This window comes from Lemur catta, chromosome 9, assembly GCF_020740605.2.
Source record: "Lemur catta isolate mLemCat1 chromosome 9, mLemCat1.pri, whole genome shotgun sequence".
NCBI classification, from domain to species: Eukaryota; Metazoa; Chordata; class Mammalia; order Primates; family Lemuridae; genus Lemur; species Lemur catta.
In genome coordinates, this window is record NC_059136.1 from 48,413,868 (window position 1) to 48,485,956 (window position 72,089).

Here is a 72,089-nt window from a genome sequence, read left to right on the forward strand (position 1 = left end):
TTATTATTACAGTATTATACCATATTATTATTACTATGTATGGGCCATTACACTATGGTTATTACTATTGTTCTTATTACTGTATATGCACTGGTCATCAGAGATCTGATTTATGTACAAATCCAACCTGAAGATATTCTCAGGAACGTATCTCATCTGTAACCCAGAGACTGCCTGAAAAATACAGAATACTTGCATAATATCAGGATCTTCATTGCTTTCAGCATTGCTGTAGGCATTGCCTTGGGCATTGTATTGGGCATTGCTGCAACATTGACTTACTGAGTCAGGAAGTCTCAAAACAAAGTTTCAAATTACCCTGATCAAAACAGGATGGAGGCAGGGCAAGTTCCAACTGGTTAGAACCAGGATGGTGAAATATCACCTTTTCCATGCTCACAGTATAATGCCAGAAAAGATGGTTGAAAAGTTAATTGTGAACATGCCAAACTGCATATTTTTGCTGATGAAAGTTTTATTATTTAAATGTAAGAAGACAAGAATATTTTAAAATAAGATTCTTTTGCCTAGTAGACCACTCTTTAAAAATATATCTGGCTAAGAAATTGTATGTTGGGTTTGTATGAGGAGAAACAAAGTGAAAAGCTTTAATGGAACTTAGACACTTGTAATAGTTTTTTTCATCTTTTCTTGGTTCAATTATAAAATACTCAAAGACCATTGAGTTTTAAGATGAAGTATTTTGTGATATGCTTCTTAGCTCACTTTAGGATATGATCATCCCTTGGTATGTTGCTGACTAGAAAACGATATCTCTTTTTTTAGATGGTTTTTATAATATATTTTCTATTGAACCCACATACACATCCAAATTTCAGGGGCTAGTCTCCTATGCTACTCTTAGCAACTGGAGAGCATTGTATTCTCAATGGAAGAAGGAAGGCTTCAAGCCATGTCTTTTCATGCAGAATAAAATCAATCAAGACATAGACTATCCTTTTTTTATCAGAAATGCTGAGTTTTCAATGAAATAGAAGAATTTTCTCAGAGGTAATACAAATCCAAGATGCAGGTGACCAATTTTGGAAAAGTTGAATTCACACAAATCACCAAGGATGATAAGAGGCCAGGAAACAAATACAGCATTTTATTGACTAAGACTTCATTGATTTTAAGATGCTCTATTATTCTCTTAGAAAGACAAGTTAAGCTATGACACAATGCTTTATTGATAGCCCTGGGCAGTGCATGCATTGATCACATCAGCCTCTCATGCTATGACATTTCTTTCATCTATTCTGAGATATTTGGCAATTTTCCCTGCCTTCAGTTGAATTGTTTGGCATGGGATAGGCTATGTATATAAAATATATTATTTTTTTTAATTTCAATAAGGTGATACAGCATTATCTTCTTGAATCTTCTCATCTCAGATCCTAGTATCTGGTGGTTACCACATATGAGCCAACAGTATTGTTGTTATTGTTATTATTACCACCATATATGCACTGTTCATTAGGGATCTGAGTTACACACAAATCCGATCTAAAGACATTCTCAGGAAGGTGTCTTATCCATAACCCAGGGACTGCCTGTATTTGATGAATACTGTCTCTGCCACAGTTCACTTTCTTGCTCACAAAATCTCCCTTTGCTGTGTATTTCCACACTTTAAACATGTTTGATTCCTTTCTTAGCAAAATGTATACAGTTGTGGTTGATCACTTCTCTAATGACAAATATTTGCTTCAGTAACTTTTTATTTCAATCCTGAAATATAATATATTCTTTTGGAAGATATTTTTAATAATATTTGAACATAACTCAAAATGTTGACAACATCAACAGCCATGACCAAATTTCCACATGCATAAGCAATGAGCACTAAGTCATAATTGTCAAGTGGCTGATTTTATGATATTATTGATGACAGGATGCATTGCAACTTCAGAGATGTTATAATATGAAGTTATGTATGTGTCTAAGTGTGACTGAAATGTGATAAGCCACTGCTAGCCTGTTGACTGGAATTAGAGATCCCTCAGAAGAGATATAAAGGAGAAATAGTATGAGCAGTTACAGGAAGAAGACCTGAACTAAGAAACTAGAGAGTGAGTAAAGGTAGAGGATCTATGAGCCTGGCCATCACAGTATAAGGTGAACAATAGATCAAAGAAAGCACTTCAGATGTAGAAACAAAGACAGGATGGTAGACCTCAGTAAAAGAAAAGGGGAAAATCACTGGCAAAAAAAGTAACTGATGCCATAACCTCAACTGCACAGTTGCTAGATTCAAAGATTTGCAAATAGCTGTCATATCTTAAGCATCAATAAGATGTACATATGATGGGAAAATATGTGTGCATATAAATATGTGTTTTTATATATGTGTATATATATATCCTATATTAACCAAGGCAACATAAAAAATTCCATTATTATAAATATAAAAAATGCATTCCTTTTTAAAGTCTCAGGTACTTTACATATATTTTGGTCACTTAATTATTTCTAAGACCATAAAGTAGATGATTTACCCAAGGTTACGCAGTTAATAAAATGATTTAAACCTGCCTGATTCCAAAGCCCGCATTACTCACCAGTATAGTACTTCCTCCTATAACACAATTTAGACATTATATTCAGATATTGTGTATGATAGAAATGCATGCGCTTAGAATGTCTTCGCATTAGACTAGTATGGAAGCTCACAATCAAATATCACCAAAAAGCTTAAACTCTGACAGGAAATGACTATAGAAGTGATGCTCCACAGAGAGAGCTGGGATCTACTCATCCCATTTCCTGGAATATTTAGCTGCTTAGAAACAGTTGAAACTGTATTTTCATGTTTCCTTTTGACAGGAGATATTTTAATTTATATGTAATTTATAACAGCTCATACTATTTCCTTCATTCAATAATTGTATGTCTGCTCTCATTTAGGGAACATCAATTATGTCTGTTGAGAGAAGCTAAATCTACCCATTGAAAAGCCTCCTTTATTCTTTATTTGTTAAATTGATTAACACACATCTTCTCCAGTGTGGGAAAGCATACATTCAGTAGTCTACATAGTTTTCACACAAGAGAAGGAGGGTTAATGCTGCCCTTGTATATCAGGTAGAGTCTTGGCAGGAAAGGATGGCACACTTAAGCTAAGTAATTTAAGGAGAGCCTTCATAATGGGACTATTTACAAAACTGTAGGCAGGATTTAGGGAAACCAATAAAAGATAATGGTGTACCTAAGGCTAGCAACAGCACTAGTTAAACTTGAAGGGGAAAAGGAGTGGTCACTAGAGACATGAGAAAGCCACTTGCAAGGCTTTGGACTTTTGCTAAGGACCCAGAAACCCATGATCCAAAGGGAAAGAGCCAGGGAAATTTCTTCTTTGACCTATCTTGTCTTCTGATCACTTCCCGAAGCAAAAAAAATAAACCCATCAGAAGAAGTTAAGATACTGGAGGAAGAGTATCTCACATAAAAGTTTTTCAACTAAAAATTTTTATGCCCAAGGAATTAGAATTTTTCCAGCAAGGTTTTATACACACACACACACATAACCTATATCCTATATAAATTTGGCCTACCTAACAAAAACTTATTTAAAAATAGTAAATATAAATAAAAATGTGGTGAGTTAGTTCTGTAATAATACATTTTATAAAGTCTTCATTTCAATTGTATATTATATTCCCATTAGATTACAGACCTTTACTAATGAAAACATTTTAAAAATGATTCTTAAATACTTTAGATTAAAGGTAAACTGTAAAAATAAATGCCTTCAAATCTTTTTCCCTGATTCCCAAATTGGCTGAATTGGCTGCCATTTAATTAAGTTTTGTGAATGCAATAACTCATAAAGTTGTGAATCATTTCTTCTCCGATGAACTGCTCAATAATGGAAGAAAAATAAGACTTTCTTTCTTAAAGCTTTTTGAAGCTGAATGTCATCTTGCTCTTATCGACAAACATGCTACTGAGAGAGTGCCTTTTCATCTTGTTGACATGGATCATATCATAAAACCAGAGAACTGGAAGCCAGCCACCCAAGCAATTTGGACTGTGTCTACACCGTTTCAAAAGAAACCTTTGGAAAGGAAATATTTCTTGCAAACTGTCTAACTTGTCTACATAGATTATATGGTCGTGAAAAGAGGTTGACTATGTTTTCTCCCTTGTACGTCTAACTGCTATTGTTGCAATGTGCAGGCACAGCTGCAGTGTATTTTCTTGCCTTTGGAAAGATCCTTGTTTCCACTGTTATGACCAGGTGAGGATGTATAGGTTGGTACTGAAAACCGTCTTGGTGGATCAATACGAATCTCCTTTCCTTTACACATCATCTTCTAAAAATGGGAAAATAACTGACATGTTTAAGAGGGCATTTCCACAAAAGTGTCTATTTCCAAAAGCCAGAGAAAGTACACAAAGTTTGTTAAACTTCTACACATGCCATGGTTGATACCATCTTATATTTAAATTTTAACTCAGTTGAATCAATAAGTATTGAGCACATATGAAAAAGACACCATAACTAAAAAATTGTAGTAAAATAATAACACTTACTGTATGTAAATCCAATTAAAAGGATTAAATTGGCATCCTCTGCTACTTCTTGGGCATCGGGTTTATCCATTCAGTAGGATTGCCACACATAATCAGTATTAGCTGTTAGCTATTGTATATATGTGTGCTGAGTTCAACTCTGTTCATTTAGCCAACAAATATTTATTGAGTGGCTTCTATGTGTCAGGCGCTGTTGTGTGTGCTGGAAAAGATAAGGATGACACCTCACTGAGTCATTAGTTAGTACAGAGAACTAATCCCTTGACTCTTCAGTGATTTTTGCATCATTGGTTCTCAAGTGAAAAAAATCTTGATTTAAAATAGCTATTTATTCACTAAAAAGGTAATAGTGCAATAGTAATTCAGCCTTTTCTTAGCAATCAATATATATCTATCTATATGTCTTCATAGGAAGCACTTGAAGTTAAGAACTTGGCCTGATGTTGGTTTTGGACTTGGAGATGTTTACAAGTGATTATTTCCTAAAATGTACGTCTCCAACCTTCTCTCCTACTTTCTTCAACAGGAGCCTTCTCTTGCAGCATAGCTGGTATTTACTATCTCTTCTTCTTGTCTCTTTGTTGATGCCTCCCTCACTCCTGCTGATGAGAAAAGGAGCCCTTTTGCAGTGCTAGAACCTAGAATTGCGGGCTCCACAGAAGCATAGCCTATCTCAGGAGGAAAACTGGTGACTAATTGAGGTATCACTCCTAGTGAAGATGGACACTTCCAACCAGAGTTCTTACAGTCATTTTAGCCAGCAGCTTTCTAGAACTGTCAGACGAAACAGAATCTTGAATGGGACAAAATGGGATATTTTTTTTCTCTCTCTACAATGTTAGCATCATACAACAAATCTGTAACATATATCGCATTCCATTTAATAATTAATTCTAGCCCTCCCTTTCCTGCTAAATAACCATGTGACTTGCACAACTCTAAGTTTTCTGAAAAATAAATTATGGATGATATCATTATCTTATACAGAGGTGATTTGAGGGTAGAATAAGACAACACAGGTGAAAATTTAAAACAGTTACTTCAACTAGACTGAAGCTCTGTCAAGTCCCCAATCACCTCTGCTTTGTTCACTAGGGAATTCACAGAAATTTCATGTCCCTGAAACATGGTAGTAGATCATTAAATATTTGTTGTATGAATGAAATATCTTTGGAAACTCTATTCTTCCATCTCTCACATTAATATAGTGCTACAAAGAACTTCTTTGATGCTACTAGTTCATATATACCCAGAAAGTAAAATTTAAATGGCTAAGGAACCATAGCAATTTTCCTATTAATATTATTCTTTTCAATAACGTATACAAAGTCATACAAATATGTTTTATAGTGCAGCCAATACAGATTTTTAAATATTAAATAGAAAATAACTGTTGCCATTATATATAGGTCAGTGCAAAAGCAATTGTGGTTTTACCATTATTGAGATTTCCCATTTGATATTGGAATACATTCTTAAATAAATGTGATTATATTATACGTTATTTTAATGCACATTTCTTGCTAATGACATTACTTGATGTTTATTTGATATTTATTTTAGATTATGGAAATTATGTTAAGCAAATTTGAGTGATTTTCTTATTTTAGTTCAAAATTGGTTGTAAAGCAATGGAGACAACTCACAACATCAAGAACATACAGTGCAGTGGTGGTTCAAGAAGTTTTGCAAAGGAGGCAAGAGCCTTGAAGATGAGGAGCACAATGTCTGGCCATTGGAAGTTGGCAACAACCAATTGAGAGCCATCATCAAAGCTGATTCTCTTACAATTACAGGAGAAGTTGCTAAAGAACTCAACATCGTCAACCATTCTATGGTCATTCAGCATTTGAAGCAAATTGGGCTACGTTTTGCCTCATCCACCATATTCACCTGACCTCTCACCACTGACTACCACTTCTTCAAGCCTTGTGACAACTTTTTGCAAGAAAAACACTTTCACAACCAGCAGGATGCAGAAGATGCTTTCCAAGAGTTTGTGGAATCCCAAAGCACAGATTTTTATGCTGCAGGAATAACCAAACTTATTTCTCATTAGCAAAAATGTGTTGATTGTAATGGTTCCTATTTTGATTAATAAAGATGTGTTTGAGCCTAATTATAATGATTTAAAGTTCACGGTCTGAAACCACAATTACTTTTGTACCAACCTAATATTTATTTGGTTTTGTTGAACAGCATTTAAGTGAAAATGTTGCTCACTACTGTCATAAAATTCTTTCTCCACCATACAAAACTTACTACTCATGTTTCCAGGTGATCATTTTCATCTACCTGGGTAGAAATACCATCCCCTTTCATTTGTTTTTCATATTGATACTGTCTTGAACACCACTATGCTATATTGTAACCAAAATCCCTAGGGCTCTTTACTTTTTTCTTAATTTATCCAGAACTACATGGATCTTCTCAATATAAAGAGAGAAAGTCCAACTTCCAAACACCTATTTCCACCTTACACTTTCCAAACACATCATTTCTAGAGGGAGAACTGAAGAAAGCCATCGCTCTCTTAGCAGACTCTGGTTTTTTGACTGTTACTATTTTTGCCACTCTTGAAATGGGTTCTACATTTCAAATAAATCACTGGTTTTGTTGCAAGTACATTCTTAGGTCCAGACCACCTAATCCGAACCCTAACCCTAACCCTAATCAGCGGAGTCCCATACATGGATCCCCAACATTCCAGTTCTTTACTTTGCACTTCCATGTTCAGACATTTTTCTCAAAGAACTCCTGCCATACAAGACCACCTTTACAGAGAGTTGGGACTATTTCAAACCATCAGAAAAATTTTAATATTATTAAACACCAAAATACAAGTGATTAAAGTTTAAATATGTTTTCTAGTAAAATAATTCTTGAGCATTGTGAAAAATAGTTTTATAGTTTCAGGGACTTTGAGACCTACACTTGCAGTCTTCTGATTCACTAAGGTTTTGCCCTTTGGCTCAAAACGCACATGTCCGAAATAAACTCATTCTACTTTTAAAAGTGAACATTTTTAACTTTTCTCTTTCTCTTTTTGACATTCCAGTTGCTTAAGCCAGAATTTATAAATAAAAATTTTGTTACATTACATCCTTTCCTGGTTTGTTATACTTAATTAATTGATCACTAAATCTAGTTAATTGATACCTTGATATCTTTAACATCACATACTGTTCATCTATTATTGGCAATGTTTTAGCTCAGATATTTATTATGTTATGTCTGGCAAAACTATAATTGTCCTCTTATTATTCTCTTCTCCTCTCATCTAACTTATTTGACATATTGTCACTTTACTCATTCATTTGGCATTACTGAATCTAGTTCATGCCTGCTTGACCCAGGCACAGTGCTAGATCCTGGGGAGAATTCAAACCAAGTCTCTGTCTTTAGAGCTTAGAGCAATGAGAAGAGTAACTTCAGTTTAGTGTAATGGGTCCTACACTTGAGGAAATACTAGGTGCTAGAAATGACTGTATTAAGGGACAAGCAATCCAGAGGAATTGACATTTAATCAAACTAATGGGATTTTTAAATGAGCATTTGACACTACACAGTTAAATTTTAAAGAGTCTATTTTTCCAAGTATGGACAAATAAAGAGCTCTGGGAAGACTCATCACCATCTGTATAATGCAAAGTAACTAATAGTAATAACAATATTGATTGAAATAGGTATAACTTAATAGAACAACTTTATTACTATGTTATTAGTAGAGCAAAACTGATTTTGTATGCATGAAATAAAGATCAAAGAAATTAGGATGATATTCTTATTTTGGAGGAAGTATAGGGACAAATATGTAAAAAGCATACTAAGGGCTGATTAAAGAAATAATTCACTAGAAATGTTAGTCCTTGATTTCCTTGTCCAGTTTAATTGTGGATTTTCCAGATTTATTATTTACATTCAGGGCAGTTCAGTCTTTGAAACAATAACCAATATTCAGGCCCTGTTGACTACTACAAACCTCTTCCCTACCAATAAGTAGGGCTTGAGTTTGTTTGTCTGTTTTTTGTTGTTGTTGTTGTTGTTTAGCTAGTCAGCACATGGCATAAGCTCCAAGGCACCAATGTGCAACACAGAATAAAGTGATGGTTAAGACATTTGACTGGTAAAGGCCATTCTCACTGGGGATAAGTGGTATCTCATTGTGGTTTCAATTTGCATTTCCCTGATGATTAGAAATGTTGAGCATGTTTTCATATGTTTGTTGGCCATTCTTCTGTCTTCTTTTGAAAAGTTTCTGTTCATGTCCTTTGCCCACTTTTTGATAGGGTTGTTTGATTTTTTCTTGCTGATATTCCTGAGTCAAAAAGTCCCAAAACAGTAAATGTTGGCATGGATGCAGAGAGATAAGAACACTCATACACTGCTGGTGGGACTACAAACTAGTGCAACCTCTGTGGAAAGCAATATGGAGATACCTCAAAGAGATACAAGTAGATCTACCCTTTGATCCAGAAATCCCATTATTGGGCATCTACACAAAAGAACAAAAAACATTCTCTTACAAAGACATCTGCACACGAATGTTTATAGCAGCACAATTCACAATTGCAAAGATGTGGCAACAACCCAAGTGCCCATCAATACATGAGTGGATTAATAAAATGTGGTACCTGTATACCATGGAGTACTACTCAGCTACAAGAAACAATGGTGATACAGCTTTGCTTATATTATTCTGGATAAAGCTGGAACCCATTCAACTAAGTGAAGTATACCAAGAATGGAAAAATAAGCACCACATGTACTCACCATCAAATTGGTTTTAACTGATCAACACCTAAGTGCACATATAGGAATAATATTCATCGGGCAGATGGGAGGGGGGAGGAGGGGATGGGTGTAAACATATATAATGAGTGTGATGCGCACCATCTAGGGGATAGATATACTTGAAGCTCTGACTCAGGGGGGCGGGGGCAAGGGCAATATATGTAACCTAAACATTTGTACGACCATAATATGCTGAAATAAAAAAGGAATAAGTAAAACATAAACAACAACAACAAAAATAAAGGTAGATCCACATTGTACACACACACACACACACACACACACAAAAAGACATCTGACTGAAAATAAAGCTATAACAGGTTTGAAACCTGGCAAGCCTTTTGCTAGCTCTGTGACTTTAAGCAACAAAGTCATATAGTCTTTTTAAGCCTTAGCTTCCCTACCTGTAAAATTGAGATATATTTACTATCTATATCAGGAAAGAGGTATGAAGATTAAATAGATAACATATATAAAATGTTTAATACATGTAAAATATCTAGTAGTACCTGAACTAACAGCATTCAATCACTGTATGCTGTGGCTACTCTCACTGGTATAACTACCATTACTATTACTACTACTATTTCTTTTACTATGAAGGCTGCTATCATTACTACTCTTATTTTTACTGTTAACACTAATAGTCAGTTTAATTGGTTTTATTCTAGTACTGTTGTATCCAAAAAGGGTTGACTCTACCCTAGACAAAATTACTTTGGAGTTGAAGACAAGAAATAAAGCTTATTTTTGCATTTACTTTCTCTAGCTATTTTAAATTCTACTGGGTTAATGTGTTCCATAATGTACATATAGTATCATCATAATACTGTGTTCATTATATTTAAATCAATGTGCTAAAATTTAGAGTGCATATTCAAAATGTTTTTCCTCATAGGAGTACATGATGATAAAAGTCTGAAAAACACTAGTCCAGTAAGGATACAAGCAAGTATAAGCCACACATTTTAAATATTATAATAAATCCTGTGGGAGAAATATGGATATGAAAGCCCCACATAAAGAAAAACCTCCAGCAAGGGTGCTGTGTTTGACCTATGGGAAATCTAGGCAATCCACAGTGTGGTCAGCACCATGAAGTTGGTCCAAATGGGGCATAAAGGTGACTAATTGGGCCAGTCAGATTCTATCAGACATTTGGAATGGAAAATACAAAATTCGAATCAGTAAATTTAAAGTGGAAGAAAAAGCTGAAAAGATAAAGATGGATTCATGAAAAACAGGGATCTGTGATTATTAACTGAAGATATAAGTACGTAAAAGTGATAAAAACACAGATGTTGAAAGGTCAAGAAGAGAGAGAGCATGAAATGGTTGTTAGGAGTAGAAGTGATGGAAACAGCCAGAAAGAAGCTGAATCACCGCAAAGAAGAGTAATGAGTTCTTGCTATTGAGGGTGCATAGAGATAGCCTGATCCCTAGAGTCATATATCCTCTAGCTTCTAAATTACATTTTAGTCTCTGAAAGACCCTGATATATTGCAGGTGCTGGGATCTTCTTATCTTTATATCCATGTGTATTTCTTTTTCAATATACCCCCAATTATTGGAGGTAACTTGATCGATTTCTAAGTCTTCGTTTAGCAGGTTCAAGTCTCAGGCCACAAAAGCAGGTGTGCAAGAAGTATAACTTCCATTAGTTTTATATAACTCAACTTAATTACTATTTTGAGCCACAATACCACTGAATAGTAGAAACTCAGTCAATTCTACGTGATTTTAGATACTTTGGGGTCCCCCACCATTGCTCTTGGCATCCTGTTCCACAGGACTCAGGTACTGACAGGGCAAGAAATAGGGATAGTTCATCTGCTGCCTGGTTGTATTCTCTCCACACAGGCATTTCTGACAAGGACAGGACCACTGGAAATGCCTTTGGTTCTTGATGTGCAAAGATTGCTCCCACATTATTCCTCACTCCCAACTGCAAGATTGGGAGCTATAGAAAACTTAGTGGAGCTGTAACATTTATTTTACCACTCTTCAGCTTTTCTCAGGACCAACATCTGAAATACTTTAAACTTTGAGTACTCTGGAAACCTCTCAGATCTATGTAACCTGTCTTCTTATGGTGGCTTTTCTGTGCCCATAGAACTGGTCAGTTCTCTGTTTATGGAGTTTATGATGCAAAAGGTACATCTTCTTTAAGACCCCTGAATCTATCTAGGAGTTCATTGTGTCTCTCACTCCACTCTGGAACTTGTTCCAAGAAGAGTTGAGCATACATCTTGTTCTACAGGCTCTACCTTTATTTATTTATTTATTTTTATTTTTATGTCAGCATATTATGGGGGTACAAACGTTTAGGTTACATATATTGCCTTTGCCCTGCCCAAGTCAGAGCTTCAAGAGTGTCCATCCCCCAGACAGTGCACACCGCACCCATTAGATATCACTATGCCTATTTCCTCCTCCTCCCTCCCAACTGCCCAACACTCGATGAATGTTGCTACTATATGTGCACATAAGTGTGGATCAATTAATACCAATTTAATGGTGAGGCTTTACCTTTATTTACTCATATCTTCCTTTTTTTCCCTCAACTGTTAGATTTTTTTTACCTAACATTTAATTATAAAATATTTCAAACATACAAAAATGTTAAAATAATTTTACAAAGAACACTCATATATCTACCACTGAATCTACCATTAACACTTGTTTTATCTGACATCTGTCTCTGTCTATCTACCCAATCTTATATCCACTCATCAATCGTATTTTTGATGCTTTTCAAAAGAAATTGCAGACATTAGGAACCTTCCTCCTAAATGCTTCAGCAGACATATCATTAATCACAATTCAGAATTTATTTACATATTTTGATGTAAATTTACATACAATGAAATACTTAAATCTTAAGTATATACTCAATGAGTTTTGACAAAAGCATAAATCTGTGTAAATAAAACCTCTATCAAGGCATACAGCATTACTAGCATTCCAAAAATTTCTTTCAGGGTCTATCCCAGTAAATTTCTGCCCCAATGTCAACTAGCATTATCATTTTTTCACCATAGATTAGTTTCCCTCCTCTAGAACTTTGTATAAATCGAATTATGCACATTTCGTGCAGTTTCCTTCACTAGCATGATGTTTTTGAGATTCATCTATGTTGAGTTTATGTGCAGTTTATTCGTTTTTATTGCTGAATACTATTCCTTTGTATAAATATGCCAGTTTGTTTATCCTATGGATAAACACCTGGCCTGTTACAGGGTTTTAGCTATTGCAAATAAAGCTTTTATGAACATTCTAGTATAACTCTTTCTGTGAACATATGTTGTTATTTCTCTTAGATAAATATCCAGGAGTGAAATTGTTGGGTTATAGTGCATATATACATATATTTAGTTACATAAGAAACTGCCAGAAATTTTTTGAAAGTGGTAGTGTCATTTTGTAATTCCACCATGAGAACTTGGTAGAGTCTTTATGTATGAGTGTGTTTTGCAGGGGATAAAGTAGGATAGAATTTGAAGAAAAATTATTTTATTCACCAAGTAGCCTTAAGCATCAGCTTAGATACAGATGAAGCATTGCCTTTTCTGTGGGAATGGATGGCAAAAGAGCTCAATGAGGAAGGGTCGTAGAATAACTGGAAACACTAGGGAAGAAATGCATTTGTTCACTGAAAAATTTATAGAAAGCCACTGAGCTCAATATTAAGGAGTGTCACAGAAATGAATGATGAATGTGTGAATGAATACATGGATGAATACTTCGCTGATCTGTCTATATTATGAAGATAGTTACAATAAAATAACTAATCTCACCTGTTCTGTTTCTAAGAATCACAAAGCTGCCTTCTGATTATAGCTTAGTGTCTCAGATAGATATTCCACCTTAGAAAGATTGTTTCAAGTTGTTTACATAGTATTCCTTATTGTACTTTATTTCCCCCAAAGGAAATAATGAACTTTATGTACACTAGTGAATTATGGTAAATTAGGCATGCAGTTAATTTATGTCAGTCCCTATAAATTTCATAACTGCTGGGTGCTGTTAGAGGCTGCATTTTAAACTGTCTGGTTTCTACCTCATAAACTATTAATAGCTCATTTTCTTTTTAGGATGGGACTTACAATTTATTTCTGACTTCTCCCAGTGCCTAGCCTAGTGCTGGATAATAACAGAAAGCCTTCAATCTCCAATCCTCCAAATAAATGCAGAGATAACTCTTAAACCTTGTTTCTTTTTACATAAAAAACTACTTAAAAGCAACTTAAAATGAGCATGGCAGCAAGTTTAACAACCTTTTAGAATGCATATGTGTATTTGTGGACTAACTAAGCAATAGTAATATAAACATGCTAATAATTCTTTTTGTGTAGTCTATGTTCTTATAATTCTGCTAAAATGAGAATTGATAGTATGATGGTCTTCTGGCTGATTTGATTCTGTCCTGTGTTTTTCAAATACACTTGGATCACAGAATACTTTCTTTCCAATTTATTTCTAAGTAATGTGATTCGACTGGCTGGTTCATTTGCTCCGTGTTCACATTCATTCACTTGATTCAGTAAGCAGACATTTACTGAGCCGCCGACTGACGTGTGACAATCACAGAGCTAATTTAAAGATTTATAAAGATAAATTCACTCTTTGAACATACCTACAATCTGGTAAGAGAAAAAAAGAAAAGGCATAGACACAATTAGAAGAAAAACATTATTGGGGTTAAGATATGTATGCTTAGACTCTATTGTGTCCAAGTAAAAAGAGAAGGAATCATTAATATTAGTAAAGGGAAAGAAAAAAAGAATGTGTGATAAAGCTAGAATGAGAAGCAGAGTTAGATCAGAGATGATACCCCTCAAGGGCATACAATTTAAAAAAACCCACTTGGTTTTAACTGTTTTTATTAATAGTGTGCATTTATTTGGTTTTTCATTCATAGCATCTTTGCTAATGTCTTCCCTTTTTCTATTCTGTTCAGATGGCTTTATTTACTCTGATATTAAGGAGTAATTGGAATTATTATTTAGTTATTTCCACAAGGAGAATCTCATTGGTAATTTCATCAGGCTAAAATTTCTCCAATTTGTGAGTTTTCTCCAATATTTAGACAGGCTGATATGGCTGGTAGAATGACCACCCTCCAAAGATGTCTACATCCTAATCCCTGGAATCTGTGCATTTGTTAGGTTATGTGGCAAAAGGGAATGGAAGTTGCAGATGGAATTAATGATATTAATCATCTGACTTTAAGATGAGGAGAGTGATCTGAATTACCTAGGTAGACACAAAGTAGTCACAAGAGTCTTTCAGAGTGGAAGAAAGAATTAGAAGAAAATCAGAGATGGCAGCATGAGGACGATTCTGCCCAGTGTTGCCAGTACTGAAGATGGAAGAAGAAACCATGAGCCAAGAAAAGCAAGTGGCCTCTAGAAGCTGGAAAAGACAAAAAAAATGAATTCTCCTCTAGAGCCTCCAGAAAGGAATGCAGGCCCCTCTACACCATGACTTTAGGCCAGTGAGACCCATGTTGGATTTCTGATCTACAGAACAGTAAGATAATAAACAAGTGTTATTTTAAGCCTCCAAGTGTGAAGTAATTTGTTATAGCAGACGTCAAAAACTAATACAGCCATCTTCAATGATAACCTCTTCTCATCTGAGAACTTGAAGTATATTTTTTGCTAACTTATCTTGGCTTCCAACCTCTGTAAAACTTACATGTCTATCTGGTTTTAAAAGAATATCTAGCTTTTATTTAATCAACAAATATGTCTGGGCACTTGCTATGATCCAGAGATTGAGCTGGTCACTAGATATACAGTGATAAAGAACCCTTCTCTCATAGAGCTCAAAGTCCGATGAGAGAGTAGAATATACAGCAAAACAATGACTTTCTGAAACAGTAAGCACAAAGCCCCATGTGGAATAAACAACTATTAATAAAACCAGAGGACCTAATCCGGTTTGAGAGGAGTTGGAAAGGTTTCCATGAAAAAGTGACATTTAAGTAGTGATCTTAATGGTGAATAGAAATTATCCCTAAGTAGGGCTGGGTCATAGAATTCCAGGGATCTGGGAAAGCTGTGTGTATTTCCCGAAAGGGGAAGAAGGCCACAAATTTCAGTACAGAGATGTGAAAGGAGCCATGTTCTTTCCTCTAGCATGAATCCTTGGTGAGCTTTCACTTGTACCTTCTACCCACCATGTTTCCTACCAGTCTGATTAGAATGTCCCTTTCCCCTTCATAGCTACATATCTGTTATTTATTTACTTCTCTAGGTTTGCATAGATCAAAAAAAAAAAAAAAATCCCCTCTCATGTCTCACAGCTGGAAACAATCTTTTTGCCTACATTTTTAGCACTTTATCTGTTCCTCTCTCATGGCATTTATCACTCTCTCCTTTGTGGTATAGTTATTTTTGAGCATTTCTTACTTCCCAGATGAGACTATAGATTTTTAGCTTTTCAAATGTTCTTGTAAAGTGTAAAAGGGCAGAAAGCAGCATATGGTGTGATAGTACTGGGTGTGATATAGAGATTGAGTCTGAAAAAAAGTTGGAAAGCTGAAAAACATGAACATGCTGAGAAAGGATTAGGAGCTGAATGGAGGCACTGGTAGCATTTTAGCCTTTTCAATTTCTCACCAGCCCTGTAGCCACATATGAATAATCATTTCTCAGTTAAACAATTGTTATGACTCTTATTTTCAGTTCTCTGCCATTTCCTTCTATCTGGAGATAAACTACAACGATCTATTTAAGCAAAATGCATCTAGAGGATCTTCAACTCTTCTGCCACCAAGTGAGCTGGCACATTCTTGTCACAAACATACACCTAACGTGAGAACATATGAAAGAAAAGTAAAAATTGTAGAGTTATCTGAGTTTTCTCTACTTAGCACAGAATATCTTAATATTTGAAAACACTCCCAGATTGCATGTGGATATTTTAGTGATGGACAAGTTCCAAAGTGATAATTTTAAATCTCTTCTGTGAGATATTATACAATATCTCACTGTATATGTCAGGATATGCTAAGTTATGTTATATCAAAAATATTAATGTCTTAAAGCCATAAAAAAGATTTCCCACTCTTACTACATATCACTGAAAGGTTGTATGGAATCTACTCCTTACAGTCCTCATTCAGGGACCAGGAGAAGTAGTCCCACCAGCTAGAACAATAATATTTGCCACGTCGGTGGGGAGAGAGAGAAGAATTGACTTGGCAGCACTTCTTAACTGCATTTTATTGACCTAATCATCGCATAAGACTAGATCATTCTTATTTCAAGGGAGTGTGGAAGTACAGTCCTCTCATAGACTCAGAGGAAGAGGTTATAGCAGAAATATTAGTAAGTAGCTGTAGTATTTGCTATATTTATTTACCTGGATACAATAATTTAATTAATATTTTAAGTAAATATATTAAGATCCCCAAAATAAAGCAGCACAAGAAAAATCTTATGACCATCCATGATGGTGACTATTGTACAAATGACTTCTATTGAAAATTGGTAATTAAAGGTATATTAAGCACATCTCTTAACTATTCAATGAGGACTATATTGGATAATCAAAAATGCCACAGTTGGTAAAGGAAGGATCTTATTTACAAAAGAATGCCAGCTAACTCTTATAAAAGGGATATTATTAAGCAACTGAGAGTTTGTAACCCCAATGAAATGATTGACACAAGCAAGGAAGGTCAACGGGTGCTAAATCCAGTAGAGGAAAGGTTGATTGGATATGGAAATTCCCTGAAGCCAAGTTTCACCACACAGGTAACTTGCTGCTCACAGAGAGAAAATGTGGTTTCCCAATGGAGAGATCTAGCTATCTCCATCTTAATCCTGTAACTAATCTTATCATTACTAACAGTGGAATAAACAGATAGGAATTTTCATTACACAGTGACACCAGAGAATTATTTTTGACAAATATGTTTAGCCTGTGTTTAATTCCTTTTTTTTTAATTTTAGCATATTATGGGGGTACAAATGTTTAGGTTACATATATTGCCCTTGCCCCCCCACCCCAAATCAGAGCTTCAAGCATGTCCATCCCCTAGGCAGTGCACATCGCACTCATTATGTATGTATATACCCATCCCCCCCCCCCCCCCACATGATTAATGTTATTCCTAAGTGTACTCTTAGGTGATGATCAGTGAAACCAATTTGATGGTGAGTACATGTGGTGCTTATTTTTCCATTCTTGGGATACTTCACTTAGTAGAATGGGTTCCAGCTCTATCCAGAAAAATACAAGAGGTGCTATATCACCATTATTTCTTATAGCTGAGTAGTACTCCATGGTATACATATACCACATTTTATTAATCCATTTTAATGTATTTAATTTACTTAACAATATCTTGTGTTTAATTTACTATAGTGTATTTAATTTACTTAGTGTATTTAATTTACTGTAGTGTATTTAATTTACTTAACAATATTTTGAAAAAATTTAGCAAATAAGTTAACAACTATTCACTCTGGGACAGCTGACTAGGAAGATTGAAGATTGGCCAGGAAGGAATCTTGTCTCCACGTCAGCAGTTCATACTTGAGGGTAGAAGGTGATCATCTCAGCTCAAAGACACAGTCAAGAGTAAGATGAGCTTGAGAGTGTGGTTACCTGAAGCAAGGTAAATGATTTCTGGAAAGTGAAAAGTACTCTAAATTGGTAAGGGTCTAATGTAGGATTCAAATTGAGGTCTGACTCTAATTACTGCATTCTTCCAACCACATTACATACAGGATGGAATTAATCATGCCCTCCTTGTGTTTTTGTATTCTTATCAATAGAGAATAGTACATATTTGACATTGTCTTCTGTCATACATATGTTTGTTTCCTTTATAAGATTATATGTGAATAGAAACTGAATCTTATTCATCTTTGTATATTTATCATGTAATATATGAGTAGCATACAGTGACATTCAATGATGTATGTTAGAGTGAATTAGCTGGTACTGGCACTCAATGAATACTTGTAAGATTGAGAATGAATAAATTATTTAATTGAAATGAATAATGTTTAAATAACTCTTATGGTGATTGTGCCTTGTAATAAATTCACATGCTCTTCTAAAAATATTTCAGAATATCTTGGTAAATTCAGCAACTTTATTACTGTACTCAAAAGTGGAATTGAATAATATCTGGTGAAAGCTGCAAGATGTTCCTGTACTAAGCCATTTAAACACATTCATCACTTTACAACTTGATGAACTTCATTTGCTGACACTTTTAATACTTTTAATCGCATATTGGCTTTTCTTCAAAATTGGAATTAATGGCCTCTGAAATATTCAGTCTTCATGAAATTGTCTAAAGAAATGGTTTCCTTAATTTCATATGTTCTGGGGTGTAAGCAAAGCACTACAATGATTAATTATTCCCATGAGTAAACTGTAACTGCCCTTATCTACATGTCAAAATAGCCTTCTAAGGTGTTTACTTCATTTTACCAGCACTATATCGGTACATTAATTCATGAATTATTTATTCTGTTATACCAAAACAACCTTGATTTTGAATATGTTCTAAGGAATACTCTTGCATTTACATTACACTAAAATTGATCTGAAATTTTTAAGTGAATATGTATATCCATGACTATATCAGACCTGACAGCCTCAGATAATCTGGTCTAAAATAGATAACATTTTTATTGTTAGAAATACATTTCATTTCTAAGTAAGCTCCCTATTCCCTTTCTATCTTGTCAAGTGTACTTAAGTATTACCTATAAAAGACATGTATTTAATATTTACTCAGTGTCATAGCAATCTCATTAAATACAAAAACTTTGAAGGAGAAACCCATTTTACAGATTTGGAAACTTAAATATCTTCACTCAGAGGCACTCAGCTGGATAATGGCAGGTGGGTGATTGCCTTCCCACTCAGTCTCTGTAAACCTGAACTTTCCTAATAGCCAAGCATGCACCCCCTGCTTCTGCAAGTGGTGGTGGAGGGGCCCGGCAGAGACAAACAGGAGCTGTGGAGGGGATGGTGGATGGCGAGGGCTGCTCCACTGACCTGCAGGACCTTCACTGGGTGCAGCAGGAACCGTGCAGTCCAGAAAGGAAAGTGTGGCAGAACCCGCAACATCCAACTAAGCTTGTAAGCACAGGTAGCACACTTTCTAGAGTCTCCAGATATACTTGGTAAATACTTTACAGGTGAACGTGGTTGTGGATGAGCAGGTGGGGTAAAAGCCATGGAAATCTCATTATTCTGTTTCTATTGCCTCATGTGAATGCATAGGCTGGTGAGGCTTAGGTATACCAGTTACACTTGGTTCATTTCTATCTGGATATGCCATATGTTAATCATAAGGATATCTAAATTCTTGTTCTGCCCAATAAAATTTATCTATCTCTGGAGCTCTTCTAAAACAAAAATCCCACAGACTTTTTCTTCAATATTGATAGAATGGAAAGGCTATTAGAGAGAAATGAACAGAAGTCAGGAAAGTACAAGTAAAAGAAGGATTTAAAATAGAATACTCAGCAAGCAGCAAAAATAATCTTGAAATTAAATATTTCCCTTACTACATTAGGTGATTTAACTTTGTTCAAATATTCTAAAAATCATGTGTGATTTTTGTCAAACCCAGAGTGAATTCTCATTTTCAGTGTACTACAAATTGATTACTTCATAGCTGCCAAATAATTTGTTTACTTGCATTAAAATCCCTGTTTATGTGATATGTGTAGATGACAAATAAGCTAAACTATGAATTCCCTCATTAGTAATATAAGATAAACATATCCATTCCTTTAATAGAAGATTCTACTCTTATTTTAGGAATAGGCCTAACTCTAGATGTGGATCTCTAGCTAGATTTTAGCCCTGCCAACACAAAATAATTTTTTTTTTTTTGAGACAAAGTCTCACTCTGTTGCCCAGGCTAGAGTGAGTGCCGTGGCATCAGCCTAGCTCACAGCAACCTCAAACTCCTGGGCTCAAGCGATCCTCCTGCCTCAGCCTCCTGAGTAGCTGGGACTACAGGCATGCGTGACCATGCCTGTCTAATTTTTCCATATATATTGTTAGTTGTCCAGCTAATTTCTTTCTATTTTTAGTAGAGACGGGATCTCGCTCTTGCTCAGGCTGGTCTTAAACTCCTGATCTCAAGCGATCCTCCTGCCTTGGCCTCCCAGAGTGCTAGGATTACAGGCGTGAGTCACCGCGCCCAGCCCAAAATAAATATTTTTGATAACAAAGACTTCTAGGTTTATGTACATTGCAGTATCTTATTTCTATAGTATTATTTTTCACGTTGGTTAACTTATGCAAAATTGCTGACCAAGGAAGGGAAATTACAAGCATCTTCATGAGAAGAAACAGTTTTAGTAACTTTTTAGATGTGTTATTATATACTCTATATAAGAGACAATAATATTTGTTAATTTTTGTGTAACTAGAGTTTGAGTCTATAAAAGTACAAAAATTGTGCCAAGATTAACTCTTGAAAATATATAAGACAAGAAAATAAAAGCCTGAAAGCATGAAAATCCTGTGGCATGCACATTATTTCAGTAATATGTAACCTTTTATGTTGGTTAATAAAATGCTTAGGGATATCCTATATTCCAGTTTACATCTGATATGACACTGGAGCAGAGGCAATATTTATTTCGTTTGATGAAACCTTTAAATGCCTCACTTTTATGAGGCTCAATCAAATATTTTCCTTGTTTCACAAATGTTCAATATCCTTCACAATAAAAAAGTCTGTAATTATCACCCCTTATAAAGCTTATTTCTGAAGAATATGAGATAAAGTACAATAATTTCTTTATAGCACCTTCAAATACTGTGGAGATTTCTAGAAATTCAGAAATTATCTGGTTCTGTCACTGTATTCAGGTCAAACTATGTGACCAACCAAGATACCATGTGTGAACAGGTTGATTACTTCTTCTTTGATAAATCACCATAAATATGTAAAGTGATTATATATCTCTATTGTCATAAACAAAAAAAAAGCATTTTAATTAATCTTAGTTGTTGATCAGCACTTATGTGTACATATGGAAGTAACATTCATCAGTGTTGGGCAGGTGTGGGGAGGAGGAGGGGATGGGTAAATTCACACCTAATGGGTGCGGTGCGCACTGTCTGGGGGATGGACATGCTTGTAGCTCTGACTGGGGCAGTGCAAAGGCAATATATGTAACCAAAGTGTTTGTACCCCGTAATATTCTGGAAGAAACAAAACAAAACAAAAAAACTCAACAAGACTTTAAAAATTATTGACATAATTTCTACGAATGATTTAGGGAAATTAATTTTTATCATTTTCATGAAACATACAACTATCAGTGCCTTGTATGATAAACAAATGGTATTTAATTTACCAAATTATGAACAACTTACATAAAAGCAACAACTGATCATAAAGAAAAAAGATAAACAGAACAAAAACCTCTTTAACTCAGCCTTCCCCAGTACAAATTTTGTAAAAATGATGTCAGGTATTTGTTTTCCTATTTGTTTTTATATCATTAAATAATTATCATTTTCATAATGTGCAAGTATTTTACAAACACAAATTGGTTCCCAAAATTTTACAAGTCTTCCACTCAGCAATATACATAAAGTTACACATAAACTTCACAGTGATAAAAATATTCCTTTAAAAAAAACCTTCCTAAATGAGACATTTCTTTTTACTTATTCAGATTAGTGTTCCTAGAAATGAGACCAGATTAAAGAACCATTTCTCTATTTAGTGTTTTTGTAATTTAAAAATTATATTGAAATCTTTCTTTGTAGTGAATTTTGTGAGTTAGAAGGTGCAAGGAATACTAGGAATAAAATTTTCTGTAATTGTCTACCTGTCCCCTAATTTTTAAATGAAACGAGGTTTTTCATAACCACTTAGTTATCTATTTATTCCACCAATATTTACTGAAAACCTTCTGTATGGCAGACATTATTTAGGTGCTGTAAAATCTCCTCTAAGAGAGTAGCACTGCCAACTTGAATTAATGTGGGAATAGTTGGGATACTGAAAGGGGCTTGGATTTAGGATATACTCAAGGACCAAAAATGATTGGCTAATACAGGGTGAAAGAGAGAGAACGTAAAGATAACTCCTGAAATCTGGGGGCTGAGCAGAATGTAAATGTACTTGCCAGTTACTGAATTTGGAAGAAGCCAAGGGGAGGAAATTAGTGATGGGAAACAGGAATTCTGTTTTGGATATGTGAAATCCAAAACAGCAGTCCAAGTGGAGATGTCAGACTGTTGGATATATGTGTCTGGTATGCAGATATGGTCAGAACTAGAGATATAAATTTCAGTAATCAGCACATATGTGGTATTTTTGTGTAATATCTTACAGTGATCCCCAACCTTTTTGGCACCACAGAATGGCAGGTAGCTGAATCTCAGGCAGTGATACAAGCAATGGGGAGTGGCTGTAAACATATCCCAAGCTTCTCTAGTTCACTGTCACTGTGAGCTGCCTCCCCCCACTTCCCTAAGTTTCATGGACAACAATTTTTCCATGGATGGGTGATTGGGGGAACAGGGAGTGAGGTGGCGGGCGACAGAGCTCTGTGGCCCAGTCCCTAGCCAGGGGACTGGTGATGGCAGCTCTATAGACTAACGTACATTTCCATCACATTTGTTTTATTGGTTTCAACATTTCCTTCATATCTGATATCTTGCAGGATCAAATAAAATCTCTTGTTTTCACCAACTCAAATACTTGCATAACTCCCAGCAATTCAAAAATTCTGAGTCCACTGCCTTATAAAACTCTGTTCCTATATTTTCCTCTGGAGAAGAAAATTTGAATACAACTGAAGGAAAAGAGACATCATCATCATTATCATCATCATCATCACAAGTTGAGAGACAGTTGAGAGATAATTGAATAGCCTATTGCTTAATTAATATAAAACATCTCAAACCATGAGATGTTAATTTCTTTTTTCCTTTAGATATGACATTGTAAAAATATAGCCAAATTTGCTATTGTTGAAACTATTCTCAAGTTGTTAATTCACATTTGGAAGCTACATTAAATTCATTTATATTTAAGAATGTTATTTGTCAAATTAATGAGAATTAATTATACTTAATTATCCCCATTCTTTCTCAGTAGTCCTCTTGTGACCATTGGCACATATTGATAAATTGATGCCTAGGACTAGAGATCCAAACTTTGGTTACAAACAGAATAAACTATTTGTTTATTAAAGTTTTAGTCTTGAACTTCTTAGTTCAGCTAAACCTGTTATATACAAATGTAATAGAAAGTTCAATGGATATTTTAACATGTTATTGCACAAGTTCACATTATCACAACGAGTGGACAAGAGACTATATATAGTAACGCATAAAAACAATGTTAAAAATTGTTTTTAACACTTACTATGTGAATGTCCAGGTTTATTTTTATTTATGTTTCTTGAACAACTACTCTGCTTTGAACACTGTTTTTGAATTTGGGGATACATGGGAAGAAATCAGATCACAAAGCAATCTATTTTTCACATAGTGACACATAGTTGACGTGTAAGTTACCACTTTCAGAAAAACACCAAGTAACAAGCCATTCTAAAACTTAACAGCATAAAACAAACATTTTAAGTTCATAAGTTTGCAAGCCAATTATGAAAATAATAATGTGGGCTATAATGTTGGTCTTCTGGGTGGCTCTGCTCCAAGTCGTATAACAGATTGACTGGACATGGCTCTTGGCTGTGGTTTGGGCTCAGGTCTTTCCATGTATTTTTGTTTGGGGGCCCAAGATGAAAGGCCATCAATAAACCATCTTCATGCTCTTCTCTTGGTGGATTATGAGAGTACAAAGCACATTTCATCATCCTTCTTATGTCATATGTACAAAATCGCATTGGCCACAACAAGCCGTAAGAAAAAGTCTAAAGTCAACAAAAATGAAGTCATGGCAAGAATTTCGATATATTACAAGATAGCAAAGATTTGTGGAAGAGAAATTAATTCTACCAGAGCAGTAGATACAAATATTACCATTTTAAAGAAGTACAGAGAAATTGTTGGCTGTTCCAAGATCACACAGCTAAAAAGTGGCATAATAGAAAGTCAAGATTATCAGATTCCAGATTGTGATCTTAATCAATGAACTATACTGCCTAAGAATTTGTTGCATCTTACATTTAACTTATCTCTAGAAAGACATTTGTTATAGATTTAACATTCAGTTAATTTCTAAAATATTTGTGTTGTCTGTTGTTCATAAGTTTAGTCCAGTAGATTGATATATAATATACACACACATCCCTATAATTGTGTGCCTATATGCATATACAATTGTTTATACATGTATAATTTTCTGAGATAGAATATTATAGTATTTAAAATTGTTGTATATACAATTATATATACATGTACAGTTTTCTGAAATAGACTATTATAGTATTTAAAATTATTAACAATCAGCAAGTAAGCCTACTATAGTTGAAAAAAAAGTAAATTTGAAATGAAAACAAAGATGGGTTTGTATGCTGGCTTGGCTACTACAGTCATTAGGTCTTCATCAGTTTACGTCTCTGAATCTTGGGCTTACTTATTATTAACTGATGTAATATTACTTAGCTAAAACATTTGTTATTAAGATTAAATGGAAAATGTATTTGTTTATAGTTCACAATTCCTGATTCATAGTTTCCACCATATCCCTAATTCAAGATAATAAATTAGGTTGATCTGTTAGACACATATCATCTGAGGAAGCAACATTATTATAGTTTAGAGTAACTATATTATAGGAGAGAGAAACATATTCAAATATAAGACCTTGTGATATCAGCAAATGGCTCTTGCAGATCTAAGATAATATTATATGTCCTAAAGATTTAGTTACCATTTTGTATTTTATAGCACTGCTCAAATTAAAAAGATATTGTGTTTATATCTTCCCCACACATACATTTACAAGTGTAATAAAATTTTGGCTAATTTTGGAATTTTGACAATAAGCTTCCCATACTGACTGCCAGAAAATTGAAATTAATTAGTGAATAGAAGAAATTCAGTTTTACTTAAAAATTTCATTTATAGATTATCTCCCAAATTCCGTAATTCTAAATTATTAGAATTTAAAAGTATTTTAAAAAATTAAATGCAAACATACCTACACACAGTCCTGAACACCATATCTTGTTATTATGAAGATAGCCTATCTTTTATTTTTTTCCATTTGTATAAAAGATAACTTGTAAGATTTATAATCTAAAAAAAAGATGTGACAGTTTCTTCAGGAACAAGGTTACTAGTGAGTAGTACTTAGTTTTATTAAATTTAGTACTATACTCATAAGTGTTTTAATATGGAAGTTCCTTTGCATAGTTAGATAATATGCCTGCAGGAAATGGAAGACTTTTTGTAAGAATGTCATTCCATACCTTTTATGTATACTCACTTGAAACTGCTCAGACTTTTACATTCAATATTCACTGTCCATTGAGTCAGCAAACCAAAAAAGGAGGGGTAATTCTGAATAATTTTGTTGTAGGTCTTGTACTCAATAATGATTTGGGGAGGATTTATTTTTTCTATGTTTGTTTTTCACACTTCAGTTTAAAGCAAATAGAAGGTAAGCTGTGGATATTAGTAGGAGCTATTTTGAGAATGACAAAAATCTTCTTCCTTAGAGATCTTGATATTGTGAATAAACAATAATATTTCTGTGACAATGTCAAAGTGAGAGCACAGTGGTCTCACCAAATAGGGACTTCCAAGATATGAATTCCTCAGGTGGGTACTGAAATTCTGATTTAAAATAAAATAATTTCATAAAAAACATGACAATATTATGTCAATCAATTTGGAATCTTACCTGAAATTGACAATTTTCTATAAAAATTTTTTTTCAAATTACTAAAATGTGGTAATAGAATAGACAATAAACAAAAAATATATTTAATTGCTATCGAAAATCTACTTTCACACAACAAGTTTAACAGGTCTATGTGGTTTTGCAGACACATTTGACCAAACTACAAAGGAATAATCTCTCTCTTACGCATCTCTTTCAGAAAATACAAAAGAAAGAGTACACACATTCAATTTTTGAGGCTGTTTAATAATTACAGTAAAACCAGATAGAATCAGACAGTATAAGAAGGGAAAATGGATGACATACATGTTATATAAACAAATATTGCCAGCAAATAAATAGCAAATAAAATCTAGTAGAGAGAGGAGGGAGGAAGTGTGTGTGTAAATAAATACATCATGTCTAAATAAGGTTTATTCTTAAAATACAAAGATGATTTAACATTAGAAAATTATTAATAGAATTTGTTATGTAATTGAATTATATACAAATCATTAACACATTTAAAGAAAAATCATATCTTTTGAGTAGATATGGAAAATATACTTTAACAAAGAGTATATGAGAATATTCTTAACATAATAAAGAATATTACTAAGTTCATGAACATGAGATGTCTTTCCGTTTATTTGTGTCCCTTTAATTTCTTTCAGCAGTGTTTTATAATTTTCGGTGAACAAATTTTTCACCTCCTTAGTTAAGTTTATTCCTAAGTATTTTAATATTTTTGATGTTATTTTAAGTGGGATTGTTTACCTAATTACTTTTTCAAATTGTATGCTGCTAATATATAGAAACAGCTTATTTTTGTGTGTTTGTTTCGTATCCTACAACATTACTAATTTTGTTTAGTAATTCTAAGGGTTCTTTTGTGGAGTCTAGGATTTTCTACATGTAAGATCATGTCATCTGCAAACAGACATCATTTTACTCATTTTTCTTCCCCAATTTAGATGCCTTTTATTACTCCTTGACTACTTGTACTGGTAAAAACTTCCAGTACTATGTTGAATACAAAATAGTCAAACTCCTAGAAACAGAGAGTAGCATTCTCATTTCCAGGGGCTGGAATGAGAGGGATATAAGTAGTTGTTATGTAATGGGTATAAAGTTTCAGTTATGGAAGATAAATAAGTTCTAGAAATCTATACAACAATTTCTATAATAAACAATACTGTATTGTGCACTTAAATTTTTTTAAGAGAGTAGATCTCATTTTAAGTGTACTTGTCACACACAAACACACACAAAAGGCACATGAGGAAACTTTTGAAGATAGTAGATATCTTTATTACTTTGTGGTGATTATTTCATGGGTGTATGCATATAACCAAACACATCAAATTATATACATAAAATGTATGCAATTTTGGGTATATCAGTTATACTTTAATAAAGCTGTTAAAAAAAGAATACTATTAAAATGATAATAAATACTAGCAATAAATAATCAGATGCGGTCCCCTTAAAATCAGATACATACAAACCAGCCTGCCGTTGTTATTTCTAATTGGGAAGAAATGATAAAGAAATGAGTTACAGAGATAGCTGCGAGATGGAATACTGTCTCTGTCATTATTGGCTGTAAAATATCAAGCCAGTTACTTATCTTCTTTTCACCTAATTTTTCTCATCTGAAAATTGAAATAATTATAATATTATCTACCTGATCTGGGATGTTGTGAGTTTTAATAAGTTATCACATGTAATTTGGATGGAAACTTAGACAAAGTAAACTCTTAACAAATGTTACCCATTGTTATTACCTATCCTTTCATTAAGCATTATTTTGGATATCTTACTCAATGAAATAAGAAAGAAAAATTTAAATTAAAGAAATAAGGATTAAAAAGTAAACTGTTCCATTACATTAGAAAATTCAAGAGAATCTACAGAAAATTTTAATTTATAAGAAAAGCTTACACTCACTATGGCAGCAAGCATATATAGTGCCTAGGAATACATGTAACAAATTATGTACAAGGCATATTTAAATATTATGAAACTCAATGGAAAAGGACATAAAAGAAAAACTAAATACATGTAAAGCTATCCTATATTTATGGATGTGATAAATTGGTTAAAAAGGTCCATAATCTACTCCTTTAAAGGTAATTTATAATTGAAATTAAAAGAAAAACAGAGTCTTCATGTGTGTTTGCATTTTTGTAGCTTGAAAAACTGATTTTGACATGTACACAGAAATGTAACAAAGCCAAAAAGAATCAAGGCAGTTTTGAAGTAAAAGAATGTGAGGACTTATTCTGTCAAATATCAAGATATTGAATATTTCTGTAGTTTTAAAATAGGGTGGTTTTCTGGGAAATTAAACAAGTATATCAATGGAAGAGAACAGAGAACTGAAGCAGTCACACACAAATACAAGTCATTGGTATATAAAAATCACCTGGGAGGAGGGAAAAAAGGACTTTATTTAATAAATCATATTGAAATAATTAGCTATCTTCCTAGAAGTACAATAAATTTAGTACTATATTTAATACTATACACAAAGACAAATTCCAGATTGAATAACGACCAATGTGAAAAACACTTCTTTAAAACATTACTTTACTAAACATAAAATGCATTACTCACAAAGGAAATTAGATTCTTATTTAAAGTTAAAACTTTTGTACCACAAAGACTCCAGTGATAATGTTAAAACAGACACACATAAAAACTAAGCAACAACAAAAAACTAAAAACATGTCACAGATTAGTAGAATATTTATATTTATAATAATAGTTACATATTAGTATTATACACTGATATTTGTAATACATTTATTATAATGAACTCAGAATTCTACAAATGTGTAAGAAAAAGTTACATAGCTCATTTAAAAAATTGCAAATATATTCACAGAAGAGGAAACAACAGTGGCCAAAAATAAATGTAAGTCTTGCTAATATGCATGAGGGTGAATTTAAATAATGATCTATCATTTTACATTGGATAGACTGACACAATATAATAGTGTTGATATCAAATTCTGGTGAGGATGAAAGGAAGTAGAAATGAAAAACTGGTGCTTGAACATTGCTAGTTCATGGAGTGGCTCCTTCTTGGGAGATGATATTTCAAGCATTCTTCAGGATATACAGAAAACCCCATCTAAGTGGTTGTGCTAGTTTGTTTGTGCTACTATAACAAAATATCTCAGACTAGATAATTTATAAACAATAGGTATTCATTTCTCATCATTCTGGAAGCTAGGAAGTCCAAAATCAAGGCACCAACAGATTGATGTTTAGCGAGGGCTGCTCTGTGCTTCTAAGATGTCACCTTGTTACTGCTTCTATAGGGGAAAGAAACACTGTGCCTTCACATGGTGGAAGGGACAAAAGGGCAAGACAGAGCAACCTTCAACCTTGAGCTCTTTGGTAAGAGTGCTAATTCCAAAGGCCACACCTCTGGAAGGCACACTTGTTAATACTGTTGCATTGGGGATTAAGTTTCAACATGAATTTTGGAGGAGATACGCTATTTTAAATGATAGCAGTGGTCTCACAACTTTTTATTAAATATGTGAATTCTAGCCTCTGATTTAAAAAACATTCAAAAGCAAAGTTCTAGTCTGTCTACTGAAAGAATTTCCAGTCTTACACATTTTAAAGTAAGGGTATATCTTCCTGGAATTATAGCACTTCATGAATCAGAGAAAATAAGCAGTATTTCCAAGTCATCAGGGAATTATGAACTGAAAAGCACCAGCTATTGTTCTGATTTAGATTACATATTATAGAGCATAATCTCTTCACATTTGATATCCTGTGGTCCTCATTTTTTGATACTCAATTTCTTATTTCAAGATTAAAATTTCAGATATGTGTTACAATCCTAACACCAGTGAATAGATCTGCAGCATATTAAAGTCCCCCACAGCTATATGATCAGATAATAGACTATATGGAGGCATTTTCAAGAATCTAAACTAGAATTACAAAGAAAAATCACACCAGGCTTCAATCCCAAGGAGGCAAGAGATAAAGTAGACCAGACATTTCAACAATATTAATTACTAATAGTTGTGTGGGCTCCTACAGGGTCTCACAAAAGCATGTGGCAATTTATACTCAAGGATCATGCAACACCACTTGAATGCCTTCAGTTCTTCAGTTAAAAATGCCAACTGATGGATTTAGTGATAACTGAACTTTTAGGTGCTTATGTTGCTTGTAATTTTTGTGCTTATATTAATTTAATTTTAATGAATATGAAAATTCTATTTTATGTGTTTTTATATGAAAGTAATGGACATGGCTGAGATATTTGTTAATATTAACATATGTGAAATATATATATATATAAGCTAAAGGATAACACTCTCTAGATAGAAAACAAGCAATTTTGGCTTTCTGAAGAATATGAAAATCATAAGAACAAAAATATACGTTTTGGATTAAAAAGGAGCAGAGGTTGAATTCTGGATCCACTACCTAACAGTAATATCGTACATAAGTTACTTTTATTTGCTTTTTTCCTGTTACCTTATTTTAAAAATGAAAACATTATTCCCTACTTCTTAGTCTTATTTGGGTCCTATGCAAAGCACTTAGTTCTGTGCTGGTACATAAAACATGTCCATTGGGGTGGGCCCTCCCACACTGAATCTGAACTGGCCCGTGACTTGAATTAACCAACTGAAAGACACAGGAGTGATGTTCCAGGACTGAAGAATCTAATTATCAAGAAAGACTGGCAACTTCTTCTTTTGTGTTTTGGAATTCCTGGACTACCACAAAAATTCCAGTTATCCTACTGGAAACACCAAATGGAGAGAACACATGGAGAAGAGTCTCGAGAACACGTGAAAGGAAGAGCAGCCTGGCCAGCTCGGTGTGAACTCAAGGTTTCCAATCACTCCAGCCCCAGCAACCATCTGTGTGCTTACAGAGAAGCTATGTGAGATGAGCAGAATTGCTTTGCTGAAGCCTGTCAACCCAGAGACCCATAAGAGATAATGGAATTGTGGCTGTTTCAATGATTATATTTAGGGGTTTTGTGAAGCAGTGATAAACTAAAACAATTATATCAAAACATCTTATAGAGCCTTCAATCATTAATTAAAATAAAACCTAAAACCTATTGAGTTTGTACTATGTGCCAAGTGCTAAACTGAGAATACAATGGTGAGCTCAAATGGTGAAAGTTCCTGCCCATGTGAAATTAGAGCCTAGTACAGAGTATAGATATGAAGTCAAATGATTAAAACAAAGTGCTGTGAAGGAAAGTTGTAAAATGCCGTGAAGAAATCTGATGTAGTCCACAGGTCATGGAGGCTCTCGAGGAAGTAAATTTGAGAACATTCTTACACTGCTGGTGGAACTGCAAACTAGTACAACCCTTGTGGAAAGTAATTTGGAGATACCTCAAAGAGCTAAAAGTAGAACTACCATTTGATCCAGCAATCCCCACTACTAGGCATCTACCCAAAGGAAAAATAGACAATCTATAATAAATAAATCTGCGCTTGAATGTTTATGGCAGCACAATTCACAATTACAAAGATGTGGAAACAACCCAAGGGCCCATCAATACATGAGTGGATTAAGAAAATGTAGTATGTGTATACCATGGAATACTATTCAACTACAAAAAACAATGGTGAACTAGCACCTCTTATATTATGCTGGATAGAGGTGGAGCCCATCTTTCGAATTGAAGTATCACAACAATGGAAAAAACAAGCATCACATGTGCTCACCACCAAACTGGTACTAACTGATCAACACTAAGTGCTCACATGGAAGTAATATTCACTGGGTGCCAGTCAGGTGGGAGGGGGGTGCTGGGAGTGGGTAAACTCACAACTAATGGGCCTGGAGTGCACTGTATGGGGGAAGCGCAAGCTTGTAGCTCTGGCTTGGGTGAGGCAAAACCATTATATGTAACCAAAATGTTTATACTCCCATAATATTATGAAGTTAAAAAAAAGAAGGATAACTAGGTAACATGACATTGGGAGACACATTTTCCAGAAGAGGGGACAGCTTATGCAAATGTTGTTTAATAGGAGGAAAAGATTCAAGGAGCTCAAAGGTAACTACCAAGGCTGGAGCACTGAGAATAAAGGGACGAGAAGGACAAGATGAGTTTGATTAGGGCCAGATTAAGCTGAATCTTATATACAGCCCATGATACAGGAGAACTAATTTAAGTGCAAAGCACATACCTTCCATTGCTCTTTGTTATAAACAAACTGATCTAACTATCACTTTAAAATAATTATTATGGGGGGTGGTGAGGATTCTTTTGTATTTGCCTTTTTGGCTTATGGGGAGGGTTGTTCTAAAAATATAGATATTGATTTTCAAGCCACACTTGAAATGTACTGAATCCAAATTTTCAGAAGTTAGATACCAAGATTCAATGTTTATTTATTTATTTTTATTTCAGAATATTATGGGGTACAAATGCTTTGATCACATAAATTGCCTTTGCATTGCCTGCATCAAAGCCACAAGTGTGCCTATCCCCCAGATAGCACACACCACACCCATTAAGTGTGAATTTACCCATCTCTTCCTCCCCCCTCCCACCTGCCCGATCCCCGTTGAATTTTACTTCCATATGTGCACGTAAGTGTTGATCAATTAGTACCAATTTAATGGTGAGTATATGGTGTTTGTTTTTCCATTTTTGTGATACTTCACTTAAAATAATGGGCTCTAGCTCCATCCAGGATAATACAAGAGGTATTAGTTTGCCACTTTTTTTATGACTGAGTAGTACTCCATGGTCCACACATATCACACTTTATTAATCCACTCATGTATTGATGAGCGTTTGGGTTGTTTCCACATCTTTACAATTGTGGATTATGCTGCTATAAATATTTGAGTGCAGATGTCATTTTTATAGAATGTCTTTTTTTCCTTTGGGTAAATATCCAGTAATGGGATTGCTGGATCAAATGGAAGTTTTACTTTTAGTTCTTTGAGGTATCTCCATATTATTTTCCACAGTTGTTGTACTAGTTTTCAGTCCCACCAGCAGTGTATGAGTGTTCCTATCTCTCTGCATCCAGGCCAAAATTTGTTGTTTTGGGACATTTTGATAAAAGCTGTTCTCACTAGAGCTGAGTGATCTTTCATTGTGGTTTTGATTTTCATTTCCCTGATGATTAGAGATGTTGAGCATTTTTTCATGTTTTTTGGCCATTAATCTATCTTCTTTTGAAGAACTTCTGTTCATGTCCTTTTCCCACTTTTTAGTGGAGTTGTTTGATTTTTTCTTGCCGATTTTCCTGAGGCCTTTATAGATTCTAGTTATCAGCCATTTATCAGATGTATAGCATACAAATATTCTCTCACATTCTATAGGTTGTCTATTTGCTCTAATGCTTGTCTCTTTGACTTTGCAGAAGCTTTTTAATTTGATCGGGTCCCATTTATTTATTTTTGTTTTTGTTGTGATTGCTTTTGGGGTCTTCTTCATAAATTCTTCACCTATGCCAATGTCTATAAGAGTTTTCCTAACATTTTCTTCCAGAATTCTTATGGTTCCATGCCTTAGGTTTAAGTCTGTTGTCCACAATGAGTTGATTTTTGTGAGCAGTGAGAGGTGTGGTCCTGTTTCAGTCTTCTACATGTGGTTATCCAATTTTCCCAGCACCATTTATTGAATAGGGATTCTTTTCCCCAGTGTATGTTTTTGTCTGCTTTGTCAAAGATCAGATAGCAATATGGGAATGATTTTATATCTAGGTTCTCTGTTCTGTTCCATTGGTCTATGGCTCTGTTCTTGTGGCAGTACCATGCTGTTTTGGTGACTTTAGCCTCATAACAAATGAATAACCTAGGAATATATTTAACTAAAGAGGTGAAAGACCTCTACTGGGAGAACTAAGAAACTTTGAGAAAGGAAATAGCAGAGGATATAAACAGATGGAAAACCATGCCATGCTGATGGATCAGCAGAATCAGCATTATTAAAATGTCTATACTACCCAAAGTGATCTACAGATTCAATGAAATCCCTATTAAAATACCAACATCATTTTTTGGAGATCTATAAAATCTAAATCTACATTTCATATGGAACCAGAGAAGACCCCATATAGCAAAAGCAACCTTGAGCAAAAAGAACAAATTGGGAGGCATCAATTTACCAGACTTCAAACTATATTATAGGTTTGTTTTGTTTTGTTTTGTTTTGTTTTTAAGATCCTCTTCATTTCAAATGCAAAGAATCCATGGACTGAAATTTGGGAACCACAGGTCTAGAGGAATAAGAGCTACAATTGTCTTTCCCAATATGTAAACAAAAACATGGAGCCACAGGAAGGTTAAGCAACATGGCTTTGGATGCACAGTTAACTAATTGCATAGCTGAGATTTTAACACAGGCAACTTGACTCCATAAGATGTGTTTTTAATCTGTACAGTACAGTGGACATTAGTCCCATCTCTGATGCTGATATCTTACGGTTTGTATAGTGGTAGTATCTTACCCAATGAAGTTTATCTGAGATGCAATTATTGCTAGTTAAATATCTTAGTTTTAAGTTTCTTCATATGTAAATAGAGGAAACTGGGCTGCATGATTTCTTCAGTATCTCTAAAAAATTAAGACTTTTTGTCTACTGCACTTCTTAAATCTTGAAAATAAAGATCAGTGTACAGTATGAGACCTTGAAGGAAGCTCATCATTACCACAGTTGCTGATTACTTCCTTACATACCAGATATATCATCATTTCACACTTGCAAGTTCTGTGACCATAGGCCTCCAAGCATGTTTCAAAAAAGTTAAGTGCCTATTAAAATAGAAATAACAGAGCAGGATACATAGGTTCATTTCTGAGAGAAGAATAAATCCAGGACTGGATTTCTGATGTTCTGGGTGGGAGTAGCCCACAGGTACATTGTATGGAGCTACATGAGAGCCAAAATACAGGTGGTAGCATGAATATTGCATCACCTCAAACAAGCAGTTGAGACAAAGCATGAATTTAAAGGAGTTGAGGGTTTTGCAAACACTGAAGAGAAAACAACAGCTGATATGGAACCTATGGAGTCCATGGAACCCAATCTGGATAGAAACATTGATCTTAAAAAACTTGGATGGACTTGAGAAATGATAACATCGTACAAAGGCTGAAGTGATGCAGGGACTTTGAATAAATAGCCTGTGGCATCTTTTTTGATTGACACAGGGAAGAGGTTCCAAATTTCTTTTCCCTTTCTGCCATTAGCATGATCTGACCCCTTTCATCTGTCATGTCTTTCATGCTGCACTAATTAAGAAAGTAAGTTCTGAATACAACTACAATATTTTTTTGCTATAAAAATATCCATCACTAACTCAGAACTTACTTGTTTCAACAATTCAGTTCACTGTGGTAAACGAGAGGATAGGTTCACTGCACACTTGCAAGACCTTTAAGTAATCATTAAGTAACAATTAGAAACTGAATTCATGAAATCAGTTCATAAATTCTGTTTGACATCAAGAGATTATTTATACATAGGAAATACCAATGTATTTTTCAATAAAATATTGATTACCTTTTTTTCCTCTATACAAATTTTCTTTTAAAAAATATGTCCTGGAATGTCATTGAAACATAGTCTGACATATGAGTGATTATCAAAGTAGATAAAAGTAGAATCTTTCTCTAGTTTATTGTCTAGGGAACAATTTCTAATCATCTTGCTCCCCCACATGGAATAGATATTTGACAAGAGGGAAGTATTTTTCACAATTGATTTCTAAAAGATGAAGTTGTACAAAAATACTTCCGTTGATACATACATCAAATTTCTTTTGTGATGTGCATTTTGTTTTTCTTAAAATGTATTGCTCTCATGGTGGAGCTGTATTTTAATGTCTCTATACATAAAATAAATCAAATTATAAAAGTAAAGGAGAAAGAACCTATATTTTAAAGGAGCAGAAATGCAGTTTTATTGAGATCTGCAGTTGTTTTTAATTATCTTAAGTTATTGTGATCATATGCCATACAAATATTCAGAAATTATATGTCTGTTACTTTGGAAGCAGCATAGCTATATTTTTTAAATAAATTCTATTTTTCACAGTGCTATATAAGTAAAATTTCAATAGTCAATGTGCCAATTTTGTCCCTTCAAACATTTTATCATAAAAATTATATATTGGAGTATTTCCATATTTAAGATCTATAAACCTGAGGAGACTGTGGTTAAATGTGAGGCAGATAAATAAAAATGATGAATAACTCAAGAAAGGTTACTAACAGTACATTTGTCCACCACATTAGTTCAATCTGCTTCTGCTATAAGTTGAATATTGAGGACATTTTCAATTAGGAAAATAATTTTTGTACTTAATTTTCTCTGATGATGCTTTTCTTTATGTATTAGTAGAAACCACATGTCTTACATTATAATTTATCCATAGATAAAGCGTTGTATAGATTTTGTATCTTATTTGTAGGTAGAGCATATATTAATGTTATATGTCATAGGCAACAACTGTTATGAAAATTATAGCTATCTTTTCAAAATTCTTAGATTTTTATCAAGTTAGTGAAAGTTTAATGTTTCAAGCATAAAGTATTTAAAAAAATATTTGAATGAATGCCAAATGTATTAAACAAGAGTTACCAGAAAATAATTTAGAGTTTGAGTTTGAGAAATGTAAAATAAGTTGAAGGGTTATTTCAGTTATTTTTCTCTGCCTTGTCTCTTGGACAAAAAGCTTAGAGTCTGACAGAAAATAACATGTGAAGTCCCTAGGAAACAAAAATAAATTTATAAATAATAAAAAATTTAAAATTTACTTCAAAAATAAATATCTAATGACCTATAGCTAAATATGATAGTTTAAACAAATGAGCTCATAACCAGCGAAATCCCACTGAATGATAATGAATACTTGAAAAAGTTATGAACTCACAGGTAAAATTGTGGACAAAGAAGTAACACCAAAGAATATATGTAACAAAATTTTGAAAAACAGAAAGTTGATTGATGAATCATAAATGAATTAGTAAAATGTGGAAAGCTGAAAAATAACTCACAACCTGCAAGGGAAAAGAAAACACAAAACAAATTAATCTGCATCTCAGAATATCCAAAAGGAAAACGTTGGATGTACCCTCCCCACCCCCCACACACACCCATGAGCCCTAATCACACCAGCAGAATATTGCTGAGACCAAGAAAGAGGACCTAAGTGATAGCTTGATTGTAACTGGATTATCCTACTCTAAAGCCCCAAACAACAAATCCCACCCTCACAAAGGGCTCTCCATAACAAATTACCAGACTGCCATAACAAATTACCACAAATGGGGTGGTTTAAAACAACAGAAATGTATTCTCTTGCAGTTCTGGAGACAAAAGTCTGAAAGCAAGGTGTCCACAGGGCTGTTCTCCCTCTGGAGGGTCTAGGGAGGAAGGCTTCCTTGACTCTTCCTAGCTCCTGGGGATTGTTGGCAGGCCTTAGCTTCTTTGGTTTGTGGCTGCAACACTCTGGTCTCTGCCATCATCTTCACATAATTTTCTTCCCTCTGTGTGTCTTTGTGTCTGAATCTCCCTCTCTTTTCCTTCATAAAAACACCAGGCATTGGATTTAGAGCCCTATTTAACCCACTATAACCTTATCTTGATTTTACCAATTACATCAGCAAAGACCCTATTTCCAAATAGTCATATTCTGAGGTTAGGCGTGGATATGGACTTGCGGGAGACGTTACACAACACAGTACAGATTCTCTGCATTTTACTGTTTCAGGTGTGAATCATTTGCACAACCAGTGTATTCTCTTCTTTTAGTAGAGGAGTGAGATCATGTCTGTGATAATTAGTGTCAGATCCATAAAAAGAAAGAGAAAAAAGGAATTTGGGGCGTAAAAACAAAAACAATCAACCAAAAACAGATGCTGGAATAATTTTTGCTTCTAAAACATTTTGTATCTCAAATATATATTTTACTTCAATCAATAATGTAGTTTATGTGCATTAAAAATATTTGTGATAAATTTGCATGGTATTGACTGAGATTTGCACCTATCAAAAATATGTATCGTTTTCATTTTCTGCATGAGAAAGACAATTTAATGGACACGTTGATGATTTCTCTTTATATTCTTCAAATGTAAAATTTATTTTTAAAATCAGAGTGAACTGTACTCAAAATATGTTATTTTAGTCACTTAAAAATAGATTTGTTCAGTTGTAATATAAAGATATATTCTACATTTCTGCATATACTTTGAATTTAAAACTATTTGAAAAGTCTTTTTTTCCCCCTAAGATCATGATGCAAAATAGGTTCCCCCTATCACTTAATGTTTGTTTTCATAAAAATCTTGTTTTATTTTTTTCAGGAATATATCAAATAAGCAAAGCAGCAAATACAAATGCATCTTCAGGTATCTTTGTATGATTTATTTTTGTGGAGAATAAAAACAACTACGCAGATTTATCTCCCCTTTCTTTATCTTCTAGAAATCCTAAACTCAAATATGCAATTCAAATTTCTGACATCTATTCATTCTGATTTTTTTCAATGTGATTTCTGTTGTTTTATATTTCAAGGTATTTGCTTGTTCTGCTGGAATAAGTGTATGATGATATAATGGGTAAGAAAATAAGAGTTTTCATATGAATCTGGCTCCTAATACTTGTGTAATCTAACAAGCTACTTAACTCTAAGCCTCAGTGGTTTTTTTTTCATTTGAAAAGAGAGATAATAATGTCTACCTTACCAGACTATTATAAAAATTAATTTAGATAATGTCTTTACAGTGCTAAGCACTATGCCATATTCATTCATTAATTTATTCATTCTATTTCTCTAAACACTTATTAAACTTATGTATTAGCTATTATGTTATCATTTGGAGATACAATGTGGCATGAACAGACATATTAATGAAATATGACCTGATGAACTTTAGGGTCATTAAATGACCAATAAATGGGACTACAATTACTAATATTGCAATGGCCTGTGGAGATAAATTCTACACTAAAACTCACATAGCATGGATAACTATAAAATCATGAATCTAAATTTTATTTGCCTCAGATTAATCTATTTTTATTAATATATATACATACTCTGTAGGTCTTATCACCAGATAGTACTTGACCTACAGTATCTTCTCTGTATGTATTCATCTTTGAAATCTTGACTCGAGCTACCAATTTATACTATATCAGGATGAGTAATAAAACAGCACAGCAGATGAACATCCTTCCCACTATAGCTTTAGTGTGGTGTAACCAGACTGAGACGCTTCTCCCTCCCACTCATGCACTGCTGCAACCTAACTATGAGTCAACAGAGACACGATTTCATACCTATTCATCTTTGTATCCAACAGAGTGGTAAGTAAAATGTTTTATACTCCAAATAAGTATTTCTGGAACTGAAATTAATTCTGTGGATTTGGAGTTTACTCTCCTATACTGTCCTAATTGAGCAAGTTGCTCAATTTTCTTACTTACAAAATGAAAAGGTTAGAAGAGATGATCAATGCCTTCCCTTCTTCCCTGTCCTATCCACAACTGTACCTGTATTTACCTTTATCACTGTCCTCATTGTATGTAGTTGGGGTTTTTGTAATAGATGGCAAAAACTATGATATATCATTTCATTTACAGTGCTTTCTTGGTACAATCAGACACTCAGTAAACATTGGTTGAATAAATAAATGACCTGTAGACTTTAAGGCTGCATTCTTATTGTGTTTCTAGTACACATTATAGTAATGTAATGCATTAATTATATCATGCTTTATTTTAATTATTGAATTGTACTTATTTTCTTCTAAAACATTTGGAAATGCATAACGAGTGATTAGGGAAGTGTAATATTTTTATGAGGGTTGTTAGATAAATCATTGAGTGAAGATTTCCAGCACACCTGCACAAACTCATTTAAAAGCAGAAGATATAGAGTTGTTTGCCTAGCAGAAAAATGCTATGGTGATAAAACAGAAAATATCTACATTATATTTTATTTCCAGATGGTACTATGTTACAAAAGTTGAGCCTAACTAAATTATTGGGGAAATGTTTGTTCTTTAAAAACAGATCTGCCTAAATACAGTTCTAAAATTTAAGAGACTGAGTTGCACTATTCATACAATGTAAATTGCACCTCTAACAGCTAAGTTCAAATTAAATACCAGTGATTTTATTTTCCTTTGACCATGAAGAAAATTAGGAGAGTTTCATTTGAAAAGGGTAATTTGTCCAGCACATCATAAGCTTTAATTTTCAAGTCAAAATGATTGAACTGTTTAACAAAAGGAAATGTCTTTGAAGATGCAAAAAGGTTTGTGTATTAAAATGATATCAACCATTTCAAAGAATTATTGAAAAAGACATTTATATGAATATCTAATAAAATTAGGAAGGCAAAAGATTACTTTTTTAAAGAAAAGTATAGCTTTTCCCTTATTTTTTTCTTTGTTACAATACCCTTTTCACCACTATTGGGTGATGTATTAGAGTTATAACTGCTGAAACAAATAAACCCTAAAATTTCAGGGACTTTAGCTAATTTCTTGATCATATAACAGTCCAATATGGAAGCTCCTAGCCGAAGACAAGCTTTACCCTTGATGGCTGATTAGAGACTCAGGCTCCTTCTAGTCTGTACTTTTGCCATCTCTAGGGTTTCGGAGTCCATCACATTTAGCTGGCAGATGGGGGAATAGATGGTAGATAATATACACAAATAGTTCCATATAGACACAAGGCTCCTGAACATGTGGTCCCTGGCAGGGCAGCTATTTCTCAATTATATCACTGTGCTATAGAAAGGACAACACAAATTTATGGTGGAAAATTAATCATCTCTGCTTCATGTTTTCAGGGCCACTCTCACATAAGAAATTAAGTCATAGTCTTGCCCATCCTAATGTATCTCTTTATTATTCTTGCATGAAACTCCATAAAAGATTAAGTTGTATGTTTGCTTGTGTAATTTGGGGATAAGGGACCTGGTAAAAATGATAAATCAATACTCATAAAAGCGTTTTATGAACAAATAGTCAACAGATAAAAATATTTGCATGAGTCACTGGAGATTGGAAACTTATGATTCATCCTCCTTTTTTTAATACCTGAGTGTTCATCTTTACAAAGAGCTTTTGCTAATATCTGTAGCATAGGTGGTAATATTAGGTTGTTTTTGTCAGTTTCCAAATAAAATGTACTCACTTTCATTTCATTGATTCCTACTTTGTTACTTCAAAAAATAGAGGTAGGGAGATGGCAACCTTCAATCAAGCACATTTTTTAAACAAGAAGAGTTAAAGATGTCAATTAAGCTAAGTTTACAATTTATGCCATTGTACTGGTATTTTCTGGGATCATGTTAAAGAAATAATTTATTGGAAGCTTGAGTTAAAATAGTAATTAATGTAAAACTTTGTTTTAATGTTTGGGTTGTATCTCCTAAGATATTTTATTTCTCACCTAAGAAAAATGTTTTGAAATATAATTTCAATTTCTCTTTGTTTTCTGATATGACAAGCCATCTGAAAGGAGATTCAAATTGGCAATAAAGTAAATACAATGGGAAAGAGGGAACACAGAAAAAGTTTAAATGTTCTGTAAACTAAAGTATATTCTAATGGATAATCAATCATCAGTTTAAGAATCTCAAACTTTATTAATATCTAATTAAAATATTAAATTAAAAATATAACATGGACAAAGTGTTTTAGAATATAAGAAATATTACATGATGCTGTTAGGTAGACAGCTAGGGACCTCCAGCCTCTCCTGGGGACAAGGTGGGCAACTGCCACACCTGGGGGAAGAGGGAGCACCCCACTAATTGGCCAATCAGAACTTAGCAAGTCAACTGCAAAAGAATGCAGAGGACTCTGTAGACCACAGGCCAATGAGCATAGGTAAATAGACTCCGGAAAGTGACCTAGAACAATCGGCTTTCAGAGAGGCTCATGGGAGATCCTCATGCGTAGTAAGACTCAAGCTGTATAACTCCCAGCTGTCCATCAAAGTGGTTCATGGTGACAACTGAACCACAGAGACCCAGACCATACGAAGGCCTTTTTTTGTTATGACACGAGGCCTGTTCCATTCTGTCGCAAACGTATCTTACTCGTTCTCTGTAAACCTATATTTTGCTCTTGCTCTGTAATCCTATCTTTCTCTCCTCCATAAACCTTGTTTCATGCTTACGTTGCTTTTGGTGTGCCTGGTCATTCTTTGGCCAAAAGCACACCAAGAATCGAGAACAGACAAGATTACCGACCCCGAACCCTGACAATGTTGCTTGTGAGTAAAATATGGAATTTTCATAAACTATTAAGATCATTTAATCAGTTATTCCTCTCTCTCTTACATTCCAGGCTCTCCCTTTTATTTTACCAATTAACTAATCTTCTTCATATCATCTGCCACCCTTTATTAGTGCTATCTCTTTGGCTCTCTTCTTTTGTCTTAGAATTCAGACAAAAGCCATAAACATTGCTTACAAAGCCTGCCTGACCTAACCATCAGCTATCTTTTCAGACTTAATCTGCATCATTCTTCTGTTTACTTTCCATGCCCCAGCACAAGCACCTTCTTTTGGTTCCCTTAATGCCTTCTCTAGTCCAACCCACAAATGGCCCCATACACATAGTGTTTTCATGTTTATAATGGCCCATTTTCCTTCAGATCTCAGTTTAAGAAATATTCACTCCTAAAGGATGATATTTCTTTACATTCAAAACACAAACACTTTGTAATTATGCATTAATTACGATGCATATATGTTTAATGTGTTTCCTCTGCCAGATTGCTGTTTGGTGAAATAAAGATCATATTTGCTATTTTACCACTATAATCTCAGTGTCTAGTACAATTACTCACCCATAATTAAGGTGACCACATGTCTCAGTTTCCCCAAGCTTTCCTTAGTTTTTTGTCCCAGTGCAATATTAAGAGCCTATTTTTTCAATCTCAAAATTTCAAATTTGGACAATAAAATATATGTTCACCTTTTCATTGAGAATGATTTGGAATAATTATTAAATATTGACTAAATTTATTGCTTCATTCATTTATTAATTTAAATGTACTTCTTGATACAATATTGTGTGATACACACTGTGCTTTGCCTTAAGATAAGCAACGAATAAGACAGAGGTGATCCCTGTTATCATGAGCCAGTTTATTCAATGGCTATAAACATATACAAGCCTTGTGAATCTTAATGTGCATGTATGTGTACATACATATGTATGTACATGTAATCATGTACATATACACATATATTTTGAAGGAAATCAGTTTCTTTGTTATATTTTGAGATGGCTGGCTTGTCTCACAGATAGAAGTAATACTACAAACCTGTCTTTTGTCAGGGTGCCGGAGTTGGGGAGGAATTTTCATCTATAGAGAATGCAGCCAAGTCTATCCTCTCCTCCCTCATCTAGAAAAGACTGAGAGTATGACACCCTTTAAGTCCTGAAAAGAAACTTTTACCATCTATTCTCTCTGAGGGCTACTACCTTTAAGGTTTCATTTACATAACACCACCTTTGCTGGCTACTCAAATCTCCTTCTCTCTCTCTCCCAAAACCTATTTTTCTGCTTTTAAGCCCCCATTCTCTGAAAACTTCTCTACCTCATTGAAGAGGGAATCTTCATTTTCTGAGAGTTCCCATGTATACACATTAAAATAAATTTGTATAGCTTTTCTCATACTAATCTGCTTTATTGTGAGTTGATTTTTCAGTGAACCTTCCGAACCTTTCCGAGTTTTCCCTTCTCCCCAACAATTTATATATGATATATTTTTATATATTATATGCCCTTGGTCCTGATCTCTTTTTACTTACAACTCAGAGTCTAGAGCCTCTCACAATTTCCTCTTTTACATTTACTATTATTTTGCATTATCGAACTTTAAACAATTATTTCATTATTTTAAAAATTTTTATTTATGACAAAATACATATAATATAAAACTTACAATCTTAATCATTTTTGAGTGTATAGTTTAGTCATGTTAAGATTTAGTCATGTTAAGATGCAGATTTTACTAACTAAATGAGGACCCTGTCTGAGCCAGTAACTAAACCAAAGTCTTCCATTAGTGAACTCTTTCATAAGGAGATAATTTTCCTCAACAAAGAAAATAGTGTTCATTACACTGAAATACACCTCTGATTTTGTTGAAGAAATATCAATTACATTCAAGGTTTTCTAACCATTATAATTTTTTTTTGATAGAAACAAAGGTGGCTTGCTTCTTAGAATGCAAAAGAGAGGACTCTCACAAATACAGAGTGCTGCTTCTCAGTGTGTATCAAGAGCAAGACAACAGTTGAAAATCATATTCCTGAGAAGAAGCAACAAAGTTACCAGACTGCAAACAAACATAACAGGTGATTTAAAAAAGATACATTTTTTTTCTTTTTTCCAGAAATCAAAATTTCTAGTTTTATTCCAGATGACATGGCAAACCTAATGTGGGAAAGGAATTCCAGAAGCAAAGGCCCAGTGTGCTCCCTCTGTGCTCTGCAGGAATCTCTGTGGGTAGGGCCTGCTTCTGAGGGCTTGGGGAGCACAGAGGAGTGGTACATCCTGTCCCTTGTCCTCTGTCGTCCTGCCTCAGCCAGGACCCGTGGTCAGTCCTGCGCTAGGGATGGCGGTGACTCAGGCTCATTAGCAAGGAGCCGCTAACTTGATACCCGCGTCTAGGGTTAGTAATTTGGGAACCTGGAAGATTTTTTTTTTTTAAATAAACAGAAACATATGCTTATTCTTTCAAATACCATACTATACCCAGCCTTGCATGCACACATTCTGCGTGACTTGCTACTCTGGCTGGATGGAGTGATCCTACCTCTGTCCCACCTGCCGCTGGCCGGTAGAGCAGATCTGTAAAAACCACATCCTCAACAACCTCGTGGAAGTGTACCTCATCCAGCACCCAGACAAGAGTCACAGTGAAGATGTGCAAAGCATGGACTACAGGAATAAAATCACTCAAGACATGATGTAGCCCAAAGTCAGAAGGAATTTTTCTGATGAAGAGGGAGTTCAGAGACCTGCTGGAGCTGTCAGACATTGACAGCGAGTCCTTGGACATTAGCCAGCCACACATTGTGTGCTGACAGTGCCCCGAGTACAGGAGGCAGGCAATGCATCCCCTTCCCTACCTGGAACCCGATGGCAAGCCAGGTGCCCTGCAGGCCGTCGGGGATGCACCATCCACCTCCGCCAGCCTCGCCACAGGCCAGGAGTACATGTGCCCACTTCAGGGGAGCCATGCCATATGCACCTGCTGCTTCCATCCCATGCCCAACTGGAGAGAGGAGCATGAGCAGGACCCATGCATCTCCCCTCAGCACTGTGTGGTTTGCCTGCAGCCCTTCTGCCATCTATAATACTATTTTAATGTCTTATATATTAGTCACTAAAATTAATTCATTGAAATATCATATTTAAAATTGGATGGAGCCTAAGACTTTTTTGCTCAGATGTGAGATACGTTAGCATAGTGCATATACTCTTGCTGGACTACTTGATTTTGTATGTGTGTGTGCATGTGTGTGTGTGTGTGTGTGTGTATATTTTGTTTGGATTTTTTGTTTGTTTGAGACAGGGTCTTGCTCTGTTGCCTGGGCCAGAGTGCATGGTGTTATGATAGCTCACTGCAACCTCAAACTCCTGGGCTCAAGCTATCCTCCTGTCTCAGCCTCCAAAATAGCCAGGACTACAGGCATGTGCCACCATGCCTAGCTAAGTTTTTCAAAATTTTCTGTAGAAATGGGGGTCTTGCTATGTTGCTCAGGCAGGTCTCAAACTCCTGGCTTCAAGTGATTCTCCTGACTTGGCCTCCCAAAGTGCTAGGATTATAGGCATGAGTCACTGTGTCTGACCAGTATCTGATTTTGAATCCCAGTTGTGACTCTTTATGTTTTAAATAAAATTAAAAATTCTCTATTTCTTTAATTCTAAAAATATAGTAAGAATGATAGCATAAAAATAAATGGATATTAAAAATTTTTATTGCTGCTAGACTCAGAGCAAGATCAAATAAGTTTCAGCTCTCATATTTACTAATAACATTAATATTAGTAGCTGTGATGGGCAAATGGTGGGTTTTGAAGAACTTATCTCTATAAAAACAGGTGCTACTCAACAAGAATGGTAAAAAGGAGAATCTGCACTGAAGTCCTCCTCTGTCCCACTACCTTTCTCCTAGGAAATCATCTATCCTCAGCTCTCTTTAAACAACTTGTCCTCATTTTTCTGATGTAGCCTCAGGGACAAGTGCTGAGCTTTCAGTAACAGAATTTGGTGTCCTTGTGTGTGCCCACTGGTACCCCAACAGAACAGCACCCTACGACTGCAGCCATGGCTGGAGGAAGCAGGGCCTGGCTCAAGCTGTGGGTCTCCACTGGGAGAAGCACCATCTTTTCAGTTGAAAGCGAGAGAGGAACTGTCCTAGCGGCTGCCAGAGCCTGTTTAACTCTAGGAGAGCTTCTGTCTCTTCCTCCCTGGAATCAGACACAGCTCCAGCTACTTTAAACTTGTTGGGGAGAAGGAAAGGGATCTAGAAATGTCCAGACAACTTCAGTCATTTTTCTGAGTAAGTTCCCTGGCATACACACTGAGACCACTGAATCCACCCATTTGGGCAGGGTTTTGAACCTGCCAGCCCTGTGGCAGGGCATTTGTTTGGAGGTGCCATTTGGGTGGAAGTCACGAGGTTGAGTGAAACTAGGAAACCTGATTTGCATTTGGAGCTCATTTGCGGTTCCCAGGGAATGGGGTCACTAGGCCACACATTGGGGAGGGTTTTGAACCTTCCAGCCCTGTGGCAGGGCATTTGTTTGGAGGTGCCATTTGGGATGGTGGAGGCACGTTTGGAGTTGCATTCCTCTCCATTTGATTGATAGGCCTTGGCATTTTAGATTGTTTGGGAATTCCCTTTATTGTTTGTGTTTGATTATTTGTGACTTTTGTCCTAACATGGGAGGCTCCATTTCTGTTCCATCTAAAAGTCCCTTGGGAAGAATTTTGGCTGAATGGTCAACTTATTGCCATGAACCTATGCCCGAAGAAAGAATGATGCATTACTGTAACACCTCCTGGCCAACTTACGTGTTGGGGTGTGTGCAGAAGTGGCTGTTGAATGGAACCTTCAATTATTATACTATCTTACAACTGGAATTATTTTGTCCAAGCAGGTGGCCATCAAGTACTGTCCTGGTCATCAGAAAGGGCAAAAGGGAATTAGGCCACACTGACAGGGCTGCTAAGAAGGCTGCTAAAAGTGATCTGTTCCTCAGCGCCTTGATACCAACTTGGATTTAGATCACTATACACCCTACTACATGGATGAGGATGAGAAAAGAACTAAACATTGGGGCTTTGACACTTGGGATGACACAGCTAAGTGGAGAAAGAATTCTCAAGAACTTATTCTTCTACCTGAAGCCTTGCTTCATCCCCTTATGAGGCACCTATATGAATGCACACAATTATGGGTGTGATGCCTTAATGGATTTGGTGGGACCTCATTTAAGAGGATCCTGGTCACAACAAACTATACAATAACTCAGAGCTGCCCTCTATGTGCTCAAAACAACCCCAAACAGAAGAGCAACCTGTTGCACAGGGGACACAACATGTGGGGACCCACTCTTCCAATGACTGGCAAATTGATTTTACTCAGTTGCCTAAAATGACTAGAAAATTCAAATAGTGGCTTGTATTAGTAGATACCTTCTCAGAATGGGTGGATGCTTATCCTACCTTAACAGGGAAAATATCTGAAGTCACCCTAGTCCCTTGGAAGGAACTTATTCCAAGGCATGGACTCCCTTCCTCTATACAGACTGATAATGAACTCTCCTTTATATCAGAGGTAACTCAGCAATTAAGTAAAGACCTGCATCTAGAATGGAAGTTACATGCATCCTGGAGACCTCAGTGTATGGGAAACATAGAGGAAATGAATCATACTTTAACAAGGACTATAGAATTAAAGCAGAAAACCCGCCTGGAGTGAGATAAAGTATTGCTGCTTGCTCTCCTCCAGATAAGGGTAGCCCCTAGAAGCAGACTTAAGTTGAGGCCCTATGAAATAGTTTATGAGAGGCCCTTTCTAGCACTGCAAGGTAGGTAACATATTCATAAGTGAAGAAAACAGAGTAAAGCAATATATTAAACAAGTAAGTCAGATACTAACCACTATACATGAGTTTGCCTCTTTTAGGTCCTTGCCTCAACTGGAGGCACCCCTGAACCCCTTTAAACTAGGAGACCGGGTGTTGCTTAAAGCCTGGAAAGAATAAGGAGCCAAACAACAACTGACAGAGAGATGGCAGAGACTCTATGAAGTGCTTCTAACAGCTCGTACCTCATTGAAATTGTCAGTAGTAAAACTTTGGGTTCACCATACCATAGTAAAGAGGCATCCCAGGGAAGAAGAGGACCCAAAACCCAGTGGATGGGCCAGCCTTTAGGCAATCTAAAATATCTGTTTAAAAGGAAGGAAAAATGTACAAACGTTCCTTTTAAAACATCACCCCAATTAAGCAGGAAGTAGCTCAGTGACTATGTTGCCCCTCCTCCTATAGATATGGAAGGATGAAATTGACAGGGGGGCATATGTAACAGGGGGAATGGCCTGAAAAAGGGTAAAAGTATTTTCTGCCTCTCTGAAACCTCCCCTACTCCTTTCAAGAATTAAAACGTGCATCTCTGCTTCAAGCCAATGGTTGGGAGGGGTAGGGGAGTGGCCTTTGTTCTTTGTACCACAAGAAATAGCTCCAGGATATCATCTGGGTGGAGGTCACAAGGATGATGGGATGAATCAGAACCATCAACTATAGTTAAACAGCAATAGCCTGAAGCTGAAAACCTTTCCTTTAAAACCTCTGTTTCCTGCTCAGAGGCAGGACGTTGATACTTTAAGATAGGAATCTACCAACCTCCTATTTTCTGGAAAATTAATAAACTTCTCTTTCCTTCTCCTCAAACCACTTGTTTTCACTCTTCTGATGTGGCCTTGGGGACAAATACAGAACTTTCAGTAACATTTCTTTTGCTCAAAATTATACTTGAGATATATCCACGTTTTTTTTTTTTTTTGTGTGTGTGTGTATCATAACCTTACTTTCATGGTTTTGTGGTATTTTATTATAGGAGCCAAGGGAAAAGCCTTCCCTTAGCCCTCTGAAGAAAAATCATCTCAAAAAAGGCAGATTAATTGAAAAAAAGGCATAAAAAATTTATCAATGTGTACATGGGAAAACATCACAGAGAACCACCCTCCAGTGGAGTTCAGAAGCTTAAAACCATCTTCAGGTTACAAAAAGAATGGGGGCTTGGATCCTGACAAAACAGGTCTTGGTGACAAAATGGGTTATGGGAGAGGGGAGGAGAAGAATCTGTTGAGGGACAAAAATGACTACTAGCAAGAATGAATGGATCAGGGAGTAGAGATCAACTTGTAAATAGTGCTCTTTGGAATTTGAATGAGCCTGAGAGATAGACTTATCTTATGAAAGTTTCTGTTCAGGTATGGTTACATTCTTGCCCTTCTTTTCTACAATAATGAAATAGGAAGGAAGCTAAGAAAAAACAATTGTTCTTTGTGGTGGGTCCAGACTTTAGGCAGATAAAGTTGAGACAGCAGTCAGACACCCTGCAGTGTAGTTAGGGCAGGGGTCAGAAAGAGAAGGCCAGTAGGATAAGAAAGTTACAAGAATGTTGAATATGCTTAGCTAAGATAAATGTAACCAAAAAGGACATTTTAATTGTTTTACTTTATCCATAACATCTTCATCTAAGGTAAAAGGGGGAATTCCTTTAATTGGAGCATGGGCACAGTTGAGGCAACAGCATCCCTAAATGAGCTACCCTCATTAATATAGTAAAAAATTTGCACCCATCAGTGCCATGACAGTTTGCAAATACCATGGCAACTCCCAGAAGGTACCTTATAAGGTTAAGCAAGGGGAGAGTTCCCAGTTCTAGGAACTCTCCACCTCTTTCCCAGAAAACTTATGAATTTTCCACCCCCAGCTTAACATATTACTGGGAATTAGCATAAAAGGGCAGACCATAACCCTGGGGTAGCAATGTTCCTTCTTGGATCAGTCTGCTCCCTACCGTCTTTGAGAGTATACTATACTTTCTATACTCTGTCTTTAATAAATGTTTTTGCTTCACATGTGACCCTGAGTTTGAATTCTTTCTCTTGCAGGGGTAAAGGACCCTCTCCACTGATGTGGGAAGTGGTCCCTTTTGGTATCAAAGGAACTTCAGAGAAAACTTTATCCTGTGCTTTGGGAGAGATGGTATTGGTGGGCAATAGGGAGATCTTGAGGCTTCTTTAATTCAGCATGTCAAAACATTTGGGGTATCAATTTCTGAGCCCAAACACATTATATAAGTACTATTATAGATTACTGATTGATAATCTCTCCATATTTGAGGGACTTTGAAGGTATTTTTAGTTTTTGGCTATTATCAATAATGCTGCTGTAAATGTTTTTGTACATATATTTTGGTGCACATATTGAGAAAGCAGGGACCCCTCTGAGGGGACTGCTGGGCTCCCCAAGCATGGAAATAAAGGAAAAATTGTGAGTCCCTTCAAGGGAAATTTCAGGGACCTAGCTGCCCTTGAAAATTAAATAAGCAACCTGACAAGCAAGAAGATAGCAATCACCTAAATGATAGTCTCCCAAGCAAGCCAGAGTCACAAGATGTTTGGTTCCCTATAGAAACTAAAAAATAAAATCTTAACATATGTTCTTGAATTGTTTTTCAGAACTCCCACCAGATGAAAAATGTCCACCACTATCACGTGGACCTCAGGTAAAGGGGAACTAAGAAGTGAACTCTGACCTCCGTTCTCTGTCCTAAATTTCTTCCTGAGGAGCCTGAAGAGAGTCACACCCACAGGCCAAAGCTTAACATTCCTTCCCATTGACTCCAAGTTTTTAGACAAGGCCTTGTTTCCTTAACCAATTGTTAATCAAAGAATCTCTGAATCCACTTATGACTGACCATTCTTCTCTCTCTACAGGATAGCTTACCATTTGGGACCAAAACACTTTATAACATCCATGTGTTGATTTATGATTTTACCTGCAACTTCTGCCTTCCTGAAATGTATCCCTGCCCTTAAAAACCCTTGTCTGTAAGGCACTGGGGAGTTTGAATCTTAAGCGTTAGTTGCCCATTGTCCTTTCTTGGAACCATGCAATAAACACCTTTTTCTCTCACCACAAATCTCTGAGTCAGTGTTTGGCTTCGATGTGTTGGTTGAGCAGACCCAAGTTCAGTGTGGTAACAACATATATGTATTTTTCTTGGGTCAATACTAGGAAAAGAAATGAATGACCAAGCACTATTTAAAATAGAAATTCCAGGCTGGATGCCGTGGCTCATGCTTGTAATTCCAGCACTTTGGGAGGCTGAGGCAGGAGGATAGCTTGAGCCCAGGAGTTCGAGAACAGCCTGAGCAACACATTGAGAACCTGTCTCTACAAAATAATAATAATAATAATAATTTTTAATCATAATTTAAAAATAAAATAGAAAGTCCATTTCCTTTTATTTTGAAATTCCCCATTTTATTATATCTGAAAATCCTTTTTATCCTGTTTATGTCTCTATGAATCTTCCTTCTTTGAAATCTGAATCGGTACAGATCAAATCAGGACAGAGAAATCATACAGTTATTTGAACAAGGAAAATATAAAGAATTATTGGCAGTAGGGGAATGAAGTAATGGAGCATTAGTTAGTATGCAGTAAAGAAAATTTGGTATGTGGCAAAGAAAAAAAACATATTTAATGGGCCAATATTTATCTTCACAGAGCAGGTAAAAAAAAAAGGATGGATTTGGAGATGAAACCAGCCCTTTTTCTGGTTCTTCCTTTGTATTCCAGGCATACACAGGACAAAGAGCTCCCTGTTTACCCTTTCAATTTTTGACTATTATATTTTAACACCATATATAAAATAAATGACTGTTTTTGTTCCATTGTATGCTCCTTAACTATCAAAGCATCTGGAATATAGAAAGAACTCAATAAACATTTTGGACTTAGTGAGTGAATAGAGAATAAGGTAATACCCAAACCTAAATCTCAACATGAGACTTCCCCCTAAGCTACTGGACACATTCACCTGAATGTCCCCCATGTGCTGCAAGTTAAATTCATTGCTGTCTAGATCTGCTCCTCTTTTTATATTCTCTATCTTAATAAATGGCACCATCTTTCATCCAGTCATTCAACTTAGAAACTGGAAGTCCTCCCTTTTTTCCTCATTTTACATATTTAATCAATTAATCAAGTCATAGTGACACTATTTATCATTTATTGGCTATGTTCCCACTGTTATTTTCTTGATTCAGGTCCTTGTCATAGCTCTTTCAAACTGTGGTTTCCCTCCTGCTGGCCTTTCTGCCTTCAGTTTTTTAAGTCTCTGATTCATTCTCCACATTGTTGCCCCAGTTACCTAAAAAAAAAAAAAAAAAATGCAAATCTCATTACATAACTGTTTTAAGTCCCCTGAGAGGCTTTCTATTGCTGAGAGCAGTGCTTTCAACTTATGCCCTTAGGAATCTCTAGGTGAGTAGGTGACATTCAGATGTGATGAAGAGGAAGAGAAAAGGAACAGAAAGAAGGCAGGCTACCCAGCAGCTGAACTTTATCTCTTTTACATATGTTTTGTAAGATTACTTGCACAATATGTCTCACTATAAGAAACTATAACAAAATTTCAACTAGTTTTGAAAAGATTTGGAACTGAGCTAAAAGATAAATTCCAAATCTTTGAAATGATATACATCATCATCTACAATCCAGCTTTTACCTGTTTTTTAGCATGATCTTTAATCCTTTGCACTCATCAAGAAAGCAAAAATCAACTATAACCATGCTTAATTATACAAAGTTCTTTGAATAAAACACATTTTTTAAATTCAATTATGATTTCAAAAACTGTCTTGAGTAACTATTAATACTATGTGCCAGCTACTATACCAAGTGCTGGGGACATATGGTGATCAAAATAGAAAAAATAATTCACATTTAGAATTTAAGTAACATAAAAAGTGCTATGGAAAAAAATGGAAATTTGGAAAGGGAATTTGGGGGATGTAGTTTTAATTATAAACACGGTGTCCAGCGAAAGTCTAACAGAGATGGTAGCCTATAAATTAGTAAGGTAAAACATTTAGACATTTGAGAGAAGAGCTCATTTGAAGCAGAGAACATAAAATCCCAATTCCCTGAGGCAAGAGCATGTCTAAAATATTGGAGGAACACCAAAAAAGCCAATGTAGCTAGAAGAGAAGGAATAAGCCAAAAAGTAGTAGGAGATGAGATTACAGACCAGATGGGAACCAAACCATAAAGGACCATGTAAATCACTGTAATGCTCTTGTATTTTGCTCAGGGTGACATGTGGTATTAGTTTTCTATGACTGCCATAACAAAGCACCACAATCTGGGTGGATTAAAAAGAGAAATTTATTCTGTCACAGTTCTGAAGGCCAGAAGTTAGAAATCAATGTGTCAATAGGCACTATTGACTCCCTCTGAAGGCACTAGAGGAGGATTTCTTCCTTGGCTCTTCCTAGCTTCTGGTGGTGACCACCTGTCCTTGGCATTCCTTGGCTTGCATCTGCATCTCCCCAATCTCTGCATCCCCCAGCCTCTGTTATCACATGGTGTTCTCCCTGTATCTCTCTCTGTTCTTAGAAGAACATAAGTCATATTGGATTAAGGGCTCATTCTACTCAAGTATGACCTCATCTTAACTAATTACATCTGCAATGATGCTATTTCCAAATAAAGTCACTATCTGAGGCACTAGGTATTAGAATTTGATCACCTCTTTTTAGGGGATACAATTCAACCTTTAGTGCATGGTAAGCCAAAGAGTAGAAATTACATGATTTGACTTAGATTTTAAAAAGATCTTTTTGGCTCCTCTTTTCAAAGACTAAAGATGCTTTTACTAAATAAGTTTACATTCACAGATTCTGGATGGACAAACCTGTTTTTGGAGGGGCACACAAGGGAAGTCACCATTCAACCCACTATATTTACATTAAAATAAGCCAGTTTTTGGTATACCTCCACTTCATGCTCACAACTTTTATTGTAGTTTTGACTAGCCCTGTGGGAGGCATGTGGGAAGTGAACAGTTCTCACTCTAATACTTGGTTAAATCTTAGAGAAAGAAATAACTTGTCATTCTTTTTTATTGACATTTTTAGTTGCATATGACTGATATATTCTTTTCAAGAACTGTATGCAGGGCACTTACTGATAAAACAAATTTTATGTGGATAGCAGCAACTAATTCCCTTTGGTCTGGTGGGGGTAGGAAAGGATTCAATAATGGAAGTGCCATGACATGGCTGTGCCTACAAGATGCAGAAAAGTCCAGGCCATGGTAAGTCAAGTTAGTTGAAAGTGTGGGCAAATATAAGCAAGGTGTATGTGAAACAGGTACAGGGAGTAGAAGCTGAGAAGTTCTGCCACAGAGTAAAGAGAAAATTGCTTGAATATCTTTGCAATAGTGGTTTTATTATTTAATTTATGGTATAAATCTAAAACAAAATTATTTATTTTATTGTTTGATAATACAATAAGCCCTTTGAAAGCAATGAGCTCAAATATATGAAAGTGATTGTTCAACAAAAATGTATCACTGGATTGTTTTTCAAGAAAGTTGACAATAAACATGATATAAACTTATACAATATGTTAGGACTTTCTTCATTATGTAGAAAGCCTTACCCCCAATGTGATTATATTTGGAAACAGGGCCTTTAGGGAGGTAATTTGTTAAATGAGGTCATAGATTGGGTTCCTAATCCAATAGGCTTGGTAGCCTTATAAGTAGAACTCTCTCTCTCTTTTCTCTTTCTCTTTCTGTCTCTCCCTTCACCCCTCATTCCTCACATATGCTCTGAGGAAAGGCCAAGTGAGGGCACAGCAAGAAGACAGCCATCTGCAAGCCAGAAAGAGAGCTCTCACTGGAAATCGACTATGCTGGCACTCTGATCTTGGATATTTCAGCTTCTAGAGCTGTAAGCAGTACATTTTTGTTGTTAAAGCTACAAAATCTATGGTATTTTTTGATGGAAGCCCAAGCTGACTAGGAGAGTGAGCCAAAGTGATTTCACTAACCACATTAAAATCAGAAAACAAAAATCTAATTCAAACATTTATAGTTATTTTAAAAGATTTTACCCAGTGATAATAATTTAATGCATGCAGCTGCTAACATTGTTTAATTAATCTTTCCTGAAGCTTGACTTTTCATTTAGATGAAATTACTGTTCTTCTAAAATAATTTTGCTCATTTTAGATTTTGAGTTTTCTTGTGTACATATAAAAAATGAAGTTATAGTGTTAGAACCAGTTCCCCATTCGGCCCCAGGAACAGAGTGGCAGAGTCCAAGGCTGCAAAAGGCAAAAGAGTTTATTGGCTGGCTCGAGCCAGGGTCCAAGTCCCAGAGCACCAACACAGTGGTCTCTTTATGAACTAGGACCCTGCCCTGGGGTAAAAACTAAGCTTTTATGCTTTTCAGTAGGTTACATACGCTGTGCACACCATTCCCCCTCCCCCCTTAGTTCATTTGCTCCTTCAAAGGTGGCTTGATCCAGTTGTCTCCTGATTGGTTGGCTCCAAGGTGCTCCGCGTCCCAATACTTTTCCAGCTGTCTTGCAGAGTCATTGGGCGGGAAGAGGAGGACCCGTCCCTGGAACTCGTGACTTAGGCCCACCCATCTTGGGGAAACCGAAACTTAGGCCTGTGTCAGGAGATTCAGCCTGTCATGGAGACACTCGTGCTCCCCCTTCTGCCCTTCATTAGCTCCATTAACAGAAGTATTTCACAGTTATATGATGCTAGTTTTATATCAAAGCTTTTAAATGCTAAAAATAGAAAAAACAGTTAATTCTAATAATGGCTTGATTTTTTTCCCATTCAGTTTATGAAATAGAAGTAAAATGTTGGGACATTTATAATGGTCCAGTAAAACATCTGACAAAATTGTGATTACTGTTTATTATAAATTCAATTAAATGGTTCAACATTTAAGATAAAATGACATGATGTTAGGAAAACAAATTGTGTTGCAGAAAAGTTATTAAGTAAAAAAGTATTTACTAAATTAAAAGTCTGGAATTGGATATGGTACACACATAATTTGTAGCTTCATCCAATTTACCAATAAAAATAGAAGGTAAATTGCTCTCTCTCTCTCTCATTCTCTCTCTCTTTCTCTCTCTCACTCTACACACACACACACACACACACACACACACACACACAAGCACACAGATACACGTTATATATCACATAGTAAGAATGACTGTAGTTAAATTTTTTTGGTGTCTAAGCTTGTGTTAAATACAAAAGAATCTTCAAGTAGAACAGTGCTTTATCTCTTTCTTGACAATTTAGAAATATTTGAGCCTTTGAAGAATTATTTTGTAAGTGAATTTAAATATCCTTTAATAGCATTGAATGGTTTTATACAGTAGTCTTCTAAATTTTGTGGGTATTTTATTATTTTACTTTTTGGCACTGATTTTACTCTTAAAAGCCCCAGTTCAGACAATAACTTATAAACACTGTAACATTGTATATCCAATTGTATTATACATTTCAAGGAAGTGGTTGGATAGGTGCATAGGGAATGTGAGAGAGGTCTAGGCCAGATATTCAATTTGGAAGTCAACAGTATATAAATGGAAATTTAAGCCATAAAACATGAATTTTTCTTTGACTCTGAAAGTATAAATGAATCAAAGATCTTTTATTTGTAAAATCATAATCCTCATTTAAGTTTGTATTAAAAATTACCCTTCAATATGAAGTCTTAAAACTTGTTGCTTTCAGAAGTTTTGTGTATCACGAAGTCTTGTTTTTCCATAGTTGAATATTGCCTAGCTTAGATTAATAGTGCTGTGAACACAGACACAAATATCTGGTATAATAAAATTATGTGACTCATTCAATTCAGATTTTTTAAAACTTAATTGAAATTACCATTATGAGTATCAATTGCTTACATTATTTTTATGATTCCATTCTCCCAGCAGTTTAGAATGGCTACTAATAGTGTTAACCAAAATTCTGTATTTCATTGCAAGAAAAATGCCGAATATAAAAGAGATTTATACCCACATTTCCAATCTTCTAGTGAAAAAACTCTGATTGTTCTGCCAGAAACTCAAAATCAAATATCCAAAGTTAAGTGGTTTCCTACCATTCCTAATTATTTCCTGAATCTCTCTTCCTTCTCTATTTTCTGTTTCTACTTTGGAATACTCATTTTAAATGTACATAGCTATAGAACTTTAGAATTACTTCCAATTCTCTTTATTCTTTTTTTCTAAATGACTCCAAATATCAAGCCTTACTATGTTATCAAAAGTTTTGCACTTGTCCCTGAGGCCACATCAGAAGAACGATGACAAGTGATTTGAGCAGAAGGAAAGAGAAATTTATTAATTTGCTGTCAAGTTTTAAAGGGATGTTTCAGCTTGGGGCTATTGCTGTTTAACTATAGTTGATGGTCCTGATTGACCCCATCTTCCCATCTCCAGTGAAGACAATCTCGTGACCCCTTCCTGGACAATTCTATTGAGCTATTTCCTGTGGTACAAAAAGACAAAGAATGGTCCGCTGTCGTTCTGATTACTGGCCTTAGGCATGGATATAGGTTTTAATTCCCAAAAAGAATGGGAAAGGTTATAAAGAGACAGCTCATAAAACATTTTACCTTTTTTCAGGCCATTCCCTCTTTTATAACTGTACCTCTACAATAGCTATGATATCCAACTCTTCATTCTCTCCATTCTTAGTATATTCTGACCTCCATTTGCTTTACTGAATGATTAAAATATGTTTCTAACTAGCATCTCTGCTTCTGGTCTCTCCAGTCTCCAAACTTTTCTACATAATGCTATCAATTTGATCATTCTAAAGATGATTTCTAAGCATGTCACTCCTTTGCACCAAAATATTCAAGGTTGTTCCTCTGGTTAAAGGATAAAATTGTATTCCTTAAACTAACAGTTGAGTTCTGTCTTACTTTTCCAATACTATCTTCCACTTTTTTGTTTCATATTGTATGGTCTAACAAAAACTAAACTACTCACTCTTCCCCACATGAATTTTCTCTCTTCAATTCCATTTCTGAAATTGTTTGTTTTACCGGATTCTTCCTTCTCTCGTTTCGGCATATTAAAATATATGTAATCTAAATGTCAACTGATCTTGTCACCTTGTGTATAAAATTGAGCTGCATAAACTACTTTAGTAATTAATTTTTTATTACTACAAAAACAATGTATGCACTTTGGTAAAAAAAAAATTCAAATATCCATTCCACTCACCATCCATAACTCTGTAGGAACTAAAGCTCTTGGAACCCTAAGATTTGCAGAAAAATCACTGACATGAGGCAGCTTGATTAATTGAAGAAAAAGTCCCAAAAGGCTGTTGGGACAAAGGGAAAACTTCCTCTTTGTTCTTGGAAGTTTCACTGAAAAAAGTCAACTCATAATAAAGCATGTTAATAAGAGAAAAGCTATATAAATTTATTTTAATGTGTACACAGGAACCCTCAGAAAAGTGAATATTCTATTCTTCACCAAGGTACAGAAGTTTTTAAAGAATGGGGGCTTGCAAGCAGAAAAACAGGTTTTGGGAGGGGGAGAGGAAGAGGCTTGAGTAGCCAGCAAAGATGGTCTTGTTATGTAAATGAAACCTTAAAGGTAGCAGCCCACAGAAAGAATAGATGGTAAATGTTTCTTTTTAGACTTTTAAAGGTGTTAGACTCTCAGTTAATCTTCTCTAGATGGAGGAGGATACACCTGGCAGCATTCTCTACAGATGTAAATTTTCCCCCCATAAAAGACAGCTTTGTAGTGTTACTTCTATGTATGAGACTTATGGCAACCCTCTCAAAATATAAATATGTCAAATATATTTTGGGAAAAATATTTCTAATTTTCTTCAAGGTATATACATTTATTTTAATGTGTGTACACAGGAACTTTCAGAATGAAGATTTAACTCCTCAATGAGATGCAGAGGTTTTGTACTAACAAAATGAGGGCTTGAATTGTAGCCAAACAGGTTTTGGGTGGCAAGATAAGTTATGGGAGAGAGAAAGGAAGCTTGGCCAGCAAAGGTAGTATTGTTATGCAGGTAATGTCTCACATTTAGCATTCCTCAAAGAGAATAGATGGCCAATGTTTCTTTTCAGACCTTTAAAGATGCCAGACTCTCAGTTAATTTTTCCTAGATTCTGTAAAGAAAAACCTGGCTGCATTAATGGAGATTCTCTACAGATGCAGATATCCTCCTACAAAAGATCTTTACAGTTACTTCTGTGGCAGCCATCTCAAAATATGTCAAAACAATATATTTTGTAGTAAAATATTCTAATTTCCTTCAACTCCAAAGCCTATGTTTCAATTTTATGTCAACTTTTAAAATCTAGTTTAAAAAAGAAAATTGAAGGGTTTAAGAGGTTTACCTTCCAAAATCCCCATGTTACACACGAATCTTCCTCAGTTGTCACTTGCTTTACCAAAAAGCAACCTTTAGATAATGGCTTTCCAGTCTACCTACAGGCTGTTGAACATTCTACTTCAAATCAGCAATACTACCTGGCCCAACTTTCTTAAGGTCTCTATTTCTTTTCCTCCCAGTACTTTATTCCATGTTTGAGATGAGACCATTTCCTGGACTCCCGGAAGTAAAAGTTAACAAAAGGCAATCTTTTAACAAGGTCCAAGATAATCAATTGACTTTCCAACACAGACGATAAGGTCTTCTGATTATGGTCTTTCTTGGATCCAGTCCATATTTCAGGAGGGTCAGGAATGCACCTCTCAGACCTCTTGGTCTGCCTACTATGGCTACAATTGTTAGGAAGCTTAGATAAGATGGCCTATGGGGACCCTCCCTTGGGCAGCCTCAGAGTGGACCAAACTGCTGTCCAGTCAGAAGAAAGGGCATACAGGCCAGGAACTCTGGTGAACACCAATCAGGAGCCAGCTTTAGGACACTGATTTAGCCACAGGGACTGTCCCAACCACACTTAGGATGGGCGCAAGTGCACACAGAACACCTACATGAGCCAAAGTTACCTAGCCTTAACTAACATCTAATTTTCATAAACCTGCATTGCGGTCCTCTGCCCCTCCTCCTGCAATCAAAGAGAATTATGGACCACCCTCATGCCAGTACTAAGAGAGTTATATAATAGAGGCCTGCCAATCAGCCTGTCAGTTAAGAAGGTGACCTCCCAGATCAAATAAATATCAGCCCCCATAAGGCCATCAAGCCTCTTGTACCTAACGGGCCCATTCGCTGCCTGTGGTGAATGTATCTGTGTTTTCCTGCTAATAAAGCTTGTTTAATGGTATTCGTGTTATACTGTGAACTTCTGATTTTCAACCATGTTCACACTGGAACCGAGGAATTGGTGACAGGACGGGACACAATCAGCTTATCTTTCCCTAGTAGGAATCCCCCTCAACACACCCACATGGCTCAGAGTGTAGGTATAAAAATCTTTCAGGGCAGGGAAAGGCAGGTGTGCTCTTGTATTAGCCCTTTTTCTGTTGCTGATAATAGAACACCTGAAACTGGGTAATTTATATAGAAAAGGAATTTATTTCTTACAGCTATGTAGGCTGAGAAAACCAAGGTCCAGGGGTCACATCTGGTGAGAAGTATCTTGCTGGTGGGATTCTCTGAAGAGTCCTGAGGGGACGCAGGGTATCACATGGTGAGAGGTCTCCTTATATAGAGCAGGTTAGTTAGAGGGGACACAAGGGAGCTGAGTGTGTGAGAAAGACAAAGGAGTTTTTGAAGGACTCTTGATGCAGGAGGAGGGGCAGACAAACGTGCTGAGCGCAAAAAGACAAGACAGCTGAATGCTCCAAAGAGGAAGCCAGGGTGACCTAGAATAACCTTGAGTGAATCAAGGTATCATTTACATGCATTTACATTGTGGTATTCCCCATCCCCAGCAGGGATGGATGCCATGACATTTCTGGAGGAGGCCATAAAAGGAGAAATTCTCCCCCACCCATCGCTAGGGCAGAGGAAAGCACTCCACTGGACAATTCAAATAATGCAGCCCTTCCTCAGTAGGTGGAGACGATAAAAGCCCACAGAGACCAAAATAACACAGGGCCAGAGTCCAGGAAGACAAAGCCCCACTCCCAGCACTGTGGAGTGTACTTTTGCTTCCTTTCAGCTTGCAATGAAGTTCTTTTTCCATCTTCGCTTTGTTACCTGCTCTCATTCTTTGTGGCAGGTAGACAAGAAACGAAGGAATTCAGGGCACAGCCAGTAACAGTCTGAATATGCTAACTCAGGTGTCCTTCCCTCTTCTAAAGCTACCAGTTCTTCTCCCATGATAAATAGATTAATCCATTCATGAAACCAGAGCCCTCATGATACAATCACTTCTTAAAGACCCCACCTCCTCAATACTGCCACATTGAGGATTAAATTTCAACATGAATTTATTTATTTATTTATTTATTTATTTTCCCAACATGAATTTTTGGAAGGGACATTCAAACCACAGCAGCTGCCCTCTGAGGCCAGGTATACCTCCTGAGACCTTGTTTTCTCCCTTCAGATCTATTACCTTAAGACAGATGAAAAATCAGAATATCTGCTTCCTTCAAGAGAGATCTGAAGTAGGCTGGGCATGGTGGCTCACACCAGTAATCCTAGCACTTTAGGAGGCCAAGCAGGAGGATGGCTGGAGCCCAGGAGTTTAAGACAAGCCTGGGCAATAGCAAGACCCTGTCTCTACAAAATTGAAAAAATTAGTCAGAGATGGTGGTGTGTGCCTGTAGTCCTGGCTACTCAGGTGGCTGAGGCAAGAGAATCACTTGAGCCCAGGAGTTGGAGGCTGCAGTGAACTATAATATAATGATAACACTGCACTCTCGCCCAGGCAACAGAGCAAGAGACTGTCTTAAAAAAAAAAATAAAGAGAGAGAGATCTGAAAAGCCTTCAAATTTGTAACTTCATTAACATATATTATGCCCATATTCTAAAACCTAGATTGTTCATAATACTATATGTAGAGTAACAGTGTTAAACAGTGTTATAGTGTAGGTAGACCTTTTGCGATTATCACACTCTTTCATTTATTAACCTTACCTAAATGAGTATTGAGTTTTTGTTAACTCTTTCTGTAGTTCTCCAAATCAATACTCTAATTGGATGCTGTAGACATACACACATACATGCAAACATAACACACTTTTCACAAAAACAGATCATAATGAACAAGTGTGATAGAGAAGAAAGTTTCGTTTGAAAGTTTCGTTTTAAAGTTTCTCACAGGAGAAATGTGACTTTTTTTTTTTTTAACCACAGAGGTGGTCTCTTAAATGGTCATATAAAAAATCCAGGTCTCCTGGCTTCATAGTATCAAACGCTTCCCAAACTATATCAGGTTGTTGCTTTATTGTGTGTACCTTATCAAAGAGAAAGCTATTTAACTCCTTAAATCATTAAATTGTACTTTTTGTATGTTCATAAAGTTCTTAGGACTAAATCTTAATTAGAAGTTTCTGATCAAAGGAACATTACCACCTAAAAATTCTACAAGAAGGAAAGTTTTCTATTCTTGTGACTGAGAAAGGTAGCACCATTTGCATATCACCTGGAGGTGTCTCTATTCTCTAGTCTAGAGGTCGGTGCTAGCTGGTGCTAGGTGACTAATACCAGGTGAATGATGTCAGAGACCAGTGGAAGAGTTACTTCTATTTTTTCCTTTTTCTAAATGAGATATTAAAGTTTTATAACAAGAAGGAGCATTCCAAAATGAAGTGACACTTCAAGTTGCATAATTTACTGAGGAAATGCATAATAACATATTCCATGACTCTTGGACCTCTCAATCAGATCAAATTATTAAAAAAAAAAAAAAAAGGTCAGGATGTGTGTGAAATTTCTTTAAGAAAAAATATAGTACATGGTATTTTCCAAAGTTGGCTACAGCAATATGTCCTTTCCCATATCCTGTTTTAGAACTGTGGGGCATACCCCATCTAGAGGTAAAGTTGAATTTTCTCTCCTTAAATCTGAGTAATACTGTGACTCACTTGCAACAAATAGAAAGAGGCAGAAGTGATGCTATATGCTTTTTGAGGTTATACCATAAAAAGTAACAAAGCTTCCTCCTTGTTATCTGAGATACTCATTTTGGAGACTAAACCACCATGTATAAAATCCAACTACCCTGAGGCCACCAGAAAAAATTATGTGTCTGTTCAAAAGCTTCAGTTGAGATCCCAGCTGATAGCCAATATCAACTGCTAGACAGATGACAAAAAACACTTCCAGACGAATTCAGACCTTAGTGAGCAAGTCTTCTTCTGCCTTCAAGCACTCCCAGGCAGACTCCAAATATCCTGGAACAGAGAAAGCTCATTCCCACTGACTTCTATCTGAATTCCTGACCCATAGAATCTGTGAGCACAATAAAATTAATTTTGATACCACTAAGTTGTAAAATGGTTTGTCCCACAGCAGTAGCAAGCAGAACAGAACAATGTGAGTATAAATGGGAGACAAGTGGAGAGTGCCTGAAGATACAACTAAAACTTGAAGTATACTTGAAGCCTGGTATACATTCTCTGCAGTTGGGGGACCCAGTGCTGACACCCAATACAGCCAAATTGGCTGCAGCTGAGCAGAAGAGAGACACCAGAGGGCTGCAATAGGCCATGAACATTCCCACTGATGACAGGAAATATGTGACCATTTGACCATTTCTACGGAAGAGAGGTAGGCTCAGTGGAAGAGAAACCTAGCATAGGGTCTTTTTTCTTTTCCCCCTTAGAGATGGGGTCTCACTATGTTGCCCAGGCTGGAAAGTGGTGCCTATTCACAGGTGCAATATTATCACACCGTGGCCTCAGACTCCTGGGCTCAAGGGATCCTACCACCTCAGCCACCCAAGTAGCCTGGACTACAGGTGTGGACCACAACACAGGGCTGGGCCTTTTTGTGTCTTACCAAAGAATACTGCTTGGGAAAGTGAAGGAACTCTGTAGCTAATGTCTGAGTGTGGGGCTGAAATAAAAGTGTCAGCTGAAGAGGTGTCAGGCACAACAAAGGATCTTTGGCTAAAAGAACACAGGAGGATACTTCTGAAGAGCCTTGAAAGTTGTCCGGGATAGAAGGCGTTTTAATTATCTACAAGGTCCAGAGAGTTAGAACCCAGCTTAACAATAGTAGAAATCAAGAAATTTTTTTTCTCTGTTCCCTTGCCTCCTCCAAAATTATAATTACAGATAGGATGGACATCAGAGGAAAAAGTAAAAAGCTAAAAATAAACACACATATAAAAACCAGTCCTTTTACAGAAAAGGGGAATGAGACCTAGTGGGTATGCACATTTAACCCATGGTAGCAGTATGGAAGGCATGGTATATGGTCCCAGGCACAGATGGGTAGATAGGATAGGATCAAAGTGAGATAGGAGTCAGGTATCCTGAAGGCACTTAGGCCAGGGGTCAGAAGGAGAAGGCCAACAGAACAAGAAAGCCACAAGAATGTGAATGTGCTTAGCTAAGATAAATGTAGCCAACAGGAACCCTTTAGTTATTCTACTTTGACCATAACATCCTCACCTGAAGCAGAAGGGTAATTTCTTTGATTATAGCATGTGCACAGTTGAAGTAACAATGTCCCTAAATAAATTAGCCTCATTAGTGTGATAAAAAACATACCCACTAGCATCATGACAGTTTACAAATACCATGGCAACCCCCAGAAATTTCCCTGTATAGACCAAAAGGGGGAAGGACTCTCCTTCCCAGGAGCTCTCCACCCCTTTCCCAGAAAGTCCATGAATATTCCACCCCAGCTTAGTATATTATTAGAGATTAGCATAAAAAAGGAGAACCCAAAGCCCTGTGGACTGCTGCCTTCTTTGGAGCAGTCCACTCTCTACCGTCTTTGAGAGTGTATTATACTTTCTGTACTCTGTTTTTAAAAAATGTCTTTGCTTCCCACGTGACTCTGCATTTGAATTTCTTCTTGAGTGGCGGTCAAGAAGCCTCTCTGCCATCACCAGGGGTGGTTTGTGCCAGTATGAAAAGCTGGATGTTCTGTGAAGTGAAAGAGCAGTGTGAGTGGAGATGGAAGAAGTGAGTAGAAAGATAGCAGGTGCTGTTCTCCTAATTTAATAAGTCAGTGATATGCTTGATGCTTAAAATATACTGGCCCATTATTAGGATAAGTTTGTATTGTATAAAATATATAGGATAATTAGGATATTAAATTAGAAGTTACTAAGGATAGATCATGGAGCTTTTTCTAGCCCATATGGCGAATATCTTAATTATGCTAATTATGGAGGTATTCAGAGGGAAGTTATTCCAATGATGAAAACATTTTACAAATTTACACTACACTTAAAAGATACTTTTACTATTCATTGTGTTTACCTTTAATGAAAAAGCTTATACTAGTCAATCTACCTACATTCAAGTAGAAATTTTAGATGAACAAATACAATGTCTATTTTGGATGGCAAATTATTTTGACAGACATTGGGAGGGCTGGTAATAATGAATCTTTTCAAATTTTAGAAAAATCCATTTTGTTATTTAATTGGAATAAATACATATCATTTCCCCCAATACACATATATTCTGACACATCAACACTTAAGAAAGAAAAATAACAAACAAACCATAAAGGGCCATTTAAGAAAGATAAGATAAATACAATTAAATAGGGAATGAATGTGCAAAATTGCATTCTCCCTCTCAATATGAGTTATAGTCTAATGCTTATATGATATATATGTGATATTTAGTATTCCGTGTGTTTTTAATTTTCTAGTTTTACTTTTTAAATGACTTAATTTATTCATCACAGCCTGCAATTTTCAGATTATTTATAGATACAGAGGCCATTAAGCCTTGCTGCATAAATGGTAAATAATGACACCATGAAAATAATCCTTTAATATTACTTTATGAATATGTATGGCATTATTGTGAGCAATACTAATTTCTCAGAACTTCCTTATAAACAGGATAAGCACAAATAAAACAAGCAGTAGGTATTCTAACCATATTGGTTCTGTACATAATTTCCATATGAATAATTTATATAAAAAACTAAAAAGAAAGTTTGAAATTATCTGTTAGTTTTCTAGGTTAAAAGTTATTTTTTTAAGTTTTAGAAAGTTTGCTACTAGGTATTAGAAAAGAAGGGCGGGGGAAGCATATCATAGTATAAGTGAATGATGCTAACTGGAAATTTATATTCATTGTCTATAGTTTTCAGGAATAATGTTGAATAATAAAAAAGCAATAACAAGCCCAAATCTACCACCTGCTGAATTTTATACATCAAATTTGGATGCAACAAAATAAGCATTTTATTTTCAGAATTATCTTTGTCATTAGTTTTGAATCCTAACTATACATGAGAGATTCAAATATTTTTAATAGTCAAAGATATTTCACCTTAAAAAAGCAGGATGCATCATGAAAGCTGAATTGTTATAATTTTCCTTTATGGATTTTTTTCTCAAAAATAGTTTGTAATTATAATTATTAGATATCTTTTGTAAATGCTCTACACACCAATCCTGGCAATATGATTTTAAATGTCCCCAAAGGCATGATTCATAAATTTAAATTGCCTAATACCAGTAGACAGTAATAGACAACTATTTAATAGGAGACAATTCTTATTTATTATAATACTATCCACCTTTGGTGGCTTTGCATTAATTATTTAAAGTACTTTTACTTTGGGAGAAACAGATGGTTAAATCTAATTAACAATCCAATAATTTGGCATAGCCTCCATGAAAAGAGTCTTGCATTTTATTTTAGCTAAGTAACACAAATAGCTATTGCAACAAAGAGAATGTTGAGGTAGAATTAAAATATTACTTTATTGTGAATAATGCTAAAGTTAGCATCAATGGATGCACGGATTAAGAAATGTGGTATATGTACACAATGAAATACTACATAGCCTTAAAAAGGAAGTTTTGTCATTCATGGCAACATGGATGGAACTGGAAGACATTATGCTAAATGAAATAAGCCAGGCACAGAAAGACAAATACTGTATGATCTCACTTATATGGGTAATCTAAAAAAGTCTATTTCATAGAAATAGAGTGCAAAGGTGGTAACTAGAGGCTGGGGGTAAAAAGAGGGGGATGGAGAAAGGGAAAGTGTTGATCAAAGGGGGTACAGCGTTTGTTAGAGTGGAGTAATAAATTTTAGTGATCTATTGCACTGCATGGTGACCACAGTTAATAATAATAATGTATTGTATATTTCAAAACTGCTAAAAGAATAGATTTTTAAAGTTCTGACAACAAAAATAAGTTGATGAGGTGATGGCTTTGTTAATTAGCTTGATTTAATCTTTCAACAATGTATATACATAGATCAAACATCCCATAAATATATGTAATTATTATTTGTCATTTAAAAAGAGAAAAATGAAAAATATACTAATTTACATAAATAAAACCTCTTTACAAAACAATTACTAATACTCTCTTTTTTTGGAAACAAAAGAATATTAGGCATCATTTCCAAAGAACATGTACCTGTAAAAATTTTACCAAGACAATTTCCTGCTTTATTATCTCTTTCAAAAGAGTAAATTTGGTGCATAGATTTCAGTATAAGGAAAATGTAATTCAGAGAAACTAAAAGTTAACTGCCTGTTAAAAGTTAGACAGTTCTAATTTTAAACTTGGGCCCCAGCATCTACTTGCTTTGTAAATTTGAAAAGTTGCTTACTCTTTTTGGGTCTCAAATTTTTTATTTGTAAACTGAACATAATATCTAACACAGTGAATTGTTTTGGGGATAATTACAAATTTTGTAATTTTATTCTTCTTTTATTACAAAGGGAGTTTTGGAGATGCTAGCATACAGGAGACAAAATGGATGGTAGTGATTTCCAATTACAGTATTCCTGAAGCCATGGTATATAGGTAGCTGCCTGTTTATCATACTATATAGGAAGTTCACATCTTAACTTCATACCAAAGTGTAGGATGGATTGTGTTTTAAAGCTAAGAAGTGGCCAAAAGTTATCCTGTCCCTTTACTAAGAAAGATAGTGGCAATTAATCTGGCTAAATGCAAGCCCATTTAGGTACCATAACATTTTAATTAATACAAAGTTAATATTATGCCAAAAAAGTTAAACAGGTGTCCTTAATGCTGACATTTTTGGAAATAATAGGGAAATTAGTCTGACAGTCATGATAAATGCCTTCAAATGACAGCAGAGGCAGTTTCCTGTGCTTTCTATGTACTACTGTTTTATATTAAGGTTTAATCACTGTGACATTTTATATTCCCACTTGCAGAAAAAGGAGAAAGAAATTATATTTTCTATAGGCGAGGAAAACAAGATGTAGAAACATCAGTTACTTGCCAAGGTTATTAAACTAGTAGTTTGTGGACAGGACTTTATTTCAAACTGTCTGACTTTGAGAACTATGTTCTTATGAGAACTAGGTTCTTATGCTAACCTTTAGGTATTAAGTGTATCTGGATGCTGGTATGTCATCCATCATTCATAAACAAAGGCTTTGTGTACAGAAATGTTTGAAGAAGTCTTATCAATGAAGTTGGCCATTGGCAAAGCAGTGAATAGGAATGATCACATCTTTATTTCCTGTTTACCTGCCTTTTACTGTACTTGGTTTCAACTTTGTAAGTGGATTTTCATAAAGAAAAGTATCTAAAAACCACAAATATTGAAAATCGTATTATTACATAAAATACTTTTTGTGAACATTTGTCTGACTTACATAAACGTGTATAAAGGCTTCATGCGATCATGTTTCTAATAAATGTAAACAATTCTGTACAGGGAATATTTGTATTACATATTTTATTGAATTTTTTAGTTTTTTGATTTCTTTTTTATTTTTAGTAGCTTTACTGAGATATAATTCATATATGACATAATTCACTCATTTAAGTGTATAATGCAATATTTTTAGGTATATCCACAGAGTTGTGTAGTTATCATAACAATTTAATTTTAAGACATTTTTGTTTTACTCAAGAAATCATGTATCAATTAGCATTCACTCCCAAACCCCTGACTCCTCAGCTCCTTGCAACCACTAGTCTATCTTCTCTCTGTATATAAATTTGTCTATTTTAGACATTACATGTAAATGGATTCAGATAATATGTGGGCTCCTTTCACTTAGGGAATCTTTTTAAGCTTCATTCATGCTGTGGCATGTATCATTACTTCATCGCTTTTTATTGATTAATAACATTCCATTGTATGAATATACCATATTATATTTATCCCTTTATCAGTTGGTGGACATTTGAATTGTTTGTATATTTGGATTATTAGGAGTAATGTTATTCAGAGCATTTGTGTACAATCTTTTGTGTGTTCCTATGTATTTATTACTCTTGGGAATAGACCCAGGAGTGGAATTGCTGGTTAATATGAAAACACTATGTTTAACCTTTTCAGGAACTGACAAACTATTTTCCACAACAGCCACGCCATTTTACATTACCATTAGCATTATATAAGGGTGTCAATTCTTCACATGCTCACTAATGTTCACGATTGTCCATCTTAATATAATGATCCTAGCGAGTGTAAAGTGATTCTCACTGTGGTTTTGATTTTTATTTTTCTAATGACAAATAACGTTGAGCAATTTTTCAAGTACACAGTGCTTATTTGTACATTTTCTTTATTGAAACATTTATTCATATAATATGCTCATTTTGATTTGGTTTATCTGTCTTTTAATTGTTGAGTTGTAAGAGTTTTTAAAAATACATTCTTCATACAAAATTCTTATCAGATATGTGATTTGAACATATTTTCTTTCATTTTTCCATTGTCTTTTCACATCTTGATAGTGTACTTGATGAACAAAGTATTTAATTTTGATGATGAGCAATTTATCTAACTTTTCATTTCTTGTTAGTGCTTTTCGTGTCACATCTAAGACAGCATCGCCAAACTCTAAGTCACAAAGACTTACCCCTATGTATTCTTCTAGGATTTTTATAGATTCATCTCATACTTATGTCTTAGATCTATTTAGAGTTAATTTTTGTATTTGGTGTGAGGTAGGTGTCCAACTTCATTCTTTTGTATGTGGATGTCCAATTGTCTTAGCACCACTTTTGAAGAAATTTTTATCCTGATTAAGCGGTCTTGGCACTTTTGTCAAAAATCACTCTTAATTCTACCCCATTGATCTGTATATCTATCTTTATGCCAGAACAACACTATCTTGATTACTGCAGCTTTGCTGTAACTTTCAAAATTGAGAAGCATGAGTCTGCCAATTTTGTCCCTCTTTTCAAGATTGTTTTGCTTATTCTGACTCCCTTTAGTTTCTATATGAATTTTAATTATAGGGTCTACATTTGTAAGCAAGGCCATTAAGATCTGTCTATCAAAAAGTGCACAAAGGACATAAACAGAAACTTTTCAAAAGGAGACAGACCAATGGCCAACAAACATATGAAAGAATGCTCAGCATCCCCAATTCCTCAGGGAAATGCAAATCAAAACCACAGTGAGATATCACTTATCTCCAGTGAGAATGACCTTTATCAAAAAGTCCCAAATCAATAAATGTTGTTGTGGATGTAGAGAGATAGGAACACTCATACACTGCTGGTGGAACTGCAAACTAGTACAACCTCTGTGGAAAGCAATATGGAGATACCTCAAAGAGCTACAAGTAGAACTACCATTGGATCCTGAAATCCCATTACTGGGCATCTGTCCAAACGAAAAAAAGACAATCTATAAAAAAGACATCTGCACTTGACTGTTTATAGCAGCACAATTCACAATTGCAAAGATGTGGAAACAACCCAAGGGCCCATCAATGCATAAGTGGATTAATAAAATGTGGTATATGTGTATCATGGAGTTCTATTCAGCCACAAAAATCAAGGGTGATCTAACACCTCTTGTATTATCCTGGATAGAGCTGGAGCCCATTCTACTAAGTGAAGTATCACAAGAATGGAAAAACAAGCACCACATGTACTCACCATCAAATTGATATTAACTGATCAACACTTAAGTGCACATATAGTAATAACATTCATTGAGTGTTGGGCAGGTTGGGAGGGGGGAGGTGGAGATGGGTATATTCACACCTTATGCGTGCTGTATGTACCATCTAGGGGATGGACACACTTGAAGCTCTGACTTGGGTGGGGCAAAGGCAATATATGTAACTTAAACATTTGTACCCCTGTAATATGCTGAAATTTAAAAAAAATTTTAAAGAGATCTATCTATGTATCTATGTATCTATCTATGCATCCATCTATCTATCTAATTTTCCAGGTTTTTCTTTCCTTTATTAGCAAGTCATCTTCAAAAATATATGTACCATTGTCCCTAGGTATCCATGGAGGCTTTATTCCAGGACCTCTCGTGGATACCAAATTCTGCAGATGCTCAAGTCCTTGATATAAAATAGTGTAGTATTTGTCTATAAACTATGCACATCCTCTCATATACTTTAAATCATGTCTAGATTACTTTTAATACCTAATACAATGTAAATGCTATGTAATAGCTGTTATACTGTATTGTTTAAGGAACAATGACAAGAAAAGTCTGTACACGTTCAGTACAGACACAATTGTTTTTTAATGGATTCAATCTGCGGTTGGCTGAATTCACAGACGCAGAACCCAACCCACTGATTTGGAGGGCTGACTGTATATATGGTATATATCCCCATTGCATCACTCTCTATTACATCAATGACTTTTATGTTATTTATAGAATCTATCACTAGCTAAAATTATCTTGTTCATTAATATGTCTAATTTTAGACTGTCTTCCTCCCTTTGTTGTTATTTGTTCTAGAG

The 72,089-nt window shown here is 35.3% G+C and overlaps 1 pseudogene; it reads left to right on the top strand.

The window, feature by feature from the left end:
- The first annotated feature begins 19,199 nt into the window (after positions 1–19,199).
- Positions 19,200–45,524, top strand: LOC123644393 (annotated as a pseudogene).
- The last annotated feature ends 26,565 nt before the right edge of the window (positions 45,525–72,089 follow it).